Source organism: Centruroides sculpturatus, unplaced genomic scaffold (genome assembly GCF_000671375.1).
Source record: "Centruroides sculpturatus isolate CEXI.00-Female unplaced genomic scaffold, Cexi_2.0 scaffold558, whole genome shotgun sequence".
NCBI classification, from domain to species: domain Eukaryota; kingdom Metazoa; phylum Arthropoda; class Arachnida; order Scorpiones; family Buthidae; genus Centruroides; species Centruroides sculpturatus.
The window spans coordinates 119,046-191,134 of NW_019384839.1; the positions used below are offsets into that span (position 1 = coordinate 119,046).

The 72,089-nt window shown below is 30.5% G+C and overlaps 1 protein-coding gene and 1 pseudogene across 1 annotated transcript in view; both read right to left on the minus strand.

Moving 5' to 3' along the window:
* Positions 1–24,771: 24,771 nt before the first annotated feature.
* Positions 24,772–43,178, minus strand: LOC111630270 (annotated as a pseudogene).
* Positions 43,179–57,696: 14,518 nt separating this feature from the next.
* The window catches only part of LOC111630271 (cholesterol 7-desaturase-like), a 15,749-nt gene continuing 1,356 nt past the window's right edge, over positions 57,697–72,089 (minus strand). The window contains exons 2-6 of the mRNA XM_023374352.1: positions 71,522–71,659; positions 67,755–67,933; positions 67,452–67,685; positions 58,084–58,257; positions 57,697–57,998 (exon numbers count right to left, since the gene is read on the minus strand). Coding sequence (XP_023230120.1) covers positions 57,843–57,998; positions 58,084–58,257; positions 67,452–67,685; positions 67,755–67,933; positions 71,522–71,659 — 881 coding nt within the window. The 3' untranslated portion in view covers positions 57,697–57,842. The remainder of the gene's footprint in view (positions 57,999–58,083; positions 58,258–67,451; positions 67,686–67,754; positions 67,934–71,521; positions 71,660–72,089) is intronic.

The following is a 72,089-nucleotide window of genomic DNA, read 5'->3' on the forward strand; positions in this document are numbered from 1 at the left end:
TATTGGTTGGAACAATTACATTTATTGGCCACTCAGTATAAATAGAAGACGTCTGTCACATTTTTAGCAATCCAATTCTTTCTACGTGTGTTTTGTTTCAAAGAGAAAATGTCGAGTAGACTGCAAAGTTACGATGACATAGAAGAATGTCTTTTTGATTCTGAATCAGATAATGAAGATATATATATATATACCTGCATCATCTGATGATGAATCATCAGATGAAGCACATGCCGGCCTATAAAGCAGTAGTGCAAGCGCAACCACTGGAGCTCCTGGGTACAACTGAATTTAAGATGCAGAGTTTCCTCCTCCTCTCTTTCCTTTACAGGTGAATATATCTGGAGCAACAGTGATTTCGGATCTAATTTTTGAACTGGATAAATTTGAACTATTATTTACCGAAGAAAACATCCATATAATTACAGAAGAAACAAATCGTTATTTTGAACAAGTCAGTGCAAAAAATGTACTATCTCCTAATATACGGGATTCTTGGAAAAAAAACAACAACTACACAAATGATGATATTTTTCAGACTATGCATGCTAATGGCGAATGTTTTAAAAAAATTCTATTCGTCACAATTGGAGTACTGACCCAAAAATTTAAACGCCGTTTTTTCCGACACTATGCCCAGAGATAGGTTTGAGATTCTGTTTAGAATGCTCCATTTTGCAAACAATTTAACATTAAATTTAGCAAATAAACTTTCTACATTCGGAAACATATACATAAATCTAAAAGCCTCCTCGAATTCAAATTTATATCCATACGAAAATGTATGTATAACTAAATACATAAAGTACACGAAAAAATATAAAAGTCAACGAATAGGTTTTTCATTGGAAGAAACGACTTTCGTTCAGACAATATATTCCTTCAAAACGTTCCAGTTTTGGAAAAAAATTGTATATTTTAGCCGATTGAAAAACAAAATTTGTTTTGGACATTATAGTATATACTAGAAGAACAACAAAAATTTTGGACAAATATAAGGCTTTGAGACACTGGAAGTGTAGTACTTACGCTCCTCGAAAATTATTATGGCAGAAACCATAAATTGCATACAAACAATTACTATACTTCACCTGCACTCATAGAACGATTAAAACTAGCAATTATTGAATCATGCGGAACTGTCCGAAAAAATAGGAAGAATTTGCCAAATGATAGAAAAAAATTAGCCCGAGGCGAAGTGTTTGTTTTCCATACGGACAGTATATTATATGAATGATGGGTGGATAGGAGAAAGAGGTGAAAATGTTATCAAATTTTCTCTCATACAAAATGGAAAGTGAGGAATCAAAATCAACATCAACAAGAAATATCATAAAACCACTAACAGTAAGAATGCATAAGAAAAATATGGGCAGAGTAGATAATCTTGACACGGTCCTCAGTTACAATCAAACTCTCAGAAAAACCTTGTAATGGTATAAAAAGCTATTTTTTTATTTGTTAGATATATGTACGTACAATTCTTGCATTTTATATACATATAAACATCCAAATAAATATCGACATTTTTCTCGGAATTTAGACTAAAACTTATTCAACAAATTATGGAAAAATATTTTCTTTCATATGATTACTGCCATACAAAAATGGACGTCCCACTAAATACAAAAGTCGGAAATAGGCTAAAACTAGAGAAACATTTCGTTTCTCTTATTCTACCCACCGAAAAAAGAAAAAACTGTACAGAAGATGCCACGTTTGTGGAAACTCAAAAATTAACCCGAGAAGACGTATTCAAACCCGTTTGAGTGCAAAAACTGCAATGTCACGCTATGCATTACTCCGTGTATGGAGTTATATCATACAAAAATAGTATTTTGGTTGTTTTTTTATTTATTTACTTTATATTAGTATGATAGTATATTGTACAGCATTTACAAATAATATTGTATACAGGGTGTATTAGTACAGCGATTACAAACTTTTAGGAGAGATAGAGTAAACATAGATGAGAAATCACATAGCAATACATGATTGGAAAGCTTTCCTAGCATGGTAGTGACAACACAAAACACAAGAAAAGGAAGACATAAACAGGGTGAGAAAATATGCTTATTATTCTTAGTACAGCAAAAATCAAAGAAGATGTCTGAAATTACGACTCTGGGCCTGATGCAGGCTTCACATCTCCAGCCAAACACATCCCAGCATTTTTGCTGTACTAAGAATAATAAACATATTTTCTCACCCTGTTTGTCTTTTTTTTCTTGTGTTCTGTGTCGTCACTACTGTGCCAGGAAACCGTTTCTGACCATGCATTGCTATGTGATTTCCCATCTAGGTGTACTCTATCTCTCCTGAAAGTTTGTAATCGTTGTACTAATACACCCTGTATATGTTATTATATTTTTCTTATCTGTTTACTTTTTTACGTTATAAATAAATGAATAATAAAATAATTTTGTATTGTATTTACAAATAATATTGTATATGTTATTGTCTTTTCCTTATTTGTTTACTTGTTTACATTATAAATTAATGAATAATAAAAGTATGCAAAAGTATGAGTGAGTTTTTAATTATTTTTCGTACTTAAATTTTTATACACAGAAATAATTGTAAATAGTGTAAAACAATGTTAAATAGGGTCAAAAAACAATGTTTTTAATATTAAACTATAACTAAATCAACACCTGTTCACTCGCTGAGAGATTTATTCTTAACACAAACGTTTTCAATCCAATCAATGGATCATCGTCAGGTAAATTAGAACATTTCAAAAAATAGAACAACAAGTTCAAAATACAAAAAATATAAATATTAATAACGGATAACCAATATATTACTAACAGCAAAATAACGTTTTTAAATAATATAATTAATACAAATGCTGCTAAAATTATAAATAAAAATAAAATATTAAAATATAACAAATAAATTGTGTATACAAAATATTAATACTTCAAACTTAATAGACAAATCGATAACACTATATATTAATAATGCTTAATAAACTGTACGGAGTTTCTCAACTAAACTATACAGAGTTTTTTATATACATAATATTAAAGCTCCTGCTCTTATTTGAAGTTTTTAACTGCAAACTTCCATGCGGAAGGAAGTCCCTCGGCATCCCTTGCGTTGATGCAATTCCCTTTAAGTTTGCTTTTATAAATTTCTAATTTTTCGGCCGTTTTTGCCAAGGTCGGGGAGTGTATTTGTTTCAGTATATCTGCTTCATTCCATCTTACTATCGAACCCTCCGTTTGCGCCATTTGAGACAATACTGTGGCATTCGAACCTTTTCTCACATCATATCTGTGCTCTTTTATCCTTACCCCTAGATTTCTAGTAGTAACCCCAACATATTCTTTATCTATTCCTAACATCTGATTCTCGTATGGGATCTTATATACACCTGACCTATCCTCTTTTTTAACTATCCCTTTATCATTTCTAAGTATTCTGTACAAATTCGGAGCTCTTTTTAAGACTATTCTTGTAACTTTTTTATTTGCGATTTCTTTCATAATGCTTCCTAAGCGCTTGTTGTACGTAAATTTCGTGTATGTAGATGGACCACGACGAGATATTATTTGTGTACTAGCTTCTAATTTATTGATAATCCCCTTTATAACATTCCTCTTGTAGCCCAACGCTTCTGCTACCTGCATGATTCTTTCTATTTCTGCATCCCTGTCTATTATACTCTCGCAATACAAAAAAGCCCTCCTAACTAACGCTCTAAATGCTGCTAATTTATATTTATAAGGATCATTAGAGCTAGCAGGTATATACAGTGGGCTATGCGTTGGTTTTATAAATACCCCGGTAGATATACGTCCCTCTCTAAACATAACATTAATGTCCAAAAAATGTACCATAACAGAGCTTTTTTGCTCTAGTTTTAAGCTAAGGCCATCCTCATTATCATTAATCCTATCTATAAAGTTAGCAATTACTCGATTGCTATTCCAAATTATGAATATATCATCGACATACCTTTTGTAGTATACTATATTGTTTTTGAAATTACGCAAAACTTTAACCTCGTGTCTACTAACAACAAGCTCACATAACAGCCCTGAAATTGGGCTTCCCATAGGGACCCCTCTACATTGCTTATACGTTTGACCTTCGAATGCAAAGAAGGATTCGCAGCAAACAAGGTTAACCATCTCTACCAACTCATTATTATGCTGTGCTAATGTAGGGTTTACTTTAATCAAGAACTCCAACCGCTTCTACACAAGATTCAATCTTAACAGAAGGGAACAAATTTTCGTAATCCAAAACAGTCCCAACTTCGTCATTTACTAAGGTAACTTCTTGTAGTTCTTTGACCACCGTCACAGGATCCTTAGCCACCAATTCATTACTTTCCATTTTGGAGGAGATATACTCATGCAACCTTTTTTCAAGGAGAAACGTAGGCGCTTTTCGTTTTTCTACAACAGGCCTTATTTTCTTGCCTTCTTTATGAGTCTTAGCAAAGGCAAATAATCTAAGGGTCCCTAGTTATAGTTTATTATTTTCTGCTGAGCACGCTTTGGGTTGTTTATGTTTTTAATATTATTAAGTGAAAAAATTGACATGTGTCACGCATCCCTTAGCACACACCAAAATAAAATAAATGTTTTCTTGTCTCAGCTAATGTATTTGAAAGACGTTGTGTACACGTGTTAGAGTTAATTATAGCTCTGTAAACAGTAAGGGCTAATTTAGCAGTACTATTACTACGTACAAAAAGTTTGACACATGCACCATGCGTGTCACGCGCCGCTTTGAGCGTCAGTTATCGTGTGTCACAATTCTTGCTTTACCTAGCTTCCTTGAATGATCGTTTGAACACGCGCTACAGTTATGTATAGCTCGATAAACAGTTGGGACCGATTTAGCGGTAACAAATGTAATAAACGAACCGGAATTACAGTTAAAAACTCGTCTCTACACTAAAATTAACTTTTCTGCATTTTATAAACATAAAAAATATAATTTTCATAAAAAAATCTCCAAACACTTTATGTATTATCTTTCATAGTACGAGACACTTTGTGAAATACAAACTCATAACAGCCAGTGAAGTTACGCGACTCGTAATGAATTATTTTTTTTATTTTCTACACTTGGCAACTGTTACACATTATTTCGATAATGGAAAACACAAAATGAGTATAACAATACTATTAAAAAAAGATTTATTAAATTAATAAGAATGCACGGAAATATGCATATGCTTATCTTTTACTGTAACATAAAAATTAATTTCTAAAATTTTAAATTACTGTATTTATTTCAAGAGATATTAAATGTAAATACAAAAATTATAAATCTCTACAACTATATCAAAAATTCATCACTCAGGGAAACGAAAACATAGAGAAAACACTATTTACTTTTAATTTTTCAAAAGAAAACTGCATTTTTCGATCACGAAACTATATTAAATTTTAAAATATTAAATTTCGGGTAAACATTAATAGAAAAAAATTCCTTTAATTACGAGTCAAGTTTTGAATTACAGAATTAGATTAATATAAATAATTTTTTGTTTATAAAAATCATTTAGAAAAACGTTTAAATATATCAGATAAGTAACTGCAATTCAATTTTTATTTTGTACATTTTGTAATAACTAAGATTATATATTGTGAAATTCAAGGTTTAAATAATGTAATAAAAAAACTAATCCTTTAAATTTTTGATAAATTCCTCTAACTAGAGGAAGTTGCACCTGCAGAAACGAAATTTGAGGTGCATGAGAAAATTGTAACTCTTTCTATTTAACTATAAACATTCGCACAATCAATCTGTGAATAGTTTACGAGTATCGACAAATTTTCGTCATATTGTTGTTATTCTAACACGAACTTTAACCCCACATCTGCGAAAACAGTTAGTCATTTGACGAATTTTCCAGCAAAAATGTATAAAAGCCACCCTCCTTTTCCTATCTGGGGAGTCACAGATCAGACATTCAAGAAGGACCTTCACTTTCCGTTGACCTGCTGAACTAATTAGAAGACCTTGTGCCAACTCTCACCTCCCTTTTGAAATAGTCGAAGTATCCATCCTATACTAGTACAGAGGTATGAAATATTATTGTAAACTCCCTTTCTCAGCCGTGGAGTTTTGTAAAATTTTATTTAGTTAGCACATTAAATAAACCGTTGTTTGTTTTTAAATGGTTTTGTTAGTCGACTTTGCTCATGCCTTATTGTCGACCCCTCCGACTCTCCTACACACGCGTAACGAATAACCGATCGTTACTACTATCCCTGACAAAAAAGTAGGTCACCGACCTTGGCCGGAAGGAGACTACTCCTCTTACCTCCCGATGGCTCACAAATTGGTGTCAGGGGTGGGATTAGACCTTCTCGGAAAATCGGTAAGGCAAAGGAGGCTATAGTCGAGAAAGTAGTTGATGTAAATCGAAGTAGAAATTATTTAGACATAAGATTTGTCTAGACCTAAGATTTATTTAGACCTAGTATTTCAAGATTTAGACATGATTAGAATTACAAAATAGTCTTAATGGAGGAAGCAGCTCGTGATGCGGCTAGGGCAGGCAACCCAAACCCAAATCCTAACCCAACGCCGAATCCCCTTACGTTGGGAGGATTGAGTGGAATTATACCCTTATTATCTGTATTTTCTGGCGAGGCTTGAGGCCCCAGAGTAACAGACTTCTTTGATTTATGAACAGATGTCACCAAGGTAACGGCATGGTCAAAGGCACAGATGTTGGCCGTGGCAAAGCTTAAACTTACCGGGATAGCCCGGGAATTTGTTAGGAAAGACAGTCGAATCAAGGAAGTAGAGGAATTCGACAAATTTACGTGATTAATAATAGAGCGCATTGACTGCGAACCCTTTACCTTTTGACTAAATACATTTTATACGTGCGTGCAAAAACAGGATGAAGACGTACAGACATATGCCACTCGACTACAGGCATTGGCCATGAAGATAGAAATCACACTGGATTTTGGTGCAAATGCTGCGGGAACAGCCATCATTCATAGAGTTCAAAGCAAGGATGCTAGATGAGAGATTAAAGGCACAATTCCTAAATGGAATCGATATACGCATAAGGCAGCGAACAATGTTTCCAGAGCCTGCCACCTTTGACGATGCGCTAAAAGCCGCCATTAGCGAGGAAAGAATAGAGAACCTTATTGCACATCCTCGAGGGATCATGCCAACAGTTAGAGAAGGCGACAAATCGACCGATTCCTCCTCTTTAAACGAGCTACAGCAATTAACTGAAGAGATGAAGGAGCTTAAGGCTCGCATGAAAACTTTAGTCAGATTTTCCACTCAAAACGGCTTTAGAAATCCTACCTTGAGGAGAAACCAGTGCGGAACCCCTATAATAATTCCAATTTACAAAGAAGCGAATATCACTCGAACTCCCCTAATCACAGATAAGCTCAGCCGAGTAACCAACCTAGCGAACGCACCATGCGTCCACAAAACAACTTTCAGAATCGAGGTAGATGGGAAGGCAATATATGTAGTATCAAAGAACAACGACCTCAATATTACCTTATAAGAAACCCTACCGAGGAAAACAAGACGAGGTGGAAAGGCAGAATAGGGCTAACGAGAACTGTGTTAAAACCTAACCCTATTATATTATTTTATATTAATAATATCCCTGACAAGAAAAGTAGGTTACCGACCTGTGGCGAGAAGAGAACTCCTCTTACCTCCTGGTGGCTCACATTATTAATTAATCATCAGGTTAAACAAAATAGTATTTACATTGTACAGTATATATCTGCATAAACATCTATAAATATCGTTGATTTAGATTTAAAAATGAAAAAAGTTTTATGTTATATTTTCGAAAACTTTCGCACAAGCAAATTAATATCAATTATCCGATCAAAAAATTTATATTTAAATTTATTACTTAAAATGTAAAATATTCTTTAATTAAATTGTATTCTCACTTATGTTTTTTCTTATTCGTGAATTACTCTCAAATAGACTTTTTTAATTTAAAACATAACTAAAATAAACACTTTAATATTATAAAAAGGAATTATTCTCATATGGAACATTTTTCACATGTTTTTATTGTGCAACAAAGCCATTAGTTTTGACACAGAATATAATGTTTGCAGCTTTACTTAAAACATAAAATAAATTAATAGTCAAACCATTAGATGACATACTCTTAAGAATAATTTACTTTTAAAATTGTTAACTATATACAAGTTTATGACAGTCATCTATGTATCGTCTTTCAGGTAACAGCATTTGAATTCGAATAACTATGTAACTTCCTGTTTGTATCAAAAGTTTTTATATCGTTAATTGAGGCCTACTAGTTTTTGAACTTTCCACATCTGGTTTTGTCTTTTATTTGTCTATCCCTGTTCTAGAGAATAAGAAAAGAAAACAGCCAGAAAGCAGACAACAGCAAAATTTATAGATCTCCTATTTTCTAAATTGAATCTTTAATCAGACTTTTTTTCATATCTCTAGTAAATAAAAAAAGCGAATATCAACGAACTGAAAAATTTCATTATTACGTTTCATAAATGCATTACAGCAGTCACAATCTTACAAATTAATCGAATTTTATTATATATTAATCGTATGTTATAATCTTGATTATATTATAATATAGAATACGATAGTATATCAGGAATAATACGTAAATAAATTTATGCGGTGAAACAATTCTAGTTACTTCTGTAAATATTATGCACATGAAAAATTCGTACCTGATTTAATCCCGTTATTACAAAATGTACAGTACCTCTGATTCAAGGTTAACGTTAGAAATTAGAACTTCGCAACTTCTTGTTTTTAACTGGGAAAAGGTCAGATAAAATGATTTTATATGTCGATGAAAAATTTCTTTCGCTGAATGAAAAAGTAAAGTTCAACAAGGCAAAATTACGTAATCGATAAACACATCCTCGATTACTTATTCTGTATTGAAATGTAAGCCATATAGAAAGTAGNCGCTGAATGAAAAAGTAAAGTTCAACAAGGCAAAATTACGTAATCGATAAACACATCCTCGATTACTTATTCTGTATTGAAATGTAAGCCATATAGAAAGTAGCAATTATTTATTTTGACACTTTATGTTATAATTTTAATTATATTATAATATAGAATACGATAGTATATGTGGAATTATACGTAAATAAATTTATGCGGTGAAACAATTCTAGTTACTTCTCTAAATATTATGCACATGAAAAATTTTTATCTGATTTAATCCCGTTATTACGAAATGTACAGTACCTCTGATTCAAGGTTAATGTGAGAATATAGAACTTCGCAACTTCTTGTTTTTAACTGGGAAAAGATCAGATAAAATGATATATGTCGATGAAAAATTACTCTCACTGAATGAAAAAGTAAAGTTCAAGAAGGCAAAATTACGTCATTGATAAACACATTCTTGATTACTTATTTTGTATTGAAATGTAAACCATATAGAAAGTAGCAATTATTTATTTTGACATTGTCATAAATTTGGGCTGTAATTTTGAATTATACTTTCAAACTAGCTGTACCCGGTCACGCGTTGCTGTGACTAAAATTGTATCTATTATAAATGTATAACACTCTCCGCAGGGCGGAATTTCAAAAAATCCCTTCTTAGTGTACATTCTTTTGAAGTACCCTATTAAAACGGAATCAAAAACGCAAAAAACCGCATCTAAAATAGTATAATAGAAGCCGAGTTTTTCACGGTAAACCTTAATTGTGTCCTTCTCTCCGTGAAGGGGAATTTCGACATTTATATAATATACAAGTTTAGACACGTGCACTGTGTATCTCGCCGACGTATCTCGTATTTCGTATACGTACGCGTCTTGACTCTTGCCACCCACTCAGACCGAAAATATAACGTTTATTTAGATGATATCTTTTAATTTATATAAACATTTAACGGAATAATATACAGCCTGTGTCCATTCTGAAGATTCATTTTAAATATTGGGGAAAAAATATTTAAAATCGGGTTAGTATTTTCGGGGAGATTACCTCCTACATCTAAACTTACAAACTTTACCTCTATAATATTAGTATAAATTATTTTATTTAAATTTATGCTCTTCACTTAAAATCAGTAGTGTGTTGCTTTTGTACATCATACTTCTCCTTATAACAAAAGAGTCGTGGTGATCATTTATGTAACTGTTAAAAGCGAGAATTTTTGAATTGACGAATTGTTTTGCACTCTAAGTGTGTATGTAGCTAGCTAATTGGAGCCTCGTACCCTAAGTTTTCTACATCTGGTCTCTGTTCTAACTGCATTTTCCAGAATAAGAAAAGACATAAACAGACGAACAAACAACAGTTAAAATCAATAGAATTACAAGTTTTCTCGGGCATGGACTTTAAGGATCCATTAAAAAAAGCCTTGACTTATAACTTTTTCGAAAATGTGTGGATCAGCATATATACATCGTCATCTATGATCTGTGCGAATTTCATGAATTATTTTTGCCGCGAAAATATTTTATGACCATTTATTAATTAGGTAATTAATCGCGCTATTGCTTTTATGAAAGTTTATTAAATCAAATTTATTAAATTGTTCTAAATTTCACTGATTTGATATCAGTAAATTTTATTAAAACGCTATTCGATGTTTTTTTATGACATCAGCAAATTTTTTTGTTTTTTGTTCAGTAGAGTTTACCCCATACCATTTTTTCCGTCTGGTCTTAATTTAATATCAATGAAATCAACAATATCGTGTTGTATTTGAACAGATGCGGTAAGTTAGCTCCCCTTCTGCTTTGCACCAATATTTTCCTAAAGAGTACATGAGAACTACCTGGGAAAGCAGACTTCAGCTGTTCTCAAGGTGAATCAGTTTGTACACAATGTAGACTGCATGTCTGAAATTTCACACCTCGTTAGAGGAAAGAATAACAATCCTTACAGCTATATTTCTCAAATAAAAGCATTTATTTTAAATTATTTTTATTATTTTATATACTTTATCTGTAAAAACACTTTTTGGAGGGTTTTTTTTCGCAGGAATTATTTCCCAGAAATTCTTTGGATGTCAGATTCGCTTTTAAGCGGAAATAATTATTTCAAATAAAAAATAAATTTTTTGTGGATTTCTTAGTTGCATTTGAATTGGAACAAGGGTCTCAAAAGAGTTAAAGCATTTCATTATCTTTATTTAAGGCAATTTAAGACACATGGTCAAATTAGCAATATTGTACATGTTAACTCGGATTTCGATTTGTTAATTTTCAGCCAGTTGCTGTTACCCAAAAAAGCTGCAGTGATGCCGCGCACTTCGCTTATAATCGTGTTATTTTAAAGCGAATAATTTCTAAACAACTCAAACTGAATTTAATTTTTTAAAGTATATACTTTTCTAACTTACAAAATCTTCTCCTGATCAGAATCGATTAGAAACTACCGTAACATGCAAATACACGATCTTTAAGATATGAATAGAGAAAGAATCTGTCGTAGAGAATAATACTGTTTTTTATATTCTTTCTTTATACTTAATTCTTAAGCTAATGCTAATTTCATTTCTATGAGCTACGTACTTCTTTTTTACAATGCGATTGTTGCGCTTTGATTTTGTTTAATAGATTTTTTTCAATTATGCTTCCATAAAAAATTCATAATCTAATTTTGCTTTAATTAATTTTTTACTTTATTATGTAGCAATATCATTCACATATATTTACCTATACCATTATTTCGTGATACTATTAAAATTTTTTAAGTTATAATGCTGTTTGTACATTTGATATTGTGCTCATAAATCTTAATACTTGACTATTTGGTCGTCCACTAATCACTTATTCAATTAATTCATTTTTTATATAAAGATCATCTGTCTTTAAATTATTAGCAACAGATTTTAATGTTTACTTTAATATTTTGAGCCACGTCTAGTTTCCAAATTACATATCTTATTTCAGAAACTGCGTGACACTCCTCCAAAAGAATCTAATATATAATCGAGACAGGTTGATGATAATAATAATGATAATAATAATAATAATAAGCGCAGAGCCCAAACGGTTAGGAGTTGAAAGTTGAAATATTGTACACAGTTAGGGTACCTCACGAGAATGCACACTAAAAAGGGATTTTTCGAAATTCTCCCTGGGGGGGAAAGACAGGATTAAGACTTAACACTTCCATCAACAATAGAAGTGTTAAGTAACGATGGAAGTTTTAAGTAACAATGGAAGTGTTACGTAACAATGGAATTGTTAAGAGGAAGCAACGTGCAAGATTTACAGGCGCAGGTGCAGTTTTTTCGTTTTTGTGGGAAATCGAACATATTTTTAGGACCATCTAAAAATTCTCTAATTAGTCTGGGAACAAGGGGACCTAATTCTTGCATTCTGTGTAAATGGGTAAGGTTGACTGAAACGTAATAATCTTTATCTTAGTTATCGTTACTTTTGCCCGAGCAACGCCAGGCCCACCTGCTAGTTTATAATAAAATTGTAATATTCACTACTTACACTTCCCATTGTCAATCGTTAAAAATATTTTCCTCACTACAATTGAGATAATTATATTTTTATTTGATCCACTTCTAACTGATAAACAGCCTAAGTTTTTGTTTACTTAGTCATTTAACTATTTTAACATTAGTATTTTTTTTATTTAATTTCATGTAAAATTAAACTTCAACGAGAATCCCATCTACTAATTTAATATTCATGAATTTTTGAGATGTACATTTAGCAATTTTTAAACATTTATGATACTAACTAACCAGATATCAATACTGTTATGTAATAAAAATTTTATAAAATGTGGTTGTGCTAACTGTAAGAGTCATTACTGTACCTTTTAAAAAATGTTGTAACCAATACCATGTTTATTTATACATAAAAATAAATCTATATCCTAATACCGAGTTTTTTATTTTTTTTTAAATACAATTCAGACACATTACATCACTTGAGTGGGAAAAATTCTCGAGTTTACTGATGGATGGAAATAATATCAGACGCTTTAAAAACTATATTAAATGGGATATTATAAGCAAAAAACTGATTTAAGTCGGAATTTCATTTCTGAATTTTCAGATAATTTTAACTGGGGATTAACATGGAAAAATTATATACTTCCTACTACATTAATCGAAAAACATATTAAACATGCAAAAAGGAATTAACTTTAAAATTGTAATTTTTATCGCATCAGTCTTTATTTTTTTTATAAACCTATTTGTATCATTACATTAAATTCCTATACAAATTAATTTTGTACTCCAAAGTGTATTTGATCTATACTACTCATGTTAATAAATTTTGGCAGTTAATTAAAAATCAAGAGAATAAAGGAATATAGGGAAGTCGTATATCATAACATAACTCGAGAAAAGTAAAACTTAATAAAAAAAGGTTATTGTCTGTTAACATTTACACTTTTTAAGAATTATTTTCAAAGATATTTCCTACTGTCAAAATTAAGTTTTTTGACATTATATAAAAATAAGAAAAATATGATTAATATGAAGAATAAAAATATTGTATAACAAAATCTGATAACAGATAGGATCACACATAAGTGTAGGCTTAATAATATAAAAATTATGTTTAAAATAAAATCCCATAACAGTTGGGAAAGTTACACAAAATTTTGCTGAAGATTTTTGCTAAATAAACTGTATAAAAAAACAATGTACATGAGAGATTAATTCCTAAATCAATTCAACCCTAGAGAGTGGTAGTCAATTTCCTAATCTCAATTATGTTGTTCTTAAGAAATTTTTTCGATAAATGTTATTCTTGTAATAAATACATATTGTTGTAGAACGAAATTTCATTCCAATTTATTTTTTTTATAAAAAAACATCTCTTAGCTTTATGGAATGGAAAAGTAAATAGTGTAAAGATTTTTTTGCTAGCTAAAATAATTGTAAATGATTTTATAAAGTAATAAATTTTGAATTAAATCCATTAGCAAATACTAATGGACTTAATTCAGGATTTGTGAAAAATATACCTAAAAATGAAATCTCTTTTTTATGGAGATACTTTTTCTAACAGTGTTAAAGCAACTTTCTCGAAGTGCTTCATGAAATCCAGAATCGAAAAATTTCAATTATATATCTTAGGTATGTTTAATTACATATAAATTACACTGATTTAAAAAAAAAACAGTATCATGTAATTGCAAGGGCATCAAATTAACATATTTTTAACTTAAACTGCAGAGAAACGTCGCAGACTGCATTGTTTGTAATATCTAGAAAAATATTTTCTGTCAAAAATAACTTGCACAACAATGTTAAAAGATAAAAATAATAAAATATGTTTTTATGGTGAATATGTGGATGATATGCTATTAATGTTTGATAGAGAAAAAATTATGGCTAAGAAAACAGAAAAATATGTTATTACAAGTAATAAGTAAAAATATACAATTTATACAATTTAAGTATAAAAGAAGATGATAATAACGAAAATAAATTTTCTTCATATCACAATGAAAAGAAATAAATGCTTTTATTTTGTAAGCACAGGAAAAGTACTATGCCGATAAAACGATTAATTTCAAATCTTTTCACACTTCAGATATTAAAAAGAACACCTTTATAATGGAATTCAGGAAACATTTAAGATAAAGTAAAGTCACAGAAAATATAAGAATAGAAGAAAAAGAACAATTTCGAAAGTAAATATTATATGAAAATTAAAATGACAATTAGTAAGTGGTATGTCAATTTTATAAATAATAGATATGAATGATATAAACAATGAACTAGATATAAAATAAATATAAACAATGAAAAAATAGATATAAACAATGAAAAAAATAACTAAATGATATGTCGTCTTTTGCTACATAAATAGTTTCTATGAAAAATATATAAGTGAATTTAATGATCTTTCTACACTTATCATCGCATCTCAAAAAACAAACTATCAAATTCATTACATTTTATTTATAATATGGAAAAAAGTTAGCAGCTGAACGTAGTAGTAGGGGAGACCGGGGCAAGATCGGCATGTTAACCTTTACTTAAATTTTGTGTAATAAATACTGCTGTAAACTGAAAAAAAGCTCTGCATATTGTCTATTGGAATGTTACCTTACTATAGAACTGGTTAAAACCAGTTTGGAAATAAAAATAATTAAAATAATTACAACTTTACAAGAAGAGAGAAATTGACGAAGTTGCCCCGGGTATAGGGGCAAGATCGGCAACTTCTCTCTTTTTGTAAAGTTGTAATTATTTTAATTATTTTTATTAAAGTTGCCCCTGGTATAGGGGCAACAGTAATGGGGNCCTCGATTATTTCAAAACATTTAAGATTAATATTATAATTACATTATAGCCAATCTTACACGTTTTCACAAATTGCCAGAATTAGGTTCCCCATTTTTAGACTAATTAGAGAGTTTTTACATAAGTCTGAAAATATGTTCGATTTCCCGCAAAAACGCGAAAAACAGCATCTGCGCCTGTAAATCTCGCACGTTGCTTTCTTTTAACACTTCAATTGTTACTTAACCACTTCTATTGTTGACAATAGATTTTTCCCTGCAAAATTCCCCTCGGAGGGAATTTCGAAAAATCCTTTTTTAGTGTACATTCTCATGACAGACACTAACTGTTTACCAAATTGCAACCTTCAACTTTCAACAATTCAGGCTCTGCGCTTCTTATTATTATTTGGATTGGCTATTTCAAAAGACAATTTTCGCAACTAAAAATAATATTGTCTACGATATCAATTTTAATATTCAAAAGAAAATTTAAAACTGGCAAGTACTCTCCTCTTTTAAGTTTGGGCATTGTATAAAATATAAATAAAATTAACTTTTTATTAACAAATACACTAAGTACACTTTACACAGTTTTCACACTTTATTTTCTATTTATATTCAGTCACTGTATCACTTTGACTACTCGCACTTCACTGTTTGTTTTTATTCACTTGCTGCACTACTTTGGAATTTTCACTTCTTTTTCGGTTCTTCCTTTCGTCACTGATAAAAAAACTGACGTTCGAACCCACGACGGATGTTGCTTTCCCACTAGCTGCTAGTCCCACCCATACAAAAAAGCTCGGAACGTTCCACAATGATCTGGGATGTTGTGGAACATCCTGGAATATTCTGGAATGTTGTGGAATGCTCTCGTATACTCTCGAATGTTGTGAACTGTTCTAGAAATTTCTAGAGGGCGAAACTTCCATAAAATGACAATTAGTAAGTGGTATGTCAATTTTATAAATAATAGATATGAATGATATAAACAATGAACTAGATATAAAATAAATATAAACAATGAAAAAATAGATATAAACAATGAAAAAAATAACTAAATGATATGTCGTCTTTTGCTACATAAATAGTTTCTATGAAAAATATATAAGTGAATTTAATGATCTTTCTACACTTATCATCGCATCTCAAAAAACAAACTATCAAATTCATTACATTTTATTTATAATATGGAAAAAAGTTAGCAGCTGAACGTAGTAGTAGGGGAGACCGGGGCAAGATCGGCATGTTAACCTTTACTTAAATTTTGTGTAATAAATACTGCTGTAAACTGAAAAAAAGCTCTGCATATTGTCTATTGGAATGTTACCTTACTATAGAACTGGTTAAAATCAGTTTGGAAATAAAAATAATTAAAATAATTACAACTTTACAAGAAGAGAGAAATTGACGAAGTTGCCCCGGGTATAGGGGCAAGATCGGCAACTTCTCTCTTTTTGTAAAGTTGTAATTATTTTAATTATTTTTATTAAAGTTGCCCCTGGTATAGGGGCAACAGTAATGGGGCAAGATAGGCACGTATATAAAATTATGTTATTAACAATGTATAAGTTGGAATTCACTATTAAAACAAAGAAATACAAATCCAACACCCATTTAATATTATTACAACGAAATGCAAGTTCAAAGACATATATACATGAATAACAAATGCAAACATGTTTTCATTTATCATCTGTTTGATTTTTATCCTTTGCTTCTAATGTGGCTTTATGTTGCCGATCTTACCCCGCTAGTCATGATTTCGAAACATTAAGTACAACCCTGAGAACAGAATGCCAAGCCACGATCTGGCCACGTGAATAAGTTGAAGTTACATCCTTCTAACAGGAAAAGTAACTTTCGTTATCATGGAATTATAACAAAACCTGCCAATTCAATATAAATGGAAAAAAAATATTATATGGAATTGAACGAAAATGAAAATTTGCTTGATAATTCAACTACGCTTGTTGGAGAACAATAAAAACACTACACTCAACAAGCCACCAATAAAACTCAACTGCCTAACCTATAACCAAAGTCTTCTTTTAATTTGTTTTTAAAAAAAAGCGCTTGACAAACTTGCCCCGCATGCCGAAGTTGCCCCGGTCTCCCCTATATAAATACACATATACTGTTTATGTTACACAAATGTCACACACTCGAAAGAAAACAGAAGCTGGAAAACAGACTGAAAGAAAGATGCACTATGATTAAAGTATAAATAATCTTCTTGTTTCCAAAATTGTAATATATTCGATTGTAAAATTTATAGAATTAACATAAAAATGTGCATAACAAATAACATAATTAAATGTCGTGTTAAATAATACATCAGTATACTAAAATGTGAAAATAATTCGAATTTTGAAATGTCATTACATACAACTTAACCACAAGAAGGTAAGCTTCAGACTTTACCGCAATGTACAAAAAAGACGATCTTGGTATGAAGATAGGATAGCATTGGCAGCATTATTTTTAATTGTAAAAATATGGACATTTTCTTCATGCATTCCTGTTTCTTACAGTTTACATATAACAATACAGCCCTATCTGAAAATCGATGAAAAAAAATACAAAGTTTCTATTGCAAAAAATTTTATTTATTTACTTACTGTACAAGAGTTAAATATTCAGAGACTTCGTTTTCACTAAATATAAAATCGCATTACGTTGTTAAATTTATTTTATATGTTTTAAACGTGAGAAATAACAATAGTAATAATGATTGTGAAGAACTGAGAGTATATGATATGTATACCGCTTAGTTGGGTACGATTCGGTAAGAATCGCTCACTGAGTCTTAAAATGGCTTAATTTCCTGGATCTCACATGTGTATTTTTAAGGATGTTAAATTAAAATAACATGTTTTTAATGTACGTTTTATATTATATTATATATATATATACACACAGAATATATACATATATATATATATATATATCTATTCTGCGTGTAGAAAGAGGTGCAAGAATGACAGTAGGAATTAAAATGAATATAATCTGCATTAGTATATACAACTTTAAATGACTATCAGTAATACGATTTCATTTCAAACTCTAAATTATAATTGAAGTGTTGTAAAAAATATATATGTTATTTTAAAATATTTATCTGATAAATATTTCCAGAAAAAACATCTCTGAAAAATACTCGCTTAATTGCCACGTTTAAAGTTAATATTAAAATTATACGACGTATATTGACAACAATATATTTTCTTTTCTTGATATTCTCTGAACTTAATCGTATTTCAAACACATTTTTTCGCTCATGTATAAATACAGGAATGAGAATAACACTTATTATTCTTACACTGTACAAATAAGATATCGTGTAATAACTTTGCTACATGAGTCGTAAAATATGTAGAAATTCAGATCAGTTGCATTATTTTGAATGATCGACAATAACATTTTTTAATTTTTGTAATATTTTATATAATTACAATTTTATTTAAGTGCATTAGTGTCTTGGATTTTAGATATTAAATTAACATCATCTCTTTATTGTCATCACAAATAAATTTCATACAACTCAGAAAACATCGACTCTTTAATTTTCTAAACTAATTTTCTAATTTTGCTCATTATTCATTTAGTATCATTGCATTATAGATGTAGGTAAGAAATATTATTAATTTTTCGAATGTTCCAGAACATTCATCAACGTTTGAGAGTGTTCTGGAACGTTCCACAATGATCTGGGATGTTGTGGAATGCTCTCGAATACTCTCGAATGTTCTGGGCTGTTCTAGAAATTTCTAGAGGGCGAAACTTCCAGCCCTCTAGAATCTTCAACAGCATGCCATTCAGGTAAAAACGAGAACCTTCTTCATGGATGGGGGATAGAGGGCTATCACACCCTTGATCGTACCGGGACTCAGTTTTTGAGTTTTAGCAGCAAGCACATTGTACACTTACCTATATTACATATATATTGATTTCACAACATATAACGAACTATTTTTATTTAAAGGCGGATAGATAGAAAAAAATCTTTTCAGAAACTGGAACTACAATTACTTAAAGAACAAACTTTTTGGGTTTCTAGAATTGGATAATATTAAAAAATTGTTATTAGCACAAATATTTTAGAAAGCATTGTTGTCTTTGCGATATTATATTCTACGAACAATTCTTAATAGAAGAAAAATATATATATTATCAAAATCAATACGTTATATAAGTGTTTAATAAATAAGTAACAAATACAGTGGATGATCGGTTAACGAACATAATCTGTTCCAAGACTTTGTTCGCTATCCGAATTGTTCGTTAACCGATTATCGATTTACCATAAGTTTTAATGGGAATTTAATTAATTCGTTCTGGAGACCCCCAAAAATAAAAAATAAAAATATATACCTTCTTACTAAGTTTATTTATATGTAATAATAAAAATACATACATACACAGTCTTGCATTTTTATTAGTCATGTTTTTTCCGTTTGAAAAGGTTAAAGAATCTATCTAATATCGATTGCTTTTCTCTCTTCTTCAGGATTTTTCGTAAGTAATTAATAGCATTGCAATTGTAGAAATCCCCAAGCCTCAACCTGGTTTGGATGCCATTCTAAGACCGTTGTTCTGACATCCTCCCACTTCTTCAAAGGATCTTTAATAACAGATATCGGCATTAATCCTCTTTTTCAGAAGAAAACATATCTCGCCGAGTTTCTTGGTGTTCTTCATTCAAGAGTTCTTGGCGTTCTTCTGTCGTCAGATCCGTTTCAGGTTCCATTATGAACTCTTCGATGTTCTTTATTTCTCAGATGTGATTTTTGTTACTCCTTTAGCTGCTTGAGTCTTCTTGATTATACAGTATTTTTCTTAAATAAGATTGAACTTCAGCCTACTGTAGACCTGTTTACGCCATACTGCCCAGCAACATTAGGCATCTTCTGCCCACTCTCTACCTTTGCTATTATACTCTCACCTTTCGAAAAGAAAAACAGACGCAAAACTTAACGAGTGCCTACCCGACAGTCTCACGAATACATAAAATAATTGTTTTGTCAGAAAAATAAAAGGCTGAAATTACAAGGAAGAGTTTCAAAGTTCGGAGGAATAATATCCGATCGGTATATATCGGCTTGAGCGTCGATGTCGACGTCTCCCACACTCCGAAAAGTTTCGAATTGTTGCCTGAAGACAAGGGAAGACCAATCGGTATTCATTATTTTACGTCGCTTCTTCTTGTGTTTGTTCTGTGGGGTGTTCGTTATCCGATCATGTGTTCGTTGTCCGAACATAAAAATCTTTCGCGAAAGTGTTTGTTATCCGATTTGTTCGTTAACCGATCACCCACTGTATAAATTATATACTAATGATGTTGAACTATTTCCATACTTTACTTTGTCTTATTGTTAAAATATTATTTTAATTTGTGTGTTTTAATTTACTTAGATATTAGAACAAAAGATAATAGCAAATATATTTTAATAATTCTCAACTACATCTCTTCGATATATTAAAATTTAAGTAAATATAAAGAGTAAATTTTTATCAGAAACAAGAGGTTACAACGATCAGCAAACCTCAACATTCAATACGATAAACTGTAAGTACATTTTTTATATATATCTAGAGAAATTTTAAGATTTGTGATCAGTATGGCCCAAATCACTACTACTAACAACAAGGCAATAACTCTGAAGCGAGAAAATCGCGTTAGGGTGCGACTATGCAGACGCGAACTTAGAGTGAGCAAGAAGTTGCGAGAGATTTAGTTTTCGCAAAGGAAAACCATGCACAAACGAGAAGCGAGAAATAACGCTAGCGGGAGCAAATTTCTGGTTCTCGCACATATCTGACAGGTTTTGATATTCATCGCGTCTCGCCTCTTCTCGCCGCATATTCTCGCTCGCTCGGAATCGCTCGCTTGCGTCTGCATAGTCGTAGCCTTATCAATAAAAGCTGTGATGACTTATTTGAAATATATAAGAATTGGTCCTGTCATTAAATCGAAGAGAAAAAAATATAATACATAGCATTGTGGTATAGGTTAAATATTTTACGTTGTTAATTTTATTAAATCGCTATTGTTGGACATAACAATTGCGATAGTACAGCGCTCTCACACTGCGAGAGAATTAACTGCAGGTGGTGAAAAGGTATTAATTTTTGCAAAAGTTCTCTGAAAAAAAGGTCATATACTAGAAAACTGCTGTTAGTATCGTTTCAGAACATATCAGTTGAGAAATGCTAAAAAGTTCGCACTCAACTGTTTTATTGTTTAGAATTGTTTTGAATATGTTTGATAATTTTTTCCATTCCACTGATATACTGTAGACCCCCTATAAAACGCGTTTATATAGTTTGGATTCCTATATGACGGCGAAAAAATTGCAACAGTACTGGTACAAACACGCTAAACAAACTCGTATAATACGATAAAACGTCATCGCCGACTCGTGTCGCGACAAAATTGGTCGAATCTAGACCAATAGCGGTTATTGTACAAATCATTGAGTTTTAACGAGCAGTGGACCTACTAAAAACCATTTATTATTTAACGGCCATAAAAATTATATTTATATTAACGATGTCTCCAAAGTTCAGCGAATTTTTCGCAAAAAAAATAATTTATCAGGAAGCAGGCGAGCACCATTTGATGACAAGCTCCACGACAAAAACAAGCTTAAGCAATGGCGTCGTGCACGCTCGGTAAGTAATCCTACATTTTTTTGTTTACAGCATAGTTTATATGGATTATTCCCAAAAAATTATACGTATTTTGGAACTGTTGAGTCGAGTTAGTCTAGAATCGATTAATTTTATGGAAGAAAACCTTTCAAACAGCCGTAGTCAGTAAACTTCATACGTGCCGGGCTGTGATTGGCTCATCTATTTAAGGACTCGTAGAAAATGGATTCATAAAAACCGGAACGTATCTATCGTGTTATAGAGGGGGTTTGACTGTAATGTGTTTTCGTTCTATAAGAGAAAAATCTGTATTAGAATATTTTTTTTATTTTTAGTATAATATAGAAGTTACAACGTTTATTTTACAAAAGCATAACAACATTGATTAACATTTTTTAGTATAATTTCTAAAAATATTTATATATTACAATTAATACAATTCCATTTTATAAAATTTTTATTGCGCAATGGTGTTGTCATATTATTACTTACTTCAAAATTTTATATTTCTGTCTATAATTTCGTAGTAATTTTAATGATGCTGCTTCATTATCTGCTTGTTTTAGGCATGGATATCTTTTATTGCAAACACCGTGTGAGAGATAAGCAGCGGGCCACTGGTCTAATCCCCAAATAACCACTAACTCTGCAACAGGTTGGAAGAACCCAATCTCTGATTGTCGGGTTGGCTAGGAGGGCAGAAACTGAGTGGGGAGTGCGTCGGTAAGTCGGCAGTTGTCCTTTAATGACAGGAGACAGGGTTACCAAACCAAACAAGCATTTATTTATATAACTAAGCTAGGATACATAGATTAAATGCGGTTAAATAAGTTCACTATACAAAAGGGACGCTCTAACAGCTATCACGGAGAGAGAGAGTTCACAAAGCTCTAAAACAATACAAATACCTCTATGAGGATATGTCTAATATGCGTTCGTTGAATGGGCCGTCTGAATCGTAATCGGCGCAGGAACTGTATAATTGCGATTCAAGTTCGAAGATGTTGTCCTTTATGACGCAATATCCGGAGTATGCAAGCAAGGTGCACAGAGTTATAAGTATAACTTACTTTGGTCGATCGAAGCTTCCGGGCACTCGAGCTTTTATACGTTCTTCGTGGGAAATGAGTCACCTGATCGACATTTATTGACACTAACGATGCATTCCGATAAACTGTGTGTTAACTTTCTCACCTAAGTGAAAACAAACGGTGACATCCGATATACTTTTTACCACGAGTGTTTTTTCATCGGAGTTTTTTACAAAGTTTTTTTTTTACATCGGCGTAAAAATCGCGTATTTCACACCATGTATTAAGTTAAAAATTTTTTTTTCTTTCTATAAAATTAAATATGTATATTAAAATGATGAAGATATCATTGAATCTGTAGGAATTAATGTTTTATAAAACTGTGATGTTTCTTGTTTTTAGTAGAAAATCTCTTGCAATGTCTGCATTTGTTTATAGTGAAAGTTTAATACGTTGNTTTTTTTTCTTTCTATAAAATTAAATATGTATATTAAAATGATGAAGATATCATTGAATCTGTAGGAATTAATGTTTTATAAAACTGTGATGTTTCTTGTTTTTAGTAGAAAATCTCTTGCAATGTCTGCATTTGTTTATAGTGAAAGTTTAATACGTTGATCAAGTAACGTCTGCTGTCTTTACATGGAAGGGTTAATCTTTCTATAGCAGATTTAGGATGACGTTCTTTATGTTTAGTAAGTGTTGTAAGCATGATAATAGAGAAAACACATCAAAGAAATGTGATTATTATTGGAGATGAGTAAAATGCTAAGGTAAAAAAAATAATAAAGGTTTCGATATAGTAATGACTTAGCATGTATATGGAGCAAGTAATAAACAAGGGAAAAACTGCTTGAATTTGCGCTAGATCAAGATTTAATGACATGAACACCAAACTCCAGCAAAAAAAGCTAGAAAAAATGGTCAAGAAGATCAAGTGATGGAACAACAAGAAACGTGATTGATATGATTTTGATCCAAAGGAGATAGTCAACATCAGTTCAACTGTGTCAAACCTTTCAGGGAGCCGACATAGATTTTGATCACAGCTTAGACATTGAAAAAATAAAGATAACACTGAAGAGCATTGCATGTGCCAGCCTACGTTGATCTGTGGATGAGTAAAATTACTGGACTCTCCCACCTCAACTGGTGGTGACCATCTGAGAGTTAACTCTTAGATGGTCACCACCGGTTGAGGTGGGAGAGTCCAGTAATTTTACTCATCCACAGATCAACGTAGGCTGGCACATGCAATGCTCTTCAGTGTTATCTTTATGTTTGCAATGTCTAAGCTGTGATCAAAATCAAGTAGTAAATATGGATTCTTGAAAAAAATTGCTTTCTGATTGTAAACAGAAGTAAAATAAAATTTTTTTTGAACATTTTTGCATTTGTATTATTTTTGTGACTAAAATTTAATAGTTTTTTAAATATCTAAAACAGGTAATAAGTAGATTTTTATGCATTCTTATTGCTTGATGAAGGATAAACTTTTTCTGTTTGGAATCAAGATGAAATATATGTATATTAATTACTTCTGTTTACAACCAGAAAGCAATTTTTTTCAAGAATCCATATTTACTACTTGATTTATGAGAATAGAAATACTCGATTCTGAATTTTCTGATTGCATTTATAAAGAAACGATATTTTAATATATTCTATTAACTTCATCTAGAATTGTTAAATTCTTTTAGGATCAGTTTTACTTTTCAGGAATAAACCGTTTTAAAATATTTCAAATAATGTTCTCTCAAAACAATTCTGATTCTATATCAGTAATGTTTAATTAATTAACAAATACAAATTTAAAAGCAGAAATTAATAATACTAGGTTGATATGTGTCAATGACGATCTACTGTTTTATAGTTTCATACTATCCGTATATTGCTGAACATAATATTTTTCTTTGGCAATTTTGTATAACTCATTCATCGAAGTTACTCCCGTGTTCTTTACCAAATTATAAAAAGTACCATTCACATTTTTCAGTAATGCATATGGCGTGTCAAATTCTTGTAGGTTTCCATTATCTAGAACCTAAAAGTTTGAAAGGTGTAATTAAGATATATATTTATGTTTTACATTATAAGCAGAAGAAACTTACCATGACTCTATCCGAATCAATAATTGTATTTAATCTGTGGGCTATTGTCAACACTGTACAAGATTCGAATTTTTCTCGAATTATTTTTTGTATGCAGGAATTAGTTCTTCATATAAAATATATAAAATATATTTATATCAGTATGAAAATAATAGAAAGAAAAGAATTACATTAAAATAACAAAGTAAAACTTCAGATAAAAATGCAAAATATTATATCTATAATGTATATTTGATATAGTAGAGGATTTTTTCTGTATTATGACTTACTGCATTTGAAACAAATTTGATTGAATTGAATTGATGAAAATGACTATGAACATATTTGACCAAAACAATTGCCTTGAAGAAGAACTCTCGATGGAAAACTAATTTGGATATAGATGTCTGATGCTTTAGAGAATGGACTAAAATGAACATGGAAAACTCGTTCATGACACAATAGCGTGCAAATAGCTACCAGTGTTTATTGGCTTTAACCACACAACTGCTGTTAAGAGCATATAAAATGTTGTTTTTCTTGCTCACAGAATCTGTACATGGACATCACTGGTACCTCCGGAAAAGTATTGTATTAGAAATGTTTCGGTTCTCGCTGTATGCGGATCTCTACTTACCCCCTATTAACCGACACCTCGGCTAACCGACCGTCCTAGTCGGCAAATTTCAAACGTCCGTTAGTGATGTGGCGCTACAATATTTGGCTATGTCTTGGCTACTTTAATATTATTTTTATGTGTTTTAACTGGCAACACTCATTAGACCATGAAATGGAGCCAGTATTTAAACGAGGCTTAATTTTTTAATTTTTAACGATACAATAGCGACGATTATTATTTTAAAAAATTTTTGTTAGGCTTAACATCGATGAAAATTCAACGCTAAGTAGGTTAATAGCGATATACAGTACTAATATATTAATATACTAATTACATGGGATATAATAATATACTACGCTAATAATGGATATTTTCATACTTTTCGGTTATCTGACTTTTCAATTATCCGACCAACCCCGGTCCCCAATTGATTCGGATAATCGAGGCTCTACTGTATATCATTTTCATCAAATTGTCGCACACCACATAGCCAGAGCAGAAAGAAATTCTCACTGTACTGATTTCGTAAAACCATTTTCGTTGTCTTTCTGCTAATAAGAACATTATATTATCACAAAAACAGAAATGATTAATTGAGGCATTATCTACTGTTGAAATATTAATATACAATTAAGAGAAAAAAAATTACTTAATAGACTTTTAACGTATAGTTTCTGACATATGTCAAGCTACGTTCCTCACCATCCAGCTATTTTATATTTATGTCTAAACAAATCTTGAATGAATGTAATTAGAAAAGCGTTTTTAGTTTTATAGCGTTTATTTATGTGATCAAATGCAAATTAAATTTCAATAAACTATTTTCCAGATTACGGAAATTAATTAATTCATAATGAGGAAAGAAAATCTCATGTAAAGCAATTGTTAAATTAGGTATTGTCTGCAGCTTCAGTACCGATGACATAACTCACAAATTTGTATAAATAGATAACATGTAAGTATTTGTGCTTGACGTTTGGAACATGATAAACTAAACAATTCTTTTTTCTTACTTTTACACACTTTTTTACGTAGTCGATGATCGAACACCTTGTTCTTTGCATAGCTTAAACACCGATTTTGGATGTCACAAATATAAAGGTCTACAAATAAGAGTCTCACAGCATTTGCACGCAGCATGCAAATAGAAACCGATGATAAATACAAACATCACGAAAGAGACGTGAACACGGAATCCTAGACATTTCTTGACAAGTCATATATACCAACTAGAGACAACAAGAAACTTGAAACTAAATACATTCATTTGACAGTTTACGTAGTATCTTCACACAGCAGAACACTGATGTAATTTAAACAGATTGCTTATTTACATAAATGTTCAATATCACAGAAGAAATCGACTATAAATTTGAGTTTTGATACCATTGTCTCTAGAATCATTTCATGTCTATGAAAGAGTTTCATACAATAAATCGTTTGGCTATAGATTATTGATAAACAAATGCAATATTTTCTTTCCATACGAACACATATTTTTAATATAAATTTTTAAATTAAGTTATAAGTTTGCTTTCCGAGCATTTAATTTCTCTTTACAAGTGTTTTCCGAGTTCACTATAAATTAAGTATAACCTTGTTTAAAATTTTATACTTTATATAATATACAAACTTTTCAAACTGAGTTTAATTTTAACTAGCAATATAACGTTTCAATGAGTAATTTACTTATTAATATACAAGTATATACTATAGCTAAATTTAGTATATTAAACACCTAATATAAAAAACGTTCTAATTTTCTATAATAAACTAATCAGTTATTAAAATTGGCGATTACATAATTTGTTATTATTTAAAACAAACAAATTTATTTTTATTTTTCACTATTTATCCGCGTTTTTAAAAAAGCAATGTTTTATTTCAATAGAATAATGAAATCCTCCAATAATTTTACCTACTTTTTCTGTAATTGAGATATTAAATTTACCAGATATCATAGTTTTATGTAAGTCCAAAAAATGAATCTCCTATTCTGCGGACTTGCCGTTATTAGCCTCTCCACCATATTAATAAACAAGTTCAAACACATGTGTTAAATTCTTCCTCAGTTTGTATTGTGCTTTGCTGATGACTATATCTTGTCTATAAAATCACGCTGTTATCAATGGTTGGAAATCTTACAGGTATGAAGAAGTACATGTGAGAAGTTGCAATTTGGCACGGAGTATTTGGTGTACAAATCAGGCACACATAAAAAAACCAAACTTGTAGTTAGACAGGGCACCGAATCAAAATAAAATACAAAATGACGATAGTGTTTCTACAAACAGGCGCTAGTACGAGATTTGGCCACGCATTCCTTGTTGGAAATTTCGCAATGCGAACGTTGCGAAATCGAATTTTGACGAATGTGTGACACACGTTACGCGTGTATTCTTTTAACCTCATCTTTTGCCATGCTACAAAACTACGAGAGCAACATCGGGACAAATCGGGTATGAATATTTTCCTGCTTTCTATAACAAGGATAAGCTCATGACAATGTAACTCATTGTAATCATGACAGCAACGATGCCTGCCATAATCTACGCCAGACCTTGAGTACCGCTTATTTTTCTTTTTTCCTTACAAAACTGTGCACTGAGAATCCAAGGCATAGTCTCATCCCAAAAATGGCTTTGCCGTTTTACTTGTTATTAGTTAAATAAACGGACAAGTTGTTTAACCCAGAACTAGTAATTTTATGAAATTGTTATCGTCTCTTTCACCAAGCAGACATTCAAGCAAATTAATGCTAGTCTTCGACCTAAGATGTGTGGACCGTGTTGTTAACAAATGTCGGTTGACAACTTCTCACTTACCAAACAACAGTCCCTGACCTAAAAGCGATTGGTGAAAGTTTTAACCACTCAATAAATCGGACAAATATGGATATTTTTCATATCACTTTAATCGTCATCAACATCGAAAATACTGCCTATCTAATTGTCAATCTACATTTTCATCAATAAAAAATACTTCATTCTGATATGATTGAAAAATATTGATATGTAATTTAAACTGCTGATTTAAACTTTTACAAACGCTTAACATAGGAACTGTTAAGCGTTATAATACAAAACAAAAATAGTGATACGTAATTTAAACCCTTACAAACTCTTAACATAGGAACAGTTTTAAATAAAATAATCTGGTATTAATTAAACTAGCAATAATTACGACAAGTTGCAAACTGAAACAGAAACCAATCACAATTTCTAAGAGTTTCACAATTTCTAAGAGTTTCAAACAACACTTAACAATTGCATTCACTACAAAAATCATATTATGCTCTAATTAATACTGCACTTAACACTAAATAATTTTTTTTAATTTCTTGAATTCTTACTTTTTATCTACATTGGATGTTGCTTCGTCCATAACAAGAATTTTGTTCTGACGTAGTATAATCTGGCAAGACAAATTAACTGTCTTTCTCCTACGCTGAAATTTCGTCTTCCTTCTGTTAAATGTGTATCCAATCCCCCAGGCAACTTACTAATAACGTCTTTTAATTGAACCTTAAGTTGACATATATTTACAAATTAGTACAGTATTATTGAATTTAATGATTAAAAAGAATTTAAAAGAAAAATGAAAAAGTATATTAAAATATTCATTTATTTGAAACCTCTTCTATGGCTTTCCACATAATTTCTTCTGAATATTCGTTAAAAGGATCAATATTTCTTCGAAGAGGACCGGTAAATAACATTGGATCCTGTAAAATACACACGTGGTATTATTCCTGAAAAAAAAACAAATTGTAAAATACAATTTGTTTTTTTTAATTTCTATTCATTACAATTAAAATGGTCATTTATATCAAATTTGTTATCTTAGTTATTATTCTAAAAGATTCGCGATTTCTATATACAGAATAGGAATATCGTAAATATTTCTTAAATTTATTTTATTTAAACATTTTGCGTAAGTTTCAATTTCCGTAAATTTAACTTCATTGCCTTTATTTTACAATCTTCATATATCCATTCCAGTGCAAACATGTCCAATCCCACAATTGGAAGAAGCCCAGGACACAAAGGATGAGGTTCTGACATATCTAAGAAAATCTGTCTGAAAATTTTGTTTGGTTTTTCTACCTGCCGTTTAAAACACTGTATGCTGACAACTTAACACAATAAATCATATAAAGAATATTATTACAGCAAGTAAATACTAGAATTGTTTAATTAATATAAAGAATTTTCATTAAATCAGTTACTATATACTTGAGGAATAATGGATATTTTACTACGTAGATCCCGAAGACCAATATCTTTAGTATCAACTCCATCGATGGTTATCGTTCCTGTTGGTTCTCTCATGCGAAATAACGAAGCAATTATAGAACTTTTTCCTGCAACTGTTCTTCCAACAATTCCTATCTGCAATTTATGAATAATACAAATTCTCTCAGACAGAAATTATTAGCAACTATTTTTGGATTCCGCAGATAGTTTACCTTTTCTCCCGAGTGAATACGAAATTTTAAGTTTTTTAAAACAGAATTTTTATCCTTAAAATATTGTAAAGAAACATTATCAAAATGAATTTCTCCTTTTAGTGGCCAATCTGAAGGAGGTTGTTTATCAGCGGTACTTTCGTACGATGCTTCTGATTTTAATTTGGTGTAGTTTAGAATGCGTTTTACCGAATTCATCTGGAAAATTGACTTTGTATTTAATAAGACAATGCATTAAATTTATTTAAGTAAAAATACATAATATCCAGAGTTATGATAAATGTAAATAAAATAATAAAATTAATTAGAGAAATATTTTTGTATGAAGCGATTTTTTATATTTTACTTATCTTCATTTTATACTACATTTGAAATGTTATAGTAAACATACTTCCGTAAAAAATAAAACAATAGCACTCAACGAAAACCACCGCTATCTCAGAAAATTTCTTTTTATAAATTTGTGAAACTTAAAATAACTTTAGCGAGTTCAAATTTGATAGTGTTTTTTTTTGTGTTTTTGGATTAAATTAGACTAAAATAAACGTCAAAGCTGTCGTTTTATATATCCAAATGTATTTTGTATTGTTAGATAGTAGAAAAAATAAAGAAATTGCAGATTCAACAGTAGTTTCTTATGCAATGCAACACGATTTCACAATATTAATTTAGTTTGTTGGCATCGATAAAATGCCACGTAAGCGAAAAACTATTCAATAAAAGATTGCAAACAACTAAGTGTTTTCACATTTGGCTTATTTATCCGATTTGAGAAAACATACCTAAAATTGCATGTCAGATGAACTTCTAATAAGGGCTGGAAAATACAAAATCATTAATACTCCATAATTCATAACAAGTCCAATTTGGCTTCCTGCATCATCTAAAATTGCAATTATAAAACAAAATTACCTATATTATAAAGTACACAGAATTAAATATATTTACTTACCTGAATAAATTGAAACACTGAAAATAATCACAGTAATAATTACATTTATAAAACAGATCATGTGACCATATACATGAAGAAATCGACTTAAAGTCAAATAAATGAACCACGTTGCAGTGTGCTTATCCTGATACTCATTAAATGTAGATTTAAATTTACTTTCAGCTTTAAATGCTCTGATCGTAGTTAGTCCATACAGGGATATACGGAGATGAGAAAATACCGGACTTCTCCCTGTCAAAAAAATTCCATATATAATTCAGTTATTTTAAAAAATCATTATTGAATATAACATCTATTTACTTATTATATTTATGAAAGTACCTGCAAACTAATCCTAATATAAAAAATATAAAAGCAACATGGTAAGATTTTAAAACTAATACATATTAATTCTTAAAATGTTCCTTCCAGTTAATTATTATAAATTAGAATATTTAATTTACAAAATCTTATATATATATAATTTATGCATGCTTGTTTAAAATATAAGTATATTTTTTAATTTACGTATATTTTGAAGCTACTGATTAAAATTGCATGTGACATAAACCTGAAAAAGAACATTATATTCATTATGCAAATAATTAATTTAATAAAAGAAATCTTTTAAAAATTTAGTCAGATCAAAAACAAAAAGAATTTGAAAAGCTACAGATTGAATCATACAGTTATATTTAATTAACTTTATATATCATCATACTTAGTTATATTTAATTAAGTTTATATATCATCATAGCTTGTTGTTATTTTTAAGTATAATTCATTAACATGTATTAATAATTCTTTCACTTAAGTTTGTTATATGCATTTATATTTTGTGACAATCAAATTGATAGTATTTCTTTAAAGTTATTGTTCATTTTTTGTCTTAAAATTCAAGCAAGCCAATAAATTGTTTTTATAAATTACATACAGTCGACTCCCCTATAACATGGTAGATACATTTCGCTTTTTATGAAATTCATGTTCTACGAGTTTTAAAATAAATGAACCAATCATATCTTGGCACATATGCAGTTTAGTGACTACGGCTGTTTGAAAAGTTTTCTTCAATAAAATTAATCGATTCTAAACTAATTAGTCTCAACATTTCGAAAATACGTATAATTTTTTTGGGAATAATCCATATAAACTATGTTATAAACAAAAAATTGTAGGTTTACTTACAGAGTGTGCACTGTTAGACAACGCCATTGCTTAAGCTTGTTTTCGTCGTGAATCGGCGCATCGAACAGCAGGCACGTGTTTTTCGATAAATTATTTTTCTGCGAAAAATTTGCTGAACTTTGGAGACATCATTAATATAAATATAATTCTTATGGCCGTTAAATAATAAATGGTTTTTAGCAGGTTCGCTACTCGTTTAAACTAAACGGTTTTTGCAATATTCGCTATTGGTCTCGATTCGACCAGATTTNACAGTTATATTTAATTAACTTTATATATCATCATACTTAGTTATATTTAATTAAGTTTATATATCATCATAGCTTGTTGTTATTTTTAAGTATAATTCATTAACATGTATTAATAATTCTTTCACTTAAGTTTGTTATATGCATTTATATTTTGTGACAATCAAATTGATAGTATTTCTTTAAAGTTATTGTTCATTTTTTGTCTTAAAATTCAAGCAAGCCAATAAATTGTTTTTATAAATTACATACAGTCGACTCCCCTATAACATGGTAGATACATTTCGCTTTTTATGAAATTCATGTTCTACGAGTTTTAAAATAAATGAACCAATCATATCTTGGCACATATGCAGTTTAGTGACTACGGCTGTTTGAAAAGTTTTCTTCAATAAAATTAATCGATTCTAAACTAATTAGTCTCAACATTTCGAAAATACGTATAATTTTTTTGGGAATAATCCATATAAACTATGTTATAAACAAAAAATTGTAGGTTTACTTACAGAGTGTGCACTGTTAGACAACGCCATTGCTTAAGCTTGTTTTCGTCGTGAATCGGCGCATCGAACAGCAGGCACGTGTTTTTCGATAAATTATTTTTCTGCGAAAAATTTGCTGAACTTTGGAGACATCATTAATATAAATATAATTCTTATGGCCGTTAAATAATAAATGGTTTTTAGCAGGTTCGCTACTCGTTTAAACTAAACGGTTTTTGCAATATTCGCTATTGGTCTCGATTCGACCAGATTTGACCAATTCTGTCGCGACACGAGTTGGCAATGACGTTTTACCGTATTATACGATTCTCTTTTAGCGTGCTTATACGAATATGGTCGTAATTTTTTTGCCGCTATATACAGATCAACATTATATAAACCCGTTTTATAGGGGAAGTCTACTATACTATGAATAATTTTATACAAAAATTTATTTATGGGACGCATTTTACATTTACTGTAAAATGGATCCCTTGTTTTTTTTTTATGAATAATTAAATAATTTTTTTTTGTTTCTCGAAACAAAATATTCTTAACATACAACTCTATTATTCGATTTTTAAAAATTAGATCTTTATCACATATCATAACGTAGAAATATATTTAAAAATTTTGGAATGCCGGTAACTCATTACAACTTTTTAAAGATTCATTAAAGATCTCTAATTGACTCAAAGAAAGCCAGTTTCATTATTAATTAAACAAAGATAATGTAATTAAAAATATGGAAATTTGTAATTATATATTTGTATTAAATTATATTTTTAATTTCCATGCCAGTAAGTAAAATCAGGAAAAATTATACTTTCAAGAATTACTTTGTAACTTTAAATCAAAATATTTTAATTACATTTGTAATGTAATTTGCTTTGACATGTAATAATATTAAATTATATATTGTCTGATCTAGCAGAATTTTGTCAATAAGTATTGTCATACGTAGAAACGTTTCATAATTATAGATTCATAGAATCATTGTAAACATGATTTTCAACTATTTCTAACCTTATAAAATAACATCATTATTTTGAATGACTTCTTTTCATTTTAAAATGGCTTAAGATCTATACTTAATTTATTAGACGAGGGTTCATTGGCAATGATTTTCATATTGTACATCTGTAAGTGATAAATATCGAATGCATAACACTATCGTCACTATTAGTCGTTATTCTATGTGTTTGTTCTAAATACGCACACCTATACATCATATACAAAGTGTAATAAGTGATAAATGATTTTCATACATTCTCTTAAAAAACAATTGTTTTTGTTTAAGGTCTTTTATTAATACAGTCGACCCCCTATAACACGGGTTCCTATAGTTCGGATTCCTATATTACGGCGAAAAAATTGTGACAGTATTCGTACAAACATGCTAAAAAACTCCTGTAATTCGGTAAAACGTCATCGCCGAATCGTATCGCTACAGAATTGCAGAAACAGTTAAGTTTAAACGAGCAGCGGACGTACTAAAAACCATTTATTATTTAACGTCTATAAAAATTATATTTATATTAATGATAGCTCCAAAGTTCAGCGAATTTTTCGCTTAAGCAATGGCGTAGTCGCACGGTGCACGCTCGGTAAGTAATCCTACAATTTTTTGTTTATAGCATAGTTTATATGGATTATTCTCAAAAAAATTATACGTATTTTGGAAATGTTTAGTCGAGTTAGTCAAGAATCGATTAATTTTATGAAAAAAACATTTCAAACAGCCGTAGTCCGTAAACTGCATACGTGCCAGGCTGTGATTGGCTCGACTCGTAGAAAATGAATTCATAAAAACCCGAACGTACATACCATGTTATAGGGGAGTCGACTGTATATGCTTTTTAACTTAAATTAATTCTATGTGTATAATTTATTTATAAATGTTGAAGTAGTGAATTCTCTTTGGTAATAAGCGAAATACAACAGGCTTTCTTTCCATATTCTATGTACTTATTTTTCCCTTCTATTTGTTTTATGCTTTTTAGCACTCGGGTATAGATCGTCCATATAGCGCAGAAAATTATTGCTAGGACACAAGACAATATGAGTATATAAGGACGGAAGATTGCTTGAAGAACACACATACCATCAACCAGAGTAAATCCCTAAAATAGAATAATATAATTGCTAATGAATAAAAACTTATTTATTATATCAGTATGCATCAAATTATATATATATATATATATATATATATTATTATTTATACCCAAATCTATGTTACATCAAACAGTAAAGTAACTATCACTCTCGGCATTTGAAACAGTAAAACAAAATTTTGTTTTAGTAAAATGTATTTTTAATAATGTTTTAGGTTCAACAGGAATAGTTGTTAAAGTATGTTCCATGAACAACTTGTTGACTAAGGAAATTTGAGATCAATTGAACAAATGCCATGCAATTTCATGATGTTCAGCCAAAGAAAAAATTTCGTATTAATGCATTTAATATTATGACACTGGATACACAATATATCTTTAGGCATGAGTTGAAGGCATATTTGATATCATAAGTGGATGGGAACAAAAAATTTTAATCTTCAATTTATCTATGACTTTTTTTTAATAATTAGAGATTGGATAACTTTTTGCATGACCGTGGAATCTAAAAGACAAAATGTTCAATACAATGTATAAAATAAATTTTACCTTATGAAATTCTGCTGCAATCTTTTATAATATTAGTTCTGAAACTTTTATGCTTTTGGCAACATAACATGAAACAAAAACATGATTTAAGTATAATCTAATATGGAACGTCAATTCCCTTTTACTATATTTGTAGCAATTCTCAAACTATTATGCGAAATTGATGAAATTCGTTTTTCTAGAATTCAATATATTTAAACCTTGCTGTTTCCTCTCTGTCAATTAATTTTTTTATTGGCGAATGAAGCTTTTATTTACTACATCTATCACAGCGGTTAATACAAAATACATCAAATTAAAACAATAAATTGTTTTCTATTTAGTCAATCTTTGTAACAATTTAGTAATAAGAGAATTGAGGCTAATAAAAAAATTTACACTGACACAATTCATCCGTATTTAATTCCAGATGTTAAGACATATGTTTTATAAGTGAAATATAAAATAAAAAATCTTACAACTATGTTTAAATGACAAGTAATATCAACTGATGATCCATATGTGTTATGAAACCAATGTACACATTTTCTAGTTCTATTCTAAGTAAAAGATGGCAACGAGTCAGAATAAATTTTATTTATTTTTTAATAATCCTCGATGTGAACGGTAACGAAAACATTTTAAGTGTGTCAGTGCATACAACAGTGTTACTTTAGTTAAGGGAATAGATGAAGTAAGTTAAAATTTTTAGCAACTTAACACTACAAACGAGAGTAGTAGCGGTTTGACAAATACTTATCACAAAATTAATTTATAAAGAGAAATCATAATCACAAATTTTAATTAAATTAATTGTATTTTAACAATAAGTTTAAATATCAAATATTTTTAAAAATTAATGAATTTTTCTAACTCACTTTATGAACTAATTTTGGTTTCGATTATGAATAAACAGAATAATTTTTATCGCCCTCGTAAGTAATAAGAAAACCATATGTATTTATGATTGTAACTTTCAATTTTGGTAAAAATAATAAGTTTGACATGGCCAACGATTATGTAATATTAATATAATAAAAATAACTTTCTTTCAGTCATTTCTTTCGTTGTTCGCACCATCAGCAGTTCATAAACAACGAGAGTTGTGCTGTTAAGTTTCAGTAGCAGAACAAAAATGATTTGACATCAGAAAGCATAAAAGTTTGGAAGAGATTTGGAAGAGAATCAGAAAGTTTGGAAAAAATGGCATGTCATTACAGATATAACAGAAACAGGACTGAATAACAAAGCATTCACTACTACAATATTTTTTTTGATATAAGAGGAACTTTTGGGAACTGCTATTACTTTAACATATTTAATGAAATTTTAAATGTTACATTTTTTCAAACACCTTGATTTTTAATTGGTAACTAACAGAAAAAGTAATATGAATCATCACTCTTACTCAGATAATAAACTTCTTACTAATCTTGCCCTCAACGTGGACTCGTCTTTTTTTAAAAAAAGTGATTTTGAATGCACTATTAAAATTTAAGCGTGAGAAGTCAATAAATGTTCAAGTTTATGCTATTCATCTTGTCGTCATTTGTTAACATAAGGGCGTTCACATTTTGGAAAATAAATTATAACAAAATTGTTGTGTACAGTAACTAAATGAGTCTTTGTTAATTATATCTAATTCTGTAATACTACCACAGAAGCTATGCTCTTCACTAAGAAGTATAAAGATACATACCCAAATATACTATTAATCAGTTCGGCTGTCAAAATATCTCCACGTGTAAGCATTGAATTTAGATCATTTTCATAACTACCGGCTCATATATACAAGAGAAATCTCTTTGAAACATTATGTTTTCTCAGTACGTTTTCTATGTTGCACAGATGAAATTATAACATGCGTACAGTGCAGAAACACAATTGTATCATAAAACTGAAAAATATCAATATCAGTGTATCCGCGAAGAAATGCTGCAACATTTTATATTTATTGGAATAAGAACGACGTCAGAAGTTTGATTGGTTATTCGAGTTTTACATGCGATTAATAAAGAGCCCATCGTAATGCGTCAAAAATTAACAAAAAGACAGGTTGTCAGAATTGGTCATATTGTTCTACAAAAATAGAAGACCGTACACTTCAAACTATGCCGTGGTCATGCATTAGAAATGCAAACAAGCGATTCATTTCCATCTACTTGAAAATTTGATTACGATTCTTCTTATTTTGCATTCGTCCGGATTAAACGTTTTTTTTTTTTTTTTATAGTATACAATGTTGCAAAAGAAATTGGAATATTCATATTTAATACTCACAAATTTGATCGTCATGTTTGAAGTGATTATACCTAACATTGTGGCTGGGGTAAATATAGTAATTAACATTAGCAACAATCACAATGAAAATTAGTATATGATGTATGTTACTTTTTTGCAAGAAAACAGCTTGTCCGTAAACCATAAATACATCCCACAGATTACACAAATTTATCAGTACAAAATTAACGAAAACTTACTCTTATTGCACTGTAGCAGGAAAAAGGCAAGACACCATCCATGTTATCCACATCTTTGGAAAACCGATTTAAGATTTTACCTAGGAAATTTCATACTGTTATATATAAATTAAATTACCTAATTATGTAATTTATTTTTATTTTAGTATCGTTATTACTTAAATCATGTACTAAGCAAAATATCTGTAAGGCGAACACAGTCATAGATTTTTGTACCTGTAACTTTGTACAATATACTTATTTGTGAGGGTATTTAACTAGTGGATTCTTATATATACACAGTAAAAACCGTAATATATTCTTATAAACATTAAGTATGAAGTTAGACTCATATAACAATTACAAATGCTTAAATTTCAACATTTTCCTTGATATAAAAACATAAAATCTTTAAAAAATATTCTACTTCAAGTTCCCTTCAATTTCAACGTCTAACGTCCCTTACTAAGATTTTTTATTGCAGAAAATTGCTTTTTTTAAGTGTTTATAAATGTTTACAAATAACTTATTATTATACTATGTTTTTGCACATCTTAACAAAAGAAAATGCAATTTTATGATAAAGCATGAAGTGTCTCCCAGCTGAAAGAAAACTTATTGTTTCTTGAAAGCTTTATCCTGGCAGTTTTATTATCCTGATGTTTTTCTCCTGTATCACCTTGACGGAGAATGCACTGAAATAAGGTTTTAAAAATTTTGCATCTTATACAGATAATTTGTTAATTAAATAAATAATTGTAAAACCTAATAAGGAGTAAAATTGTCATTATGTCCAATCCTACTAGACACATTCATGACCCAATTAACTTGTAACTCTTGTCCTTCAAGCACGAGAATTTAATAGCATCAATCTGCTAAAAACAAACCTCCCTGCAAAATTTCAGAAGTTTTTGACAAAAACACAGGAAATTTTAATATTCACACACGGTGAAAAAATTCATGCTCTTCTACACACTACCTTCATACATAGCCCCCCAGATGTCCAGGGCTACGCAGACAATACCATCATTCTGCTATTACATCAGAATCAAGAAGTGCTTCAGGACTACACAAACAATTTCCTGAAATCGGTCTATAATTGGAGTCAAGAAAATTATCTTTCCATTAATTATGGAAAATGCAGCAGAATGGTCTTCCCTAAAAGAAATCCCCTCAAGTAAAGGCCCTCCACCCGGATTAATGGTCAGAAAATTTAATACACAAACACCATTAAATATCTCGGAGTCCTCCTGGATCCAAAACCGTTATGAAAAGACCAGGTAAACTACTCCTACAACATAGCTATTCCTGAAAGTCATAAACTGAGATCAATTGCCAAGAATTTTTGAGGCTTTGACAGCACCAACAGCAAAATAATTTACAAATGCATTGTCAAACCCATTCTCAACTATGGATGTCAAGTTTGGGGTTACATAGCAAATACGACGAACATCCGAAGGAAACTCCTTTCCTCCCAGAGGACCATTGCAATAGCAATCACTAAATCATACATCACTGCTCCTGCAGATGCCCTGTTAGTGATCACTGGCCTGATTCCGGTTAACCTTGTGATCATCTATAAATACAAGAATCTCCTGGTAAACATGAACTCCTCCAACACCAGCCAAGAGTATATTCACAAGACTGTTACCAATTACAATCTACCTGAGCAGATCCACACACTGGTGGACAAGGTCCTGGAGCACGTCCTTGATCCCAACATTGATCAACTTGTCTTTCACTCTGCCAACCAGATCATCTCTAATTTTGATCCCACCCCTCAATCCCCTGGGGACTCTGCATCTACACTGACGGCTCCAAGGCAACCAGAGCTGTTGATGCAGCAGACAGGAAGATCCACATAAGAAAATCTTTTGGGAAGCGGCATTTAAACTTTATAAGAACTGCACTAACAACCAAGCGGAATCTCTGGCAATTTGGAAAACCCTGAAGTACGTGCAAGACAACATTCAACCCTTCATGGGTAGAACGATATACATCATGAGCGACAGCCGTATGGCCCTACAGAAAATTAAAAAAGGGAATCATAAACTCCCCATTATCCACAACTCTCTGATTATCATCAAGGCACTGAAAGGTGCTGCTTCCATTAATTTCTACTAGGTTAAAGGACACTCTTGCAACAGAGGCAATGAAAGGGTAGACGGCTTCGCTAAGAAAGCATACAAGGTGGCCTCTCACCTCTCCTACTTCTATGTTTCAATCTCCTATGTATGCAGTGAATTTTCAGCCGTTCTTATGTCATGGTGGTAAAGGGAGTGGGACAGCAGTTTCACCGGGCTTAACACTCGCAATTTCCTCTCTGACGTATACCATAGGTCTAACCTCAAACACCTTAGCGCAAATCACGCTCTTACCCAGATACTAACTGCAAACGGGAACTTCAAATGCTACCTGCACCGCTTTCTAAGCAGGGAGACAATCTCTGTGACTGTACCATGAAAGAAAAAGATGACCCATTCCATTTCATATTTCAACTGTTCGAAACACACCGTGCACCTACAACATCAAACAGAAATGTTAACAAAAAAAAGGTCACTGGCCTTGCCACCTCAGTGCCTTTGTCAAAGACAAGGACACGTTTATGGCTTTCGTTAATTATGTCAACTAACTCCACCTCACAGACTACAACCCTGCAGCATTTAACACAAACTTCTCTCCACCTCGCTTACCTTTGAACTTTCAAGACTCTCTGACTCTAACCTGAGAGTATCAGTCTGCCTACTCCATTGTACCCCACTATCAAGTTGCCTCCCTGTTCATATTCTGTCTGGCATCTTGAGTCATTATTTTCTTGCTATTTTTCATGCCATTGAAAGGCGCCCGAATTACTCTCTGTATCCTACACGCGGACATTTAATCTAATCATGTTAATCGTAAATTGTTCTCTCTGGATAGACAGTTCACGGCAGGCGCTCTTGTTTTCTCTTTTTCCCCTTCGCTCTTTCACCACTCCCACTTCCATCCACTCCTCACTCTTCACCCGACCTTATCTCCATCCCTCCCTCTTCTCTTCCTTCTGGCTTTACCTCTAAGTCAAGGCAATTTTCTTTACAAACTATAAACTGTAAACTACTTTCATACATACAGAAACTATCCACAATTTTTTTTTGCATTTTTGACAGCTCAAGGTGTCCTAAGTACAAAAGTGAAACATCTTCGAGATCATACTTTCCCTATGTTACGTATAGCAGCTGCAAAAGTAATACATACGGTATTCTTAGACTGAAAAAATGCTTTCATCTCACAACTGTTAAGTGACTAACATTGTATACAAAATTTTCAGGAGATTGCAATAGTGTTATGTTATTGGTTGACAAACATAATTAGTGTGATTCATTGAAATATCATTGTAAAATAAATAAGTGTTTAAAGTATAATATTATTTATATGCAATGCTTTTTCTTAACGTATGAATGAAGTTATATTTTATTTCAACAAGTCTTTGCGTTTTTATTTTCAAAATGAAATTCTTGTGCTAAGAATTGTCACACCGCTTTGTTGTGACTATTGCATTAAAAAAAATTTAATTTTACAATTTTACAAATTGTACACTTTTTGTATATTTTGTTGAAATGTCATTCAGTAATTTTTAACCAAGTATTAAGTACTTTTCAATGCATTCAATGCATTCGATGCATTCGATATAATATGGCAAATTGCGAAATTTCAGTGGCCCCTGCGTTATTTCTCCCATGTGTTAATTTTTGAAAAAAAGAATGATTTGTTTAAAAATCAGACAGACATTTTGATAAGCATGAGTTAGTTTTCTTCTTCAAATTATTTAATACTTAGCAAAGGAAAAGAAATATTAACTCATACGCTACTACTCGATACTTACCGAAGTCATTATATTTTAAATGTTAAATAGTATTACAATGCATACTCAAAAAATATAAAAATTTACTATTAATAGAACAAAAAATCGTAGCATAATAAAAATTACATTTAGCACATGCTCATGCTAAAGGCGCACTACAGTCAACAAATTGTAGTTTTATTCTTCAAATTAGAAAAAAACTACAATTACTATGAACATTGGTATTTGCCCAAGTTTTGAATTTTGTTTACAGACTCATAAAAACAATTAATGGTTTATTGAAATTGGCAAAAGGAATGGTACAACGTTTAGCTTGTTTTTCCACAAGCGTAATTTAAATACTCTTACCCTCATCATCGAATACAACAAGTACTTTTAAAATTTCAAACATATCCGATGAAAATCAATAAATTGTAAAATAATTTATAACCCATTGTAATTTTACTTCTTTATGTTTTGTGTTTTTCAATGGAATTACTGAAAAACAAACATAAAAACTGCAATTTTAAATTCAAAAATAATTTATACTTTTAGAAAAAAAACAATATGCAAAAATTTTAAATATAATTTAATTTTTTGATTGTTGCTTGTCATTTCACAATTTAAAAAAAATCAGTGAAATCTGCGAGATGCCACACTTTTTGTGTGCATTCCAAACTATGCAACTAAAGATGGGTTAGTAGAATAAATAATTTTACGTACCAAAGGGATTGTTATCCAAAAATGATATTGGTGTTCGAATAATACAATGGAACATATTGTTGTGCAGCTTAGCTGATGCAGCAGTCAAAAATTTCAACAATAGTAATCCAGAAAGTATCATCGTGAGAATTACTACACATATCAGTCCAAAGTAAATATATACGTTCAACTCTTCACTATAGTATACATCTGTATCTTTACTATTGTTAAAATTCGTTGTTTTAAACATAATATTTTGAATTTTTTCTATACTTTGTCTATACATTCTTTTGTTACGCAACCTGAAAATCAAACACGAAATAACAATTAAAAATTTTAAATTTTTCTATACTTATTTTACATGAAAAAACACAACAAAAATATTTAAATACTTTAAATACAGTAATACCTATCCGTAGTGTTAAGATACACCTGATGGACAAATTTAAGTACATCAGCTTGAATGATGAAATGATTTCAGTAAAAATTTATGCGATTTTCCCATAATTTGTAATTGAATTTAGAGGCGTGAACATAATTTTTATTTCTTACCTTGTCTCTGATACTTTTGAAAATCATGTTTAATGGAATCATTCAGCAACTTTACCCACACCGACATTCTACTATTCTGTGAAAATAATGTTAAAATCTATTTTTATAAAATTTCAGAGTGAAATAAGATATTGTGTGAGTGAAATATTTTTTGTACTGTTCCCTATGATCAGTGGATAAATCTTCCACTGATCATAGTGATTTTAGACCATTTTCTAAAAATTTTAACTATGCTTACATCCTACAGTGTGCATTTTACGCGCACGTCTTTTACTCTATACTGTTGGTTCAAAAAACTGAGATATAAAAATAACATTGAAAATTAACCAATATAGATTTGCAACTGCCTGGCTGTGTTAAAAGTTTACTTATGTTCAGATTTTGTTAATTATGAAAATTGAAACTTATTGGTACATGAATCATTACGTTTCAGGTAAAAGTGTTAAAAACAAAAAATCTAATAATCCATGGATATAAAAAGTATTTTTTTAAATTTAGTACTGAATTATAATTCAAAAATCTAATAATCTACAAAACATTAGATGTTTATTATTATAATAGATTTCACTATTGTTTGGTGATTAATGGAAAACATTTTCAACATTTGTTTTAATAAATTCCATTTCACATAGATTTCATCTTTTGAGTTTTCAAGAAATTTGCTGATTCATAAAGTCAATAAAAAACCTGACTTTTGCATCTGTAAACTGGTACTGTATTATATCTTGAATACTATTATTAATTTCGATTAAAAATAAAATCTGTGTATAAATCTGACGTCATCTTATGAAATACATAAAATTTGTAAACTAACTAATTTTGTTAACTGTTATATTCCTTGTATTTTCTGCTTATATACTTCATGTTTTAAAAAAATATACCTATTTTACATTAAGGCAAAAAATTCCTTCTTTTATCTGTAGTACTGGTACCCACGTATTTATTTGAAAAGTCTTATTATTATTACTGTTGGCAACTTTCAGATTGACTACATAATAATATTAAAGTAACGTTAAAATAATAGTTAAGTTATTACATGTACTTAATTGATAACAAAACAAATGTACTATACTTTTACATTAATTAAAACACCAAACACAAATTGAATTACAACATTATTTTTTGTCAAACAGTATTTTTGACTGGAAATTACAGGTTTTATGCAATTTTAGTTTAATTAATGTCGTATAAAACTGACTGCTCGTACAAGTTTGCTTAAAACATGCAACTCAAAAAACCCCAAAATGGCGGCTCAAGAAGTAGATCACGCGTGTCCTGATCTTCTTATATAGACCTTGGAACAGTCGTAAGCGCGGCCATTTTGGAACCATACGTAACATTAAACCTTATTTCTTTTACTACGATTACTAAAATTGAAGTTCATAATTTAAGAATTAAATTATAGTGGTAGAAAATAATATAAAAGTATTTATAATATTTATACTCGTACAATTTCAAAACTATTTTCTGTAATAATTTGTTTCTGACTTAACGGATATTTTGATATTATTGACGACAAAAGGTTAAAATCATTGATTTCATTACCTGTCAGTTATTTTTGTTCGACGGAGTTCAATTGTTTGGACCACGTGGCATAAAAATGTTGTCAAGGTCCTGATGAGAATGTGCAGACAACTGAACGTGTGAAAGAAGACTACTCAGTCAGGACCGTTTACACGTGCAACTAACTATGTTGCTGACATTGACTGACACAAACCATTTGTATGTTGTGATTGGATAATTTAAATTAGCAAGCAGTGACACTAGTGAGACTTTATTAAACTAATTTTTTTCTCAATTTTTCGTTAAGGCGTGAAATATTAATTTGTACCGTAAATGGTACTTGAAATGTTATAATGTACTGAAAAAGTACTAAAAATCTAAATGTACTTTCAATTTACTGGAAAGGGCAAAATGTACCTAAAAAGTACAACTGTACTAGGAACGGCAACACTGTGTCTGACTAAAGAGGAAAACAAATCGTTTCACTGCATGTCCTATATTTGTCATTCTAACCAAGATTCAGGTGATGAGACAGTTGTAAAATCAATTCGTTAAGATGTGCTAGAATATTGTTTTCTGTACTTCACTCAGTAGGACGATAACACCGCTTACAAAAGATCGATTAATATGATTCGAGTAATAAATACAGTAGTGAGAGCATCACGATATGTCAGAAAATGTTGACAGATTGCTTGCAAATGATTGCCAGATTAATATCATTTCAGTATCTAAATTTATCAAAGTTTCCATTTTATAAGAATTTTTTATTAAAATACCAATTAATTAAAAGATTCTTTTTTAATTCACATTTTACCAATAGTATAGTTTAAAAACTATTAGCGTGTAGTTCTTCAAAGTGGTTGAAGTGCCGCTTTCCTTGTATTTTCTAAAATATAAATACATATTGTGCGATTATTTTTATATTTTAACGTACTTTGAATTAATTAAAATTAATAGTTCATTATAACCGCACTATGTATCATATTACAAATTTGTATTCTACATGTGAAAAAAAGATAAGATTGCTATTGTATATTCGAATATAAATTTGTATATGTATATTACCAATGGAAACGCTGTATTGTCAAATACGGAATAGTTTCCACGGTACAAATATTTGAATGGTGTAAAGCAGCCAGATTATACACATTCGCGCATGAGAATTACAGAGCATTAACCTCACGTGGTTTGGCGGGTTGATACTACACACCAAAATATTGTATAAACAGTGTTGCTGTTCCTAGTACATTTGTACTTTTCTGGTACATTTTGCCCTTTCCAGTAAATTGAAAGTACATTTAGATTTTTAGTACATTTTCAGTACCTTATAATATTTCAAATACCATTTACGGTACAAAATAATATTTCACGCCTTAACGAAAAAATGAGAAAAATTAGTTTAATAAAGTCTCACTAGTGTCACTGCTTGCTAATTTAAATTATCTAATCACAACATACAAATGATGTGTGTCCGTCGACGTCAGCAACATAGATAGTTGCACGTGTAAACGGTCTTGACTCAGTGGTCTTTCACACGTTCCGTTGTCTGCACATTCTCATCAGGACCTTGACAACATTTTTCATGCCACGTGGTCCAAACAATTCAACTCCGTCAAACAAAAATAATGGACAGGTAAGGAAATCAATGATTTTAAACTTTTGTCGTCAATAATATCAAAATATCCGTTAAGTCAGAAACAAATTATTACAGAAAATAGTTTTGAAATTGTACGAGTATAAATATTATAAATACTTTTATATTATTTTCTACCACTATAATTTAATTCTTAAATTATGAACTTTAATTTTAGTAATCGTAGTAAAAGAAATAAGGTTTAATGTTACGTATGGTTCCAAAATGGCCGCGCTTACGATTCTTCCAAGGTCTATATAAAAAGATCAGGACACGCATGATCTACTTCTTGAGCTGCCATTTTGGGGTTTTTTGAGTTGCATGTTTTAAGCAAACTTGTATGAGCAGTCAGTTTTATATGAAATTAATTAAACTAAAATTGCATAAATCCTGTAATTTCCAGTCAAAAATATAATAATAATTTCGGACGATTATGCAACTCCAATTTTATATAACGTTTTCATCAAATAGTTTAAAAGAAACAAGCATCCTTATCTTTTGCTGTCATGATTGAAATTAATCAAATAGGTACTAAAACTGATGCAATTACGTATATACCACTTTGAAAAGTGATGCAATCACATCAAAAAAATTTAAAGTATAATAAAGAATAAATTAATATAATATAACAAATTTATTATTATTTTTTAAAGCACGATTGGTTATAAAATTAAGATGAAATTCAATAATATTATTAATAAATGTTGTCAATGTAATGCTCATTTTATAATAAGTAATAGATGTGTAGATATATTTTTAATTTTAAATAGCTTTCAAAATATTCAAAAAATAAAATTAAATTATTTGACAATGAACTACTATATAAATATATATATATAAATTACGTGTATATATATGTATAGGCAAGTAAACAAAGTATTCATAGAACTAATGCATTTTGAAGGAAAATAGTACATTTTTTGAAGGCGCTTCAGTACGTTTTGAAATTTCATTGCGGCAACACTGCGTATAACGGTTTCATCGATTCGATCCAAAACCAGTTTTGGACTGATAGCCGCCTGCCTTCCAGATATTTCACCGTTTTCCCCCATTATGTGAATCTCGAGTAGATTTATAACTTAACCCAACCGAAAGGAGTTTACTGGTATGTTTTTACGTATGATAGTTCTATACTTGACAAAAGTTTTAAACTTTTAAAATATTTGATATATTTATTGTGCTTTTATTCTTATTTTTCATGTTCTATTACTTACAGATTTCAATGTTAACTAGTGATATTACGAATTAGTATGGCGGTACTTGTAAATTTTTGTCCCAGATAGTGACTCTGCCCTGGAAACCAGCATCTCAACTAAACATGTATCTCTCGAAACAAATTAACTCGGCCGACTAGCCTACATTAATAATGTTTTGTTCTTCATTATATGGTTTTGAGCCATAACTTTTTAAAATAAATCTTCAATATCGCAATTGCATTCTGAATCGCTAGCCATGATAAAGGGCTAAAATTAAAAACTAAATTATAAAAAGTTATTACTTGAAATAAAATGTGTCGTAGATATCCATACCTAGTACGAAAAATATTTTTCAATTTTATGAATGTACTTTTGAAGAAAATTTTAATTATATATCGCTTTGTAATGAAACGTATATAAAAATAATATAAAATTTCTTTACTTTTAAAATCTCGAAACAATTCATTTAGTCAAATAGGTTTCTACGAGTGGCTAATACATAGAATCAGAGACGATCCTAATACGTGTGCAGTGTGCATGCATTCATTCGGGCTGCCAAATCCAGAGGGTGCAGATACTGATCAATGTGAAATGCTTGTTTTGTCGCATCAAAAGTATATTTCAAAAAACGCGACAGGGTTGTTGTAAATATTAAACGTTTCTCACCATAGCTGTAAAAATCTACATATGTTAAAAGAAAAAGTTCATTGTCTAAACTAAATATAAATATACTTTAACAAAAAATTTGTTCGACATTTTCACCATAAAATTTATGAAGACATAAAATTGTTTTGTGGATGCATAAAAATGCGAAATTTGTTTTAGTTGGCCGTGCCTACAATTTTCAAATGAAATTAGTGTGTGGAATAAGAATGGCTTTAAGGATTTAAATAATTTGAGTAAAGCTGGCAAAAGATAGGAAAATCATAAATGTCCCATAGATTCTATGGCAGAATTGAAGCAATTTTGAAATCAAAGCAGAATAGAATTTAACATTAGTGTATAATATAAAATAAATATTGAAAATTATAACAAGATACTTACGGCTAATGTATTTTTTAAATTTATGCTTACAAATTAAAAATTTTCAAATTTTAATTATGCTGCGCTATTTTTTTTCTAAATCACAGTTAAGTTACGTATTTGAGAAGAAAATTGGGTATCAAATGAAAAAGTAGAAAATTACATTTTTCATTGTAATTATTAAACGGATTGAAACTTTTTTCGGGCAATCAAAGGAAAATTTTCTGTTGTGTTCGCATTGCTGCTGTTATCTTTGACAATGAGTTGATAGATTTTACGTTATTTTATAGAATTTCAGTTGTGGAGACATAATTAAGAAATTGTAGAATGAAAAATGGTAAAATGTAATGAAATGTTGGTATACATTTTCCAGCGATAAGATTTTTTCTGTCTCCAAAATATCGTTTCAATTTGTGTTGAATTTTTATTCGTAAAACAAAGTATATAAAAGATGATAAAATTTTTGTCTGCAGAATTAGGTTTTTATTTTGTTAACCGCTAAAATGGAGCTATTTATAGACAAAAAAACAATTTTGTTTTGTGCTTCTGATTTTGTCATTCAGCGGATGTGAAAAAGACAATTTTATTTTTAACATAAAAGACGGTCTAAAGTTGTATTATGATTTTTCAAAAATACTTCTAAACGTATAAAATATCCTGTGACAAAAATAAAACAATTAAATTTAATCGTGTTGCCCAAATAAATTGTATAAACGTACATTATGAAGATATGCACGAGAACGAAAAATACAGTCGAACATTAATTGTCAAACTTAATTCGTTAAAAAACTCGTTCATAAACTGAAATATATTTTTTCACTAGCAGATAATCTTGACGTTGCCCGTGCAAAAAATAGACACGTTGCGCCCAAAGTTCAAACGTTAAACTTGTACAGCAAGCAGAAGTACAAGTTTCACTCATGGGATATTGTTGTAAAATATCGGAAACGATTAACAACGACGAATGTTACCAGCGAAGAAAAATAAAGAAATGAAACTATTTTATTTACAAGATGTGTAATAACATTAAATAATTACTTTTAATTAGCATCGTGTTTGGGAGCATCTGTTAGTGCTGTATCTTCTTTATTAACTTATTTTTTATAGGCTAGGTGTAATTCATTAAATCTTTTAAATAATTATTCGAGAGATTGTTGTGACTTTTGTGTTGAGAAAGAAATTGTGGATGCCTGGCATATTTTGGCTAAATGTAAGCGTCTTAAAGTGCTACGTGAAAAAGTTTTTGGGTGTGAAGTCCTTACCAGGTCTTTATTTTTTAAAATTTTATCGGTACCATATTATCAATTTAAAGTGTTTTGTTCTCTATAAAAATCTGTTCATCTTTTGTTTTAAAGGGAGGTTTCCTCTACTATAAATTTAGCCTTTGTTGCTGGTGTTGTTTTGGGGCTTCTGTCAGTGCTGTATCTTCGTCATTAACTTATTTATTTTTTATAAATAAGCTATTTGCTTATTTTTTATTGTTTTTATTTATTGTTTTTTGCATTTTATTGACAGATGCTCCCAAACTTTAAGTTTAACTAATTATTAGATTTTATTTTCAATTCTTTAATTTATATCTAAATTGTTANAGGAGTGTACCCAGTATGCATAATAAATAAAGAAATAAATAAATTATCGTCGTTAAAAAATTAGCGTGTTCCCTACCGTACAATAGGACGATAGGACTACCTTCATACTTTTGTTGAGAGAAGTAGTAGCATATGTAAATCTGAAAGCAGCTCGAGAAATTATTTTTAAAAAATTTACAAACATATTACGCTTTTGATGGTAGAAGATGCTGTGAAAAAGCAAACTTACTCCTACACAATTAGGATAAGCTATGATGATCACAAATATATATAAATTCTGTAGGCACTTCACATTACTTGCAAAAAAACTTGAATAATTAAATAATTTCGGGATTTTAATCGTCTGTTTTATGACAATATAGTAGACCCTCGATTATCAGAATTAATTGGGGACTGGGGTTGGTCGGATAATTGAAAAGTCGGATAACCGAAAAGTATGAAAAAATCCATTATTAGTGTAGTATATTATTATATCTCATGTAATTAGTATATTAGTATATTGCTATTAACCTACTTCGCGTTTAATTCTTATCGATGTTAAGCCTAAAAATTTTCAAAAAATAATAATTGTCGCTATTGTATCGTTAAAAATTAGAAAATTAAGCCTCGTTTAAATAATGGCTCCCTTTCAGGGTCGAATGAGTGTTGCCAGCTAAAACACGTAAAAATAGTATTAAAGTAGCCAAGACATAGCCAAATATTGTAGCGCCACATTACTAGCGTACATTTAAAATTTGCTGAACAAGACGTCGGTTAACCGAGGTGTCGGTTAATCGGGGTTCGGATAATCGAGGCTGTATTGTATTATTTATAAATGCTTAAATAATCATTATTTTAATAAGATACGATATAATTGTAACCCCAAACACAAAAGAAAAATGAAACTTAAGCCGAATTTCTACTTTCCATGCTAAACGTAGCAAACGCCATTATCAACCTTCTAGAAATACCAGATGGCGGGCACTCGACATCCGACATTCAACGCTCTGAATGTCGGATGTCGAGTGAAAACGTCTCTAATAACAAAAACATTTACTTGCTTAGATCATTTCGTACTTGTATTTCTCCTATTATATTTCATTATAGTATTTGATTTATATTTACTTTAAGTTTATCTTATGTAAGAGTTAATAAAACCAAGTGACCAATCAAACATTTGTTAAAAATTCTTTCAGTTCTGCACAGAAGATGAATAAATAGTTTATAAATTGAATTAGATTGGTCACTCGGTTTGATAAACCCATACGCAAGATAACTTTTGTAGTTATATAAATCAAATATTATAATACTGTAACATAAACATTAAAACATGAACCATATAATGAGTTTGGTTATTTCATTATTCTATTGTCATGTTTATCGCGGTACTCAAATAGTACAAAATGAAACAATTTTATTGGCGAAGTAGACAGCAATCTAAAATAATATAGATTAAATTTTTAAGATGTAGCATTTTTATAATGTAACAAATTGTTCTATTCAAAGCCAAACATGAAACAGTACTCTATCAAAGAATCAAATTTCTCGAAAAATAGTGCAAGTATTTCAGTACCTGCGAAAACCACATATTACATTTCTACTCGCCAGTAATCTTGTATTATGTAATTTTTATGTTTGAATGTTAACATTGCTAGTCCAATAGGAAGAAGAGACTCTTGCAGAAGGGTCTTGGAGCTAATTCGACCAAAAGTAGTAGTTGACTTCTTCCTGAGAAGCAAAAGCGGTAAACAACTACTTATCAATATTTGTCTGCTAATAATATTTGAAAAGCGATTCGTGTTGGATAGCTTCGCTTGTGATGGATTTTGCTAATCTTAACGTCGGAAGGACTTCTTCATATAAAATTTGTTTAAATAAAATAATCTTGCAAAATTTCTAGAATAAACTCTTTTATGTAATTTTATAAAAAAAATTGTGAAAATTAATTGAAAAAGTCAACCTCAGCATAAATATATAAATAAAGANTGATCTACTTCTTGAGCTGCCATTTTGGGGTTTTTTGAGTTGCATGTTTTAAGCAAACTTGTATGAGCAGTCAGTTTTATATGACATTAATTAAACTAAAATTGCATAAATCCTGTAATTTCCAGTCAAAAATATAATAATAATTTCGGACGATTATGCAACTCCAATTTTATATAACGTTTTCATCAAATAGTTTAAAAGAAACAAGCATCCTTATCTTTTGCTGTCATGATTGAAATTAATCAAATAGGTACTAAAACTGATGCAATTACGTATATACCACTTTGAAAAGTGATGCAATCACATCAAAAAAATTTAAAGTATAATAAAGAATAAATTAATATAATATAACAAATTTATTATTATTTTTTAAAGCACGATTGGTTATAAAATTAAGATGAAATTCAATAATATTATTAATAAATGTTGTCAATGTAATGCTCATTTTATAATAAGTAATAGATGTGTAGATATATTTTTAATTTTAAATAGCTTTCAAAATATTCAAAAAATAAAATTAAATTATTTGACAATGAACTACTATATAAATATATATATATAAATTACGTGTATATATATGTATAGGCAAGTAAACAAAGTATTCATAGAACTAATGCATTTTGAAGGAAAATAGTACATTTTTTGAAGGCGCTTCAGTACGTTTTGAAATTTCATTGCGGCAACACTGCGTATAACGGTTTCATCGATTCGATCCAAAACCAGTTTTGGACTGATAGCCGCCTGCCTTCCAGATATTTCACCGTTTTCCCCCATTATGTGAATCTCGAGTAGATTTATAACTTAACCCAACCGAAAGGAGTTTACTGGTATGTTTTTACGTATGATAGTTCTATACTTGACAAAAGTTTTAAACTTTTAAAATATTTGATATATTTATTGTGCTTTTATTCTTATTTTTCATGTTCTATTACTTACAGATTTCAATGTTAACTAGTGATATTACGAATTAGTATGGCGGTACTTGTAAATTTTTGTCCCAGATAGTGACTCTGCCCTGGAAACCAGCATCTCAACTAAACATGTATCTCTCGAAACAAATTAACTCGGCCGACTAGCCTACATTAATAATGTTTTGTTCTTCATTATATGGTTTTGAGCCATAACTTTTTAAAATAAATCTTCAATATCGCAATTGCATTCTGAATCGCTAGCCATGATAAAGGGCTAAAATTAAAAACTAAATTATAAAAAGTTATTACTTGAAATAAAATGTGTCGTAGATATCCATACCTAGTACGAAAAATATTTTTCAATTTTATGAATGTACTTTTGAAGAAAATTTTAATTATATATCGCTTTGTAATGAAACGTATATAAAAATAATATAAAATTTCTTTACTTTTAAAATCTCGAAACAATTCATTTAGTCAAATAGGTTTCTACGAGTGGCTAATACATAGAATCAGAGACGATCCTAATACGTGTGCAGTGTGCATGCATTCATTCGGGCTGCCAAATCCAGAGGGTGCAGATACTGATCAATGTGAAATGCTTGTTTTGTCGCATCAAAAGTATATTTCAAAAAACGCGACAGGGTTGTTGTAAATATTAAACGTTTCTCACCATAGCTGTAAAAATCTACATATGTTAAAAGAAAAAGTTCATTGTCTAAACTAAATATAAATATACTTTAACAAAAAATTTGTTCGACATTTTCACCATAAAATTTATGAAGACATAAAATTGTTTTGTGGATGCATAAAAATGCGAAATTTGTTTTAGTTGGCCGTGCCTACAATTTTCAAATGAAATTAGTGTGTGGAATAAGAATGGCTTTAAGGATTTAAATAATTTGAGTAAAGCTGGCAAAAGATAGGAAAATCATAAATGTCCCATAGATTCTATGGCAGAATTGAAGCAATTTTGAAATCAAAGCAGAATAGAATTTAACATTAGTGTATAATATAAAATAAATATTGAAAATTATAACAAGATACTTACGGCTAATGTATTTTTTAAATTTATGCTTAGAAATTAAAAATTTTCAAATTTTAATTATGTTTCGCCACTTTTTTTAATTCACAGTTAAGTTACGCATTTGAGAAGAAAGTGGAGTATCAAATGAAAAAGTAATAAATTACATTTTTGATTGTAATTATTAAACGGATAATTACAATCAAATTGAAACTTTTTTTCGGGTAATCAAAGGAAAATTTTCTGTTGTGTTCGCATTTCTGCTGTTGACTTCCACAATGAGTTGATAGATTTTAAGTTTTTTTATAGAATTTCAGTTGTGGAGATATAATTACTAAATTGTAAAATGAAAAATATGGTAAAATGTTTGTATACATTTTCCAGCGACAAGATTTTTTCTGTCTTCAAAATATCGTTTCAGTTTGTGTTGAATTTTTATTCGTAAAACAAAGTAAATAAAAGATGATAAAATTCTTGTCAACAGAATTAGGTCTTTATTTTGTTAACCCCTAAAATGGAGCTATTTATAGAGGAATAAACAAATTTGTTTTGTTCATCAAAACTGTCATTCAGCGGATGTGAAGAAAACAATTTTATTTTTAATATAAAAGACGGTCTAAACTTGTATTATGATTTATCAAAAATACTTTTAAAAATTATAAAATATCTCGTGACAAAGATAAAACAATTAAATTTAATCGTGTTGGCCAAATAAATTGTATAAACATACATTATGAAGATATGCACGAGAACGAAAAATACAGTCGAACATTAATTTTCATACTTAATTCGTTAAAAAACTCGTTCATAAACTGAAATATATTTTCTCACTAGCAGGTAATCTTGGCGTTGCCCGTGCAAAAAATAGAGATGTTGCGCCCGAAGTTCAAACGTTAAACTTGTACAGCAAGCAGAAGTACAAGTTTCACTCATGGGATATTGTTGTAAAATGTCAGAAACGATTAACAACGACGAATGTTACCAGCGAAGAATAATAAAGAAATGAAACTATTTTAAAGTATTTACATGATGTGTAATAACATTAAATAATTACTTTTAATTAGCATCGTGTTTGGGAGCATCTGTCAGTGCTGTATCTTCTTTATTAACTTATTTTTTATAGCCTAGGTGTAATTCATTAAATTTTTAAATAATTATTCGAGAGATTCTTGTGAATTTTGTGTTGAGAAAGAAATTGTGGATGCCTGGCATATTTTGGCTAAATGTGAGCGTCTTAAAATGCTACGTGAAGAAGTTTTTGAGTGTGAAGTACTTACCAGGTCTTGATTTCTTAAAATTTTATCAGTACGATGTTATCAATTTAAAGTGTTTTGTTTTCTAAAAAAATCTGTTCATCTTTTGTTTTAGGCGGCGTGATTCCTCTACTATAAATTTAGCCATGTTGCTGGTGTTGTTTGGGAGCATCTGTCAGTGCTGTATTTGTTTTTATTTATTGTTTTTTTGGATTTTATGGACAGATGCTTCCAAACTTTAACTTTAACCAACTATTACATTTGATTTTCAATTCTTTAANTGAAAATTAATTGAAAAAGTCAACCTCAGCATAAATATATAAATAAAGAAAACTTTAGACTTGTGGCATAAGAAGAGTTTTTGCAAATTTCACAGTAAGACTCAACATGTAAATAAAGATCACATTACGCATAAGATCACATTAATTAAAAAAATTGTACATAAAGCAATGATGCAATGATAATAAATAGGAAAATTAAACATCGGCACAGAAAAGGACTTCGAGCTGTACTTTGTCTCTTAAGATCGTTGCACATACATTAATTCGGTAGAACCTTAGAGCATACCTCAACAGTATCAGTATTAAGTTTCGAGAAATAGTTTATGAATTAGTGAGAAGAGATGAAATCAGATGAGAAGTGGGGTGTCCAGGTTTCATGGTAGTTAAGCATGTCTTTTTATATCGAGTTTATAAAAAATTATTAAAATTAATTTAATTTATTTGGTTATGAGAACGCGACACGTGAGCTATCTGCCAGGGAGGATGCATCCCAGAAAGACTTTTATGTAAATCTGTTCCAAATATAAGTGTTATTAACGCAAAGAAAACCCAGAAAAATTCACGTGGCCATTTTGTTGGCCTTGCACGAACCTACAACTGACTATTGGCGATTAGTGGTTTTATCCGCTAGGTTACTTGAGAGTATTATAAAATTCCATTGCTGTTTGTCTGTCTCTGTCTTTCCTTAATCTCCAGAACAAAGTTACATAAACGTCAAGACCAGACATGAAAATCATAACAGATTGAGGATCAAATTAACTATATGTGAACTTCTGATTTGTACCGCAAGTCATATTATTTCAATTTAAAAACTTTCTGTCAGAGTTAGATACATAACCAGCACGAATCTATTGCTAAGAGAGAAAGTATGACGTACAGTGGCAAAACACTACTACACTTTATGCAGGCAAGTGCTATGTGGTACCTATCGCAGTAATGCCTTAAATACCACGTGCCAAACTATACAAGAATTGAAACTCTTCGTGATTATGAACGTTTTGTAAGTTAAATTGTCTAATAAACGGTTCATGTTGTTTGTATACGAGGCATAGATCTTTGAATCAACTGCTCCCACATGACGTTGCTGCTATCGCTTCGCAGTCCAGATGGCAATAAAGGCAATAACGATATTGCAATGAGCGTTATTTTTCGTTTTTGAATCTCTCCCCTTTATGCCTCCTTACAAATTAGTCGAACGGATGAACAAACAAACAAACATATACATGAACAAATAAGTATCAATAAATAATTGACTAAATCTTTTCCGACCCAACAAAATAAAACAAAGCTTTATTTTTTACTTTGTTTCTTGCATTTCATGCATAAAAATGCCAACATATGAAATATCGTATAATATTACCGATATCTATATGAATTTTATATATTTATTACAAGCAAAATGTTTATATATGGCGAACAGAAACCGAAATCGAGACTAATATTTTATATAAATGTGCTATAGACTCAAAACAAGTACTTTATACAAACTCTCCCAAATATCATGTTTATATCGATTTGATTTTAATTCTAAATTAATTAGTTATAATTTTATTTTTAGTTTCAGTTTCGGCGCAAAAACCAGTGTTTGAATTATTACAGTGTTTTTATATTTTATTTTATTTAAGCACGTTTAAACACGAGTTCGTGGATATCCTTTACATTATGGAATGTCAATTAACATGGTTTTCGTTAAATCATAACATTTCTAAAATTATTTATAATGCTAGTGTTAATTTAAAAAATATTTCAGATTTACGTTAGAATTTTCAGCGGGTGAACAAAATTGTGCCACAAACACCCACGCGCGCACATGTTTGTGTGGCATAATTTTCTTCACAAATCAATTCACAAATATTTTTGAGGTCGGTTGTACAATAGTTATTCGATTTTCTTTTATTGTCGTTACTATTTATTACTAGATTTAACAATGTAATTTCTATTTTTAATTTTCTCTTTATTCGTGTTTCTTGTGCTATACTAATTTAACATTCAAGATAAATTAGAAATAGTCTTTTATTTAGTTACTTTACTTTCAAATGAATTTTGATGTTGATTAGCGAAATGGTTTAAGATACGTAAACAGAATTAAAAATTAACAAAACACAATTACTGTATTTTTATTTTGAATTTCATACCATGAAGATATTTAATTACTAAAATACAAAAGCGAAAATAGATTTTTACATAATAAATTACTATTCAGCAGTAATTTTAAAGCAATACATCAATATTTAACGCAATAACACGAATTACAATTCAAAATTAATTATGATAATAAAAAGCCAAAATTTAAAAAATATATGTAATTTCGGTCAGAAGCTCTTTATTAATTAAAGTATGGCATTGCTTCTAATCACCAACTAAGATCATTTTCTTCAACCTTTGGGCTGTTTTCACTGTAAAACTGAGAGTACCATTTTCTATATTTGGCAATTGTTCTGTCTTCTGATACATAAACTGGATTCTTCAAATACATTTTGTAATTCCATATTCGAATGTCCCGTTCAAGCTATTAAAATAAATATTTCCATTTATTAATACACGCGTTTCTTGTATATTTTCAAATTTCAGTAATTGGAATAATATAATCTCACCATATAACATTCGAATAAAAACATAACATAATCACGTATGCCTGTAAATCGAGAAGGAGTATAAAATTGTCGAATCAATCTCAGTCGAACTGGTCCTTCCGGTATCATGCCATATACGAATATACCGTTTCCATATATACTTTTGAATTGAACATACATTATTGCGGGTCCAATCTAAAAAATTAAATATATTTGATAATAATACATAAGCAATCGTTTTATAAAAGTTGATTTTTGTAGACGCATTTAAAATTTATTACTTATATCTAAATATATAAAATTGCTTGTCCTGACTGACTCACTCATTCATTCACTGATTCATCATCGCCCAGAGCAAACCGCTTAACCTAAAGAGGTGAAATTTGGTACACAGTTAGGGTACGTCATGGAAACGCACACTAAGAAAGGATTTTTCGAAATTCCAACGCGGGGGGGTGAGGGNTATCCTACGATAGATGGCGCGCGTTTACACGAGCATTCGAGCACAGCGTGTTCGATCGATTTCAAATTGTGAAGACCATTTCCCCGTTCAAAAAATATCTATATATATATGCATTTGTGAACTGTTATTTACGATATTTATAATAATTTTTGTTTAATCACTTTATTTCAACTTTTTTTTGCTAATTATGTATTCGTTCGAACTTCGTTAAAATCTTAACTGTACCCCGGACAACAACCGCAGTTGTAAGAAGAAATTCGCGTATTTTACCGATCTAGGTATTCTTCTTTTTCAAATTTTAATATCGACTCAAAATAATTTAAAAAGACAATTTACAATAAAACGGTTTATTATTCAACTATCAGAAATTTCACAACATGCCAAGGAAGAGAGGAAGGAGAAATTAAATAATTAAATTTATAAAGGATTAAAAAATATATATATAAAAATGGGGAATATCGCGCTTCTGACAATCGCTGCGAGTGTATGGGTAAATTTGGTGAATCCGTGCATCTCGCATGGACAACTGTATGTGGCTGGCTCACGCGTCGAAAAACCTTCTGATTTATTCGTGTACAAACCAGACGGTAAAACAAAATGTATATCGTGTATCCACAAACACTCCAATAAATAAATAGAATTGAAACGATACTTTGAAATGTTTTACCGATGAAAATGAATAATAATCATAATAAGTTTCAATAAAAATGATAAAATGTAAATTTTTTATCATAACGAGTTTGCTTGAATTTCTTTTCTTCTGAGATCGCAGCAATGCGCGACGGGTAAGCTAGTAATAAATAAATGTATGCACCTGATTAAATTTATTATTATTTACGTAAAATAAGTAATTCACTTTTAGTTATAGTTAGTTAGAGTCTTTTTATGACGCTCAGTTATAAGGACTGTAATCATCTAACGCAGTAATTATAAAATTTACATACAAAAATATAAGGGGTAATTGAGCAACAACTAATGGGCTAATGGGGTACATCAACAAAAAAGGTTGAGAACCACTGGTTAACATTATGGACAATTTCCTTATATGCACACGTCACACTTCAAATGTAACAACATATCTAAAAATGAATACGAAGAAATAAACAGATAGCCGTTTCCAAAAGAAGTGATACCTCCAAAGACATATAAGCTCAATTTTCAGAAGCCTGATTTTCGGGTCCTTAATAGCTTGGGAAACGGGTCCTTAATATTTGGACAAGGAGCCGTTTTGATTAGAGCTACGTGCTCGACAAGTTTCGTCCAAGTCGGAGACCCGAACGACCGATCCTCTCTTTGTAAGAGGGATTTTCATGCGGTTTCAGCCAGTTCACAACGGGAAGTCAAAACGACTAGAAACAGGACCTAAAACCCCAGAACCATAAATAATGGCTGAAGTTTCTTCGATACGTTTGGATTCCAGAGCAATGGGCTTAAACTACTCGATCGTCCGGATCTAACTGCTCTTTGGAAAAATCGTCATATAATTTCAAATAACTCGGGTTCTTGAAAGTATTTTACAAGACGTTTAAAAATTATTCTGTATTATACCGATTTATTTTCACCGTTAAGAATTTATCAAAGACAATTTGTAAATATTTTCAGAACAGCAACGTAATTACAATCACACCAGAGAAATGGACGACGTGATCCGAATGACCCTTTGAGCGAGGAAATAAAAAGTATTCATTGCATTAAACACAATAACGCAATTTCTGTAATCCCCCACTCGATGGGGTTTATCAATAAACAAAAAATAGAAAATAATCCCGGATTTCCAATGGCGAGTTCCTTTCTTCTCTACTCTTGTAGGAGCCGTACGCTAAGCAAAAGCTTTTTTTCACGCGTTACTTACTCGAATTATTACGCTGCGTACACACTAGGCGTTTTTAAACGCGCGTTTGATGAACCAAGAGTTCTGCATAGGCGTACACACTCAAACGCGCGCTTTTGGCCAAATGGCGTTTATAGATTTTTCTTAAAATGCACGTTTAGCGGATGTCAGCCGAGCGCTTTCAGATATATGTACTGCCATGTTACTATACATTCGATCGCATGCTTTTGAGTAGAGTGGACGTACGTTGACCGAAATGGAAAACGATCATTTCGATACTGATCTATTTATTGATGAAATCTAAAGGAGACTAACCATTGTCAAAAGATTTTATAGATATTTTAAAAGAATTAAAAAAACTTGGGTTTACTTCGTCTCAGTTTTGGTTACAACGTCACAAACATTCCATGTGTCAGTCTATCTCGTAATATCGGGTGCACCCAAAATTCTCTTTGCCTCTGCCATCGTCTTTTATAGCGACGATGGAGGCGAGGTACAGAAGCAATTACTTTCACGTCCATTTCAAAACTGAGCCAGTGCGTATGCTCCACTAAACGCTTGTCTAACGCCGAGCTAACGCCTGGTGTGTACACTGCTAACGCGCGTTTAACGCAACGCAAAACGCCTAGTGTCACAGCCTTATCGTTATTCGCAAACAATTAGAAGGAATTTAAACGTTTTCTATATGAAAACCTTTCTATATACAGTAGAACCTCGATTAATCCGGACTAGTTGGGGATGAAGGTAATCCGGATAAGGAAAAATTCGGATAATCGGAACAAACACTTTAATTTGTCTTTTTATGATAATACAACACGTTTTCTTTTCGATGTCATATCGGTAATATTAAAAATAAATACTGTATTTAAATCGTGATCAAATTCCAAGAAATAAACGTTCGTATTGAATTTGGACTACTACTGACCAGTGCTAACAGACTAGCTATTGTTTAAAAGGACCTGTGATGGCTCAAAAAGACGGATTTTATAAAATAAAAAGCAGTTGAAACTACATATTTATGAATAAAAATTTCACAAACTATTTATCGTTTTATCATGAGTAAAATTTTTTCGTCGCGTTCTCGGCTTTTAAGTAATGCATAAACCTTCGAGGCCCTTCGGTCCGCGAGGCATAGGCGGTGGCCCACGTTGCCCATGCCTTACGCCGCCTTTGGTCATAGAAATGATGTAATTTGAATATAAATCTATCTATATATATATATATAAATGGACGTGTGTGTCCCTATATTTCACTTTTCAGCCAAAACTACACATCGCACATGAATGGTGTTTGTATGTGGTAGTAGCCCCAAGTCTCCATTCGTGCACTATGGTGGTTGCGTCTCGATAGCTATAAGGGTGCGGGAGATATGGGGTTGAAAGTGGTTGAAAGTGGAAGATTTTCTATTTCGATTTTAAAAATTTTCGAATTCGAATTGGTTCGATTATAGAACGATTGTAAACGTTCCAGAAAATTGATCAAATTGAAAATAGTTCGTTTGACTGGACGTAAAAATTCTCTAATTAGTCTGGAAACGGGGGACCTAATTCTTGCATTTTGTAAAAACGGGTAAGATTGGCTATAATGTAATTATCTTAATCTTCACTATCGTTACTTTTTGCCCACAAATAAAAACCCAGCGAAGCGAGTCCTTGCAGCTAGTTTTAAAATATTTAAAAAGAAAGGATCTAAACAGAACTTGGATAGCTATCGCCCAATTACTATTATTCAGAGTATAACTAAAATAATTGAAAAGGCTTTCTATAGATAATTTTTTGAATTTCTGAATAAATATAAAATTATATCTAATAATCAACATTGTTTTAAAAGAGAGGCCTCTAGAATTTATGCTTTGACTCATCTTAAACAATGTATTAGTTACAATCTCGATAATTCAAATATTGTAATAACAGTGTTAATTGATCTGCATAAGACTTTTGATAGCGTAGATATTCAAATATTAAAACAAGAATTGTTTAAAGTCGGATTGAGAGAAGTGCCATTGGAATGGCTAATATCCAATTTATCAAATTGTACGTACTATATTAAGGTAGAAAATTCAATATCAAAACCTTTTCTAGTGAATAAAGGTGTCCCACAGGGATCAACTTTGGACCCACTACTTTTTAATATATATGTAAATAATATTGTAGAGACTATTTCCGAGAATAATATTATATAGTATGCTGATGATATTGTTATAACATATGCAGATTCAAATCTTCAATAGGTTGAAAATAATATAAATTGTTTTGTGGCTAAATTAAGTAAGTATATGGTAAATAATAATTTAAGTGTAAATGAAAATAAAACAAAAAATATTTGTTTGTGAAATAAAAACAAAAATGTTAATTTAGAAGATATACAAGTAAGAATAAATAGTAAACGTATTCAAAGAGTTAATACTGTAAAATATTTAGGTATTGAAATTAATGATAAATTTCAATGGAATAATCATATAAATAATTTAACACTGCCTTTGTCTAGATTTATTAGAATACTGAAAAAATAATGAGTTTTTTGAATTTTGAGACTGTTTTGCGTTTATCTCACGCTTACATAAAACCCAAACTTCGAAGTGGTATTTCCGTATGGGGTACAGCTTCTTTTTTGTATTGAATAGGTTGCAAGTTATACAAAAAAAAACTTTATAAGAGCGTTATATAAGTTACCTTATGATTCTTCTGTCACTTTTTTATAACCAGACCAAAATTTACAAAAGAAAAGCTTTATATAAAAAAACAAGTTCTTCTAGAAAGTTTTAAGCTAATAAAAATGGGCAAGAAAGAATCTTATATAAGTAATGAGTTCGATAAACACTTTAGGCCTTCTAACTACAACTATCGATCGAAAAATAATTTAATTCTATCAAAAGTTAAGCAATGTTTTGGACGAGACGTACCAATATTTCAATTTGTATATAACTGGAATGCTTTAAGAGAAGATTACAAAGATTTCAGTACTTACTGGCAATTTAAACGGACTGTAAAAAAATTGAGCTGTGATTAGTTGTTTGTATTTTTATTTTATTATTATTTATTTTTTTCTTCTCTTCGTTCTTTTTATTGTTTTGTTGATTGTATATCATATGTAGTCTGTATCTAGTTTTTTTGACCTTTGAAAAAAGCCAATGGTCATAGGGTCGTTTGGTTAAATAAATAAAATAAAATTTTTGTTTTGTAACGAGTCGTTTTACGTATCAGTACTAATAAGCGGTAGCGTAGTTCTAGAAGTATTTTTACGCTAATTTTGCTCTTCGGTTTTGTCAAAGTGTACACGATATTATAAACTGCCATTAGAATTATTGAATAGATTGTAAAAGCTCTAAAATCGTGTAATAATTGATCTGACAACCGACAAGTGGCACGACTTACAGGAGGCTAATCATTCATAGCCTATGGACTTGCAAACAGATTTCTAACATACTTTCATGCCGTACAATGAAGTGAGATATTGGTTTGTAATAAGGTTTCTCCGAAAATAAAATTATGCCTGTTGTCCTAGATAAGATTTGAAGCAACGATAAAACTTCCGCCGAAATTTGAGACGAAATTTCTGTGTTAATAACAGTTATGTTTTATCAATTTTAATTACTTATTAGTTTTGCCCACCAATATTTCATTAATAGTATTTAGCAATATTTTTGGGTTTGATTTTTGTTTTAAATATGATTAAATTAAACAGATGGAACAGCGAATAAACTTGCTGTTTTTCACTGTTAAGCGTAATTATCTGTATTCATCTATATGCGTATATAATAGAAAAAAAGATTGTTAGGTGGGCAGAATGTTTATTCTAAGACTTTGTTTTATTCCCTTCTGCAGATATCGCGCGGCAAATTGCTAAAATTTTTTTCATTATTTTGTACAATTCATTGTCAGGTTTAGCAAAATGCCATCTGTGTACTTTTGGAAAAAATGTTTGTCTTTGATCGAAATGTCAATGCTACGTAAATTTTCTGCACTTACTCATAGTTGAGAGATGATCAGTAGGAGTAAAAATGGCTAGAAGGAGTTGTAATATTTGTGTTTTAGGAATGAATGATGTCTTAAGACGAGGTATGTGAAATGTCTGAAATTTTTCTTGTTCTTTATAGAAATGATATAAGAAAATATTTTCAAAACGTCAGTGCCAAAAACAGATTAACGTATTTTTCAGAAATGTTTAGAATATTTGTATCTCTTTAATATCGGATGTGATAACGCTTTATAATAGTGCCCTGCCACACGCATATTGTTAAAGTGCCAAATTTCACCTTTAATATCTGAAATACCAAAGAATCGATGTGAATGAAATCTAAAATATTTAGTTTCCGCGATTAAGACTACGGAAATGGTAATGCTGAATAAATTTGTTGCATCGCTCTGGCCTTAGGAATACCAATATTTAGCATTTTTTGCATTAGATTTACAACTACAGAGATTCTCCGGAAACAAAGCTACCGAAAAACGTTCTTAATAGCTTTTTGAAAGCTGACTATATATTTTGTGGTGTTTTAATAGGCTTTATTTTCAGATATTCAAATGTTTTATAATTAACTTCTGTCTTATATTTTAAAATTTATTTGGTCAATCGTTTACCTCGAAACGTGATACTTTTCCATTACTTTTAAAGAGGATTGTATTTATTAATACAATCTTGATGATTTAAAGGTAGAATATTGATAAAGTAATATTTCATTGACTGGTTCTTATGTACTGTACCTATAGATAAAAAGGAAAAGTATTAAAATCGTGAAAAATTTGACCCTCGTAGATTTTTGCCAATTTGCATGCTTTGAGACTTTTTCTTTACTGCTGTATATATAGATGACAGAATGTATGTTTTTCTCTGTTTTTATATTTCTATTATGTATTGTATTACATATATACATTATATCTATTCTCTGGAACACTGAGAAAAAGCAGCAGGCTCTTACCTGACTGTCACATGATTATAGTATTATTATGAACAATAATCTCTTATAAAATTATTAATGATTAAATTAAATTAATTAATAAATATATGAATTCCTTCCAAAAGCTGGTAAAAACGGGTTGAGAAAGTAGAGCTCAGCAGAACTATCTAAATAAAAAAACGTTGTGACAGTTTTCGTTGAAAATACTGAAAGCAAAGTTCACAATAAGACTCAACATGCCAATAAATTGCACATTACACTGACTGAAACTACGAAGCTATCATCACGATAATAAATCGGAAAAACAAGCATCGCTACTTAAAAACGGTTCGAGCGTTACTTTGAGCCTTAAATTGTTAACTACATTAATTCAGTTAAACGTAATACCCCGTTCGAACCGAGCATTTCGATCTAGATTCTGACCAAGGTCGGAGACTGTTCCGTGGTGCGACTTCTCTCGACCGTTTCAATCTCGACTGAAACGAGGTTAAATCGCGATTGACTCGAGAGAGTTCTCGAAACTAGATCCAGTCATAAGAGAGATCCCACAATCCTACGCGCGCGAGAGAATACAAGATGGCTGCTGGACACGTGTCCTGCTGGCTGGCGACAGAAAAATAAAAAAGATTTCTGGGGAGACTACGACATCTGTCTATTATTAGATATACGGCAAGATAAAGTATTTATTTCTAACCAAAACTTCCATGTTGTTTGTTGGTGTTCGTGACTTACCGCTTAGTTATGTCAGTATTATCATCGCGTGTAATAGCCGGGTTCTTCTCTAGCGGATTGCCTGTGCGAACAGCATGACGGTCGACTGGCGACAGTCACAATTCAGATTGTAGGTGAATCGAAATCGAAGTGAGTCGTGGATTGTGTGCGAACGTAGTATAAGAACATCTTGTAGTAGTATCAGTGAAAAACTTTGATACAAAAAGTAAAGCTGGAAACTTTTTTCTCTGAAAATGTTTGTTTCCTCGATTTATTATCCAGATGACAATGGTTAATGCAAAATTTCCTTTATTTGTGGTTCGGATAATGTGCACTTTGTTTACATGTTGAGTCTCACTATTTAATCTTTTTCAACTATTTTTATTCCATAACTTTTAAAAGTTTTTTTTATTCACCTGCATCTGCTGAGCTTTAATTTTTCAACTTAGTTACACCAGATTTTTATGAGATAATCACTGTTTTAACTAGTAATTTAAATATTTTCTTTTAACACAACCAACAACACACTTACACTAACTTATGTTAATTTAAAAACTAACTTTTGATGTTGCTAAGTTAAAGGAATAATAAGAAGTCTCTTGTTCGTTTTATTTGAACAAAACAAAATATTTCATTCTCTATTTAAAATAAAAGTATAACCTATGATATATAAATATATATCATACTATATGAAGATTCTTAGTATTTCAATTCGGAAAATTATCTCTGTAAAGAATATGTATTTGTGAAATATTGAACACTTTAATATCACTAAAAGTAATTACAGTAGAGCGTCGATTATACGAAAGACAATCATTCGAAACGTCAATTATCCAAAATAATTCCAGTCGGAAAATTTAAATTTTCGCCAGTGCTGTGGCGCTGCAATCTATGGCTATGTCTTGGGCTACTAAAATATTTTACGTTTTTGATAATAAACTAACTTCTGAAGTATAATTTTTTATTGTTTTCATATTTTTCAATATATTTATTTTGTTCATACAAAATAAAAAAAAATTTTAACAATAAAATAGTCTTTGTTATACTTAACATCGACGAAAATTTAACGCGAAGCGACACGCAACGGAGAAAAATGTCAAGATGAGATAAATTAATATATTTTTTCATTCATAATCGGTATATTTCGTTTAACACCAGTCTCCAATTGATTCGGATAATCGACGTTCTACTGTGATTATATTTTGAGTCTATTTACCAGCTTGAACAGAGTGCAAAAAATGCTGAATATGTTCTCAATATAATGCATGTATTGAAAATAAATTTACTAAATTGTGAAATTATTTCTGTCATATACGCATTATTTATTTCGATTCGTAAAATCTATGAATCGTTTTGGGCAATCTGTTGAAAATTATCGAAAATTATTTTATAAATTTTTACACATATATGTATTTTTGAAATCTTTTCAAAAAATTGTGCACCGTAGTGTAAAATTAAACACCTATAATATCTTATTAATTAATTACCTGTCGAATATCAACAGATAGCCGTAGTACAGATATCCCGAACAATTTAATAGTGGTAATGCCTTCATATTTGCAACAGTAAAATGTTTCCTCACATACTGGAAGGCGAGATATATTGATTATAGTCTGAAAATATTTCCACCAATTTTCCGGATGCAAAGTAATTCTAGACGAAATACCAAATTTGTGAACACAATTGATATGAGCGAAATCTGCTGCATTTTCCATAATTTCCTGTGGTATAAAAATAAAAAGTCATAAATAATATATTTATTTATTTTGCACTGTGTTGTTTATAAATACCTGAATATGACAATTCAAAATGTGTTCACTACGAGCTTTATAGAACATTAGTCGATTCTCTATTTCTGGTATAACTGGAGGTTTCCACAGAGGAGGTTGGCCTTCTGCATGATGCCACACGTAAATAAATCCATTTTGTTCGATGGTTTCCCAACTTTTTATTTTAGCCACTTCTGGAACTAAGTTTAAATACATTTTTTTACTGTGTGTTCTATTTAATATCACTCAAAAAACAAAAGATGTCTTTTCAGCATTGTAAGAATATAAAAGTCTGGTGCAATGGTTTTATTGAAACGTTGAAAGTAGAATTAATTAATTCGATTAATAAGACACACGTAAATCGAATTACACTTTAGTAGTAATACATATAATTTTGTAAAGTTTACCATTACCCCCCGAAAATTTTGTTATTATTCTATCTATATAAATATATTAGTATTTGTGAATTGTTATTTTTACTACATTATTTGTATAATTTCAGTTATAATTATTTTAATCCTTTTGCTATTAATGAATTCGCTTTAATTAATCAGTTAGAAATTTATTTTGTATATTAAAGTTTAAATTTACTTTATATCATTTTTTTGTTGTAGCTGATGGTATAAAAAAACAACTGTTAGCTATCAGATAACACGTCTTTTAGACCCATATCTCTAAGAAAAGATGCGTATGTAAACGTGACACCGAGATTGTTTATCTATCAACTAACGGTGTAAAAAAATTTTGTCTATTTTTCCAATTTTAGGGACCCCTTTTCAAATTTTAGTAATTGATTTAAAAAAATTTAGATAAACAAATTAGAATAATAAAGAAAGAAATTAATTGTTATATATCTTACAACATGAGAAGAAAAGGATGGGAGATGCCCAAAGTTCCTCCTTTATCGATGGTGTTATATGACCGATGGTATCACATGAACGCACATAATTTTTCATTGACAAAAGAGGAGGAGGACCACTAGATAACCAATCATGCATTTTTTAAAATATCTCACCTTTATCCAGAACTAAAGCATGATTGGTGAAAAACAAAGAAAAAAAGAAAGAAGTGACGAAATTATCAGAGAGTGAGAGAGAATTTACAGAGTGGCATAAAATTGAGAGATTGGGAGAGAGTAAGACAGCATTAAGCGACTGACTGATTAACTGGCCGGACAGGGGATTGACCAGATAAGAGACATCCGACCTAGTAAAGGGCCAAATAAAGAAGAAAAATGACGAAAAAAGAGAAGAGAACAGAGAGAGAAAGTAAAACAGGAAGAAATAACAACTGTATTCCTGTTATGTTGTAAGTTGAGCGCAGTACGTATACCAGGGGTGGCCAAAACGTGGCGCATGCACCAAATGTGGCGCATTGGACGATTACAAGTGGCGCTTCAGTTAGTTCTGAGCAAAATTGCCAGATTTGGCTTTTTTGCGATTAAGAATATTATATAAAAAATGAAATTTTTTATAGTCTGTCATGGCAAGTTCATTTGTTGCACAATTTGTTACAGTCTATTTTGCAGATAAAATGAGTGTTCTCCACATAGTAAATTACAGTGAACGCACGTATTTTGAGTCTTGCGATCTTTATTTCCGATCAGTTTACAGGCGTGTAAATGGCAGAAAACATTTATTGTGATTAAAGTTATTCCAAGCTGATCTTGTTCTCAGTGCCAAAAATTGTGGTGCAGGGTAATCTTTACCAAACGAGACTCTGGCAGCAATAGCACCATCATGAAACAATAGCCCTCTCATACAAGAGTATACAAGAGATTATTGTTGACTATTGTAAATTGGTGCTTCAATGAACTGTCATAAATTAATTAATTCAACTGCGTAATAAAGTTATTCCTTTTTCTCTCCTAAGCGAAGCAGATTTATTCTTATTTCTATTTATCAACCCCTAACATTGAACGTAAGATTGTATAAAAATTGTTCGAGTTATATGGCGCATCTGAACTCGTCTGTCAAAAAATTGGCACATGGTATTCAAAAGGTTGGCCACCCCTGACGTATACCCTCGTTAGTTACCCCCTCGTTCTATAATAAAAATAGATCAATTTCCTAAATCGGGTCTTTTAATTTTCTTTTCCGAAAATAAACTCTTGTTATTTGACCTGACGCTGCATTCATCTTAATGAGAGACTCATACCTATTCTTCAGAGTTACACTTACCTTCGCGCCTTAACTTTTTCTTTTGGCTAAATCGGCGGTGTTTCTGACAAAACATACCGGAAAGCAGGACCCTATGCTAAACCGCATAATCTTATTATTGACAGGCCCCCTTACCCCACAATTTGATATCTCTGTTTGTCGCATAGGTAACAAAAGAAAATTATTATAATATTTTGTATAATTTTAAAATATTTTAAAATCATTGCATAATTTAATACAATAACCCTTAAATTTATTTTGCTGTTGTACGTGTGTAAAGGCAGCACATCACATAACCATCAGCAGCAGAGAGCAAAGTAGACGATTGAAACTGTCAGTGTAAGTGGCACTTACCACATCTTTCATCTTTGATTTCAATTTGCCTACTTAGCAGGTCAACAAAACGCAAAAATAAAGAGTTGACAGCAACCCAATCGCTCCATGTGATGCTACACTAATGTGATGTTTTATTAGTTTAGCATGTGATGCTACACTAATGTGTTTTGGTAAACCTGCAAAGACAAGTCATGGCAGTCAAATCATAGAAATCATAGGTGCCATAGAACAAAATTGTATTTTTATTCCATTGCTTATCAAAAACCTGTATAATCTGGTTAAATTTGAACCAGCTGTTGCACTCTAATCCTGGTCGCTAACCTGCCATGGTAGTTAGTAGTAGCAAGTTATACAGACAATTGCCAACTGTAAAAAATATAAGTATAATAGTCACAAGACGATAAATAAAAGACTATCAAGATGCTCACCCAACACTTCACATCAGTCCTTTAGCGTAAATCGTAACTGGGTAGTAAATTTCGTGTGTACTTGTGATCTAATTACAGTGGTACGCATTATCTCAATTCACTATTATAGAAATATGTGGTTAGTTAATAATCTATAAAATATTTTCCATTACCTTGAGAATATCGTATGGATTAACTAAACACTTATTTCTAACTAGGTGGATCGTTTTTCTCAAGATTTCCTAGGTCTAACTTGGCATAAACGTATCACTATGTTGCAACAGCAAAACTTTTGTGCATGAACACTATATGTGCCTGTTGCAGCTTTCAAATAAATAGGTGCTTGTTATCTATTTGTATTAATCATTGATGAATTCCTGTATGTTTTAGTCGTTTTCTCACATGTGTACAATTTTGCATATAAAATAGTGAAAATCAGTTTGAACTCAACTGTGCTATTAATTTTAGTCAAGCAACCTGTTACATTGAAAATAGTTTTATGTGCATTACGGTGTTTATAAAGTTATAAAGTTCCTGTGGAGTCTACTGTATATGCTGCTGTTCGTGCATTCGGTATTTTTCTTAAAAATACCAATAAATCATTTAGCAACGTTCTCCATGCGTGTAAGACAAAGTTGAAAATGTCTGATTCTATGTTATTTTTCACATTAAAATTTTATATTGCATATTGATCTTAAGATCCTGCTACCAATGTAAAGCGTTCATTACCAAAATTCTCGTGTTCAAGAAATTAATTTATTTAATTTTAATCGTCATAATAAAACTAATGCACTATATTCATATTCTCCTACAATGCGAAGAAAAGCAGTTATATGTATGAATTAGCGTAGATGTATTAAGTATACATATATTTAGCACTTCTCACTTTTTTCTGCGTAAGGTATTTTCACGCAAGAACCATCCTGTCCAGCAAATCGCCATCCGTGGAAAGGACATTCGATACAATCCTCGTGAACCTTGCCATCAGTTCCTAAGTGAGCGCCCAAATGAGGGCAATAAGCATCTANTCAAATTTTCAATCTAAATGCTTATAACTTCTATACAACACTGACTAATAATTGAGTTTTTCGTGCGGATTATACACGAAATTACCGATTAAAACATTAAAATCTTCCTTATTAAAAAGTGTAAAACATATTTTATTAAAAATAGATTATTATTTTATAAATAAATTAAATAAAAACTTATCAATTTAAGTAAATCTAACGTTCGACATTGACTTAAACAGGAAATCGAAGCTTAAGAGAAAAAAAGGGAGGTTCTATAAATAGTTTGAATTAATTCTATTATTCTACTGACCTAATTGGTCAGTAGGTGATTGAATGTCCCGTGACGTAATTGGGTGACGTAAATTATAATTAATTTTGTCACACCCCTCGAAAGGGTTGATGAAATGAAGAGTTTATTTTCATCACCCGTTTCCTTTTCCCAGC